Raw genomic sequence first — 72,089 nt, 5'->3', positions numbered from 1 at the left:
TGTATGAATTATGATTGAAATTTATCATGAAATAATGAAGTCATAAAGCACAATATATTAAAGAATTTTAAATTATCAAATGCCCTAGTATACCTAACAAGATTGGTTTGGATAGTTTGGCATGCCAATAGGGTATTGTTTTAGCGATCGCAAAGGCTTTATGCTGTATTCATGGCTTTATGCCCGTATTCATGGCTTTTATGCCCGTATTCATGGCTTTTATGCGATTATGTGATATCATGGCCTTTTAGCCATCTTGTTGCATACGTGGTAGGCGTTACTGCGTCCCATGGTATGACGGCCCGAGGCACGCGGTGTCGATTGCCAACGACCGTTATCGATCCGATCGTCTATTATAGGTTACTTGGGAAGTCAATTAAAGTATTATTCAATTCAGTCAGATAAGTTAAGTTAATTATAATGAAAATCCAGTACAATTAAATTAAGTATTGAATGAATAAGCAAAAGAGATTAGCAAAAGAAACATAACAAAAATATAAATTGCGAGAATCTGGACTTGAAATACAATACAGATAGAATAAATTATATACCTGCTAGCATTACTGAAAAGTTATAAACTAAGCACTTCCAAAGAGGAACAAACTAGTATATAAGATCGTTGATACTAGAAATACCATACCAAATTAAATTGACTTTGAGTATCTGAATTATCATTTATTTCTTTCTTTACTTGTATATATTATTTCTGGTTATATTATTGCACCACTAAGCAGAAATGCTTAGCGCGATGGAATTGCTTCCTCGCGCAGTCTCAAGGTAAAACCAGATGGTATCGAGATTTTGGAGTCCATATCTGCAGAAGTGTCAGAAGAGTTCAAGATTGTCACCTCCTCAGCAATGCATGTAGATAGGGCTCATTTTATACATGTTATGTATATTGTTCATTCCTAGCACATTGTAAATTATTTGTATATCTTGTACAAAATAAACTCATGTAATTAACCTATGAATTATGGAAGTTATTCAAAGTAAGTATTTTAGTATGTGAATTGAATTTGAGTTATAATGAGATTATACTTGTGTATATTGAGATATTGAAAATCTAATGAGATTTCTGAGAAATATGAATACTGTATTGAGATACATTATGTTTGAAAATTTTTGAGACTATTAAGTTTGAGAAATTGAGTAGATATTGAAATTGTCTTTGGCAGGTTCAGAAGAACTGTTAGTCCAAATTACAGCCGACACTTTGTCGGATTATCGTTAAAATTTTTGAAATTTCCAATTTAGTTAGATTTTGATAAAAGTAAAAATAGCCTAAATCTTCAATAAAGTTTTTGAATAAATAAATCAAGGACTATAATGAAATTAGATAAAATAGAGTGCTCCAGCACACTGAGTGGCATAACTTGCTCGACTACACTGTAGTCGGGTAAGGGGTGTCACAGATTAATAATGAGGGGCAGACAACAGTTGCATGGCATGTACAGCCAGTGTTGATTGATCATATTAGAATGGCTACTAAGAATAATCAGAAGTATCAGAAGTTGTTAGAAGAAGTTCGGCAGGGCAAGAAACCAGAATTCTCAGTGAGAGATGATGGTCTACTGCTACACTAGGGCATAATGTGTGTTCCTAATGATGTTGATTTGAAACAGATCATTTTAAAGGAAGCACATGAGTTTCCTTTTGCTATGCATCCTAGTGGTACAAAAATGTATAGAGGGCTAAAAGAGTATTACTGGTGGATGGGTATGAAAAGAAATGTAGTAGAATTTGTTTCCAAATGCCTAGAGCATCAAGTACCAGCTGGTTTGTTACATCCATTACCAGTACCGAAATAGAAATGAGAGATAATAATGATGGATTTTATGATGGGACTTTCGAGGACACAGAAGAGCCATGATACAGTATGGGTCATTGTTGACATACTGACCAAGTCTGCACATTTTCTACCTATTTGAATGGATTACAGTTTGGAAAGATTGGCCAAGCTGTACATTGACGAGATAGTAAGACTGCATGGAGTGTCAGTATCCATCGTATTAGACAGAGATCCTATATTCACTTCTAGATTCTAGGGTAGTCTTTAGAGAGCTTTAGGAACTAGATTGAACTTCAGCACGACATGCCACCCACAAATAGATGGCCAGTCTGAGAGGGTAATTCAGATCTTAGAGACATGCTACGGGCTTGTGTGATTGAGTTTGAGGGTAGTTGGGACACACACTTGCATTTGATTGAGTTTGCTTACAATAACAGCTACCAATCAAGCATTGGGATGCCTCCATATGAAGCTTTGTATGGCAGGAAATGTAGAACCCCGCTGTGTTGGGATGAGGTAGGCGAAAGAAAGATAATTGGGCCAGAAATTGTTCAGCAAACTGAAGAGAAAATCAAATTGATTAGAGATCGACTTAAGACTTCATCAGACCGTCAGAAGTCCTATATTGATTTGAAGAGAAGGGCTATTGAGTATGCAGTGGGTGATAAAGTATTCTTCAAAGTTTCCCCTTAGAAGAAGATTATGAGATTTGGCAGAAAGGGGAAACTGAGTCCTCGTTTCATCGAGCCATATGAGGTTCTAGAGAGAGTGGGTCCTTTGGCATATCATTTGGCATTACCTCAAGAGTTGGAGAAGATACATAACATCTTCCATGTATCTATGTTGAGGAGGTATCAATCAGATCCATCTCATGTAATACCAATAGAAGAAATTGAAGTGAATCCAGACCTCACATTTGAAGAAGAACCCATAGAAATTTTGGCTTATGAGGTGAAGCAGCTACGGAACAAGCAGATACCGTTAGTGAAAGTACTGTGGAACAATCATTCGGGCCAAGAGGCTACTTGGGAACAAGAGGAGGACATGAGGAGACAATATCCATAGCTGTTTAAACATTGATACTAGGTAGAAATTTCGAGATAAAATTTATTTTAAGGAGGGGAGAATTGTAACATCCCTATTTGCATGGCCTCGTATATGTTACTGTTCCGGTGACCGGTGTCGGTACGGACAATTAAGAGAATTAGAACTATGTCTAAGACACCTAGTTAAGTGCTGAACACAAATAATTAGTAATTGCCAAATAGTTAAATATAAAAAAGAAAAACATAACATAAGAAGTTAAATGAGTCGGGAGTCACAGCGATGGGTGACCTTCTCGGGAATGACTACGAGGTTAGTCTAAACTCAAATTTCGAACCTTAAAATGTGATGCTGCGGTCCTTAGGACTATCGCGAACACAGTGGAAAAGAGAAAATCACATAAAAGAATTGTTAAGCAAGTCAAATAATTAGGTTAGGGATTCGGAAAAAATATCGAATAACTTACAAACCGGATTGAACCAAGAGGGGCAAATTGGTCAATTCACCCTTAGAGCTGACTCCTGACCTAACTATCTAATAAAATCAAAGAAAAGGGAATTTTGGGATCAAGAATTAAATTAAAGAACTAATGAAAAAAATAAATATAAAAGAAAAAGAAAATCAAAAAAGTTTATTACCTCATGCTTACCTCATTGGATGACATCATCATGATGTCAAAATATAATTTTAATTTGCCTACCTAAATTGACCAAGTCAAAAGCATTTTTAAAGACTTAAAAATACATAAAATTGAAAAATTAAACCATTCTTCTTCTTCTTTTTTCAAGTGTGTTGGCTCCCATTCTCTTCTCTCTCTTTTTTTCTCTCATCTCTTCCATCTTTCCACCATGAAAGCTTATTTTAAAGCTTTCTAAACTAAAAATTCAGCCATAGATTTTGATGTTTCCTTGGTTAAAACTTGTCCTTGGGTCTTGATTTGAAGATTGAAAGTGAAAAAGAAAGGAAAATTGGAGAGTTTGAGAAGATAGAAAAACCTTCATTTGAGGTAAACTTTCTTTTAAGTTAATTTAGTTATGTATGCATAGAAGTGAACTTGAAGATGAGGATTTAAATTTAAAAATTATAAAAATTATGCATGTCTTGGTAAACCATGGAATTTTGGCCAGCCATGGTATTTAGGGTTTTGATGGCGTTTATTTTAATTAAACATGAATTGTGATGTGTTAAGAGGTGTTGAGCATGGTTAGTGAAGTGAATTTGAATGAATGGTATTAATTGGAAAATTAGGGTTCTCCACTTAGGGTTTGGGAGAAAAATTGTAGCAAATGGTCAATGGATGTAAATGACCTTATTTGAGTTGAGAAATGGTCAATTGTGAGTATTTGTAGTGTGTATGAATTGTTGGAACCAAGTTCCAATTCAGATTGGAGAGGGTCAATCTGCAGGGAGCATGACCTAGGTCCCTTTCAGAGACCAACAATAAAAATTTACCAACCCAATTGGTATGAGGCCAATTGGGAATGAAACTAAACACAAAATAACACATTTTTCATTTAGGAATCATGCCTAGAAAGTGACCATAATTTAGTGAACAATTAGGCCAAATCCGAAATTGGCAAACTGACTTATACAAAAATGACCAAATGAAACAGGACACCAAAACTGAAAATTTGAAATTTATGCCTAAAAGACTTAAGATTTGAGAAAACAACCAAAACCAACAAAATTGGTAACCAAAATGTGGTGTGTGGGTATAGTTGGATTTTCCATACCTTTTAAGCATAAGAAAGTCAATATTTTGACTTGAATAGTATCATGAACAGTAGCCTCGATATGAAAATTTCCAAGAACGTAAGTTTGAGCATATTGGGGCTAGAATTGAGCATATATGAATTTAATTGTTGGATTTATTGTGAGATAAGATACTGAAATACTGTCAATTATGTGTTTTAGCTGAAAAATACCCGAAAAATCTAAAGGACTGAGTCAAGGCTTAGAAGCGACTCACGTCAGGTTTGTGCACAATAAATTATGTAATTATTTTCTAAGTGAAAATTTGACTTGTTATGCTTTATGGAAACGCTTTATTATTTATAAATTGTGTTGCCATTTTGTGATTGCAAAAATGACTTTGGAAATTAGTTGGGATCTTTCTAAATTATTTGAGTACTTTGTTTTGAATTGATTTTGTGTTCACACTTAGCATGACAGTATCACATTATTCCTCCTCCATCTATGGGGTTGAGATCGTTTATTTTCCTCTCTCTCTGGCTTACCAGTTGAGGTTGTAGATCGGATGAGTACTCATTAGCTAGCTAGCCACCTCCCTCACTGATTTTGATTAGTGGGGTTGTAGATTGCTTTGTCGTGGTGTACAACGCAATATTGATCGAAAATTTTATGTCATGGCTTAAGTTGTGTATGAATTGACAACACTGTGTTTATTAAATTATTTGATCAAAATTGTGCTATAATGAGTTTTGATAATTTGTGAAATGTGATTGTGAAATAATTAAATTGTGATTTATCAATGAATGTTTTATGTACTGCATTTCGAATTTTTATTGTGCACCACTGAATATTTTTATACTCAGCGATAGCTTATTTTGCTGTCGCAGATAAAGGCAAAGAGAAAGCAGTAGAGTGGGCTGCTATTGAGATAGAGGACTACATTGACTTTTTTGGTATGGGTATTTATTTATACCCTTGTAGTTATTTTGATGTAAATATTATAATGTCATATGTATTAATATAAAGTTGAGCAGTTGTACAGTAAATTGTAATATAGTATTTTGGATTTTCTTTTTGTGAATTAAGATATGTGTTGTAGATTAAATATTAAATGCAATGTGAATGAATTGATGAGATATTTTGAAATGACAAATTTTAATTGAATTATGGACTTGGATTGCATTATGATGAACTAAGTTATTTTGGTGGTTGGGAGTTGTGAAAACAAATATTGGAAGTGCTTTTTACCGGTTTTTGAAGAAGTGTTTTCTTAAAATACAGACGGCACTGTGCCGAGATTTTTTCAAAATTTGCGGACAAATAAAAGTGGACAATAATTTTTACTAGTTTTGAAACTTCAGTTAAATGTTTTTAATTCCTACTAAAATGCTCACCACTTTCAAAAAGTAAAAAAATGGTTTTAAAATCCCTTGTAGGGTACTTAATGAGTTATCGGTAGGTGAAGTTCGGTAATTCATTAGGTATTCTACGAGATCATGTTATGCCTTACAGAGGGGTAAGGTGTGATATTGCCCCTATCATTTGCCGGTAAAATTCAGTCATTGGCTGAAATAATGCAAATTGAGGTTGGGCAGGTGCCTCAGCTGCTGGTTGAGCAGATTCTCCCCTGCCTCCAGATTCAGCACTTGGTGCAGCACAACTCTCCACCTCTTCATCAACTGCTCTTTGAGAAGTAAGATCCATATCCTAATCAAAATAAGAAAATAAATAGATCTGCATCAGTGTCACCTCAACACTTACAAATGCAATGCAATGGTATGCACTCTATCTAGGCCCAGAAATGCCTAAACCGATGCTCTGATACCACTAACTGTAACACCCCTTACCTGTCTACAGTGTAGCCGAGAAAGATATGCTACACAGTGTGCCGGAGCACCAAATCATATTTCCATTGCAATTTACCCTTTTTAATTCATTTATTTACAATTTTGTTTAATCTGAATTTTTCGCAAATTTTATAGAAAATTCGGCAGAATGCCGGCTGTAAATTGGAAAAACAGTTATTCTGAATCTGTTAAAAACACTTGCAATATAATCATATTATCAATCTCAGTCAACCGCTAACATCTTTCCACAATTTCTCAAATGACTTCAATATCTCAAAATTCAATTTATTTAATATCATACTCACCTTAATAAGAAATACTCAAATTTATTACTAAACATGATTTATAGATGTTTACGTCAAAACATAATTACATGAGTTTATAATATACATGACAAAATAAAAGTCTAATCACAAAGGTTTACAGAATACAAAATATCAAAAGTAACCTAATGTCCTACCAATGCATTGCAAATGTGAGGTGACTCTGGACTCTGTGTGCAGATCTGAAAGTTCACCCGGTCTGAGGTCTGCTGGACTCCCCAGATATGTCTCTAGTACCTGCGCATGGCAAAAGCAACGCACTAAGCAATTCTACTTAGTGGTGATAATATAAAATAAAATAACTAAAATAAAATAAATATGTAGAATATATGTTTACATTTTAGGTAGACTTAATTTCTGGCATTTATTGCAGTATTATTCGATTAAAATTTGGTAAGATTTATTTTCATTGCTCGAGTAACCCATATTAGTTGACTGAACTGGATAAACGGGTAAACTGGCACTGGGTACCAAGTACCTCGGACCATCACACCATCGGTCACATTGTGTCTCCCGGTGTGTAACAGAACAGCTAATAAGTTGTAATAATTATTAGGGATAAATCCTAAGTATAATAACTCAATCAACATAGCCAAAGGCTATTTTTATCACAGAATGGCACGGGAGGCCATAAAACACAGAATGGCATGAAGCCATATGCAGTACTGCTAACAGAACCCTATTGGCATGTTAACCTATCCAAACCAATCTTGCTAAGTGTACTAGAGCATGTTACACTTTTAAATTGTACAATTCTTGAAATTTAAGTTTAGGTGTTACTATTCATTTCATTAATCAACTAAAATGTTGACTTTTGCATGGACAATAGGTACATTGGTTCTAATACTCCCAACATACCACATTTTGCATTCTAAAGTTGTTGGTATTAGTTGCCAACACCTTTTCTAAGCTTAGTGTAAGTTATTCAAAATTTTCAGATTTTAAGCCTTGTGTTTACTGTTCTATTGGTCCTTTTTACAGTGGGAATTTGGCAAAGTTGCCAACATGAAAGTTGTTTCTTATTGTGTCTAGTTACATTTCTTTTTTTGAATCACTCCATTTGGAGTTTTTTAGCTCAAGTTATGGCCTAAACACCATTACTGGCCGGATTACAAACCTTTTAGATTTTCTGGACTGACTAAATCTATAGTGTTTTGTGCAGTGATTGAACACGTTATGATCAAAATTTGGGTTAGTTTCTTCATGAAAGTTGTAGGTCTATATCTCAGCTTTCTATTGGAGAAATTTCAGGTCAATTGGACCTTTCTACACTGAGTTATGACCAAATGAATAAATACTGTTTATTTGGTCATTTTGCCTAGGCAGAATGCAGGTCACCCGGATTAGGGCAATTTTTAAGTCAACTTGATTTGGTTTTCTGGGTAGGGTTTCTTCACCAAAGTTGTGCCATTATGTGTTTATTTTCATGTCCAATTATCCTTGCACCAATTGAACCTACACAACACCAGTTATAGCTGCCCAAACCTGCTAGACTCACACCCAGTCCTACAGGTCCCCAAGGGCAGCAACACTAATTCCAATTCCCACTAAAAAAACCACTTCATTTCTTATTCACACATAACCAAATGGTCACTAATTGACCATTAAAACTTACTTTCACCATTATATGATCACAGTCTTAATTTCATACCCAAACCCTAACTCAACCATCTCAAATCATGCATTCACTTAGCATTCATTATCCTAAACAATAGGTTACTATTCAGAGCAGCTAGGGTACCATTTTAATTTAAGAAAATCTTCAAAACCCTACCAAGCCCAAGGCTGCTGAAATTTTAAGCAAGGCATACATATAATGTTTGTTCAATTTTCTTGTAAATTTGCATTCAATTTCACTCCTTCAACATGAATTGAAAGAGAAAGATTAAGTTTGGTCACATACCTCTAATGGAGTTAATCTCAAACTTGTAAAAGCTCCTCCTTTCTACTTCTTTTTGTTATCTTTAGCTTACTCAAGATGTATGAATAATTTTTTGAGAAGACAAAGATGAGTTTCAAGGTAATTTGGTGGGTTATCTCAAGCTTTCTTAAGCTTTCATGGAGGTGTGGAGTTAGGAGAGGTTTTCAGCCAAGGAAGGAAGAAGAAGCATCTGATTTTTTTTCTTTTCTTTTTCTGCCCCTTTTATGTATTATAATTATGTTTCTTTAATTTGATTGGCCATAGACTTTAATTACCTCATGCTTACATAAGCATGATGTAATAAATCTCATTTATTTTCATTTTCTTTTCCTTTCTTGTCTACTTAATTTCAATTAAATTTTTAACAATATTTATTCACATTTTATGTCATATAAATTATTTATTTAACTAGACAAGTTGGCCAAAAATCATCTCTGAAGACAAAATGACCAAAATGCGCTCCGTTTGGCTTAACGAGCTAACATTGTGTGTACTGATTGATTAAATTTTTTCTTGTATTTTCTTAACATTTTATTGTCATTGGAACCCCAAAAATCCTTCCCTGAGGTCCCAAAAATTATTTCATAAAGTTTTCCCCAGGTCTAGGGTTGTTAATGGCCTTCACCGTCACTTCCCCTTCGGGTTACTCATCACTGGGGTTTCGGCTCATTTAACCTTAGTGTATTTCATTCTTAAAAATTTTCCTTGATTTTTATGAGCATTGTTTTGTTTATTTATAACTCCTCACTCTAGTCTAATTATAATTTCAAATATTCTAGCTGCCCGAATCAATATTGGTCACCGGAATAATAGACTGTACGAACTAGCTAAAGTGAGGATGTTACATTTGGCAGATGGATGTCAAAACAGCTTTTCTCAATGGATACATTGAAGAAAATATTTTCATGAAACAACTTAGGGGTTTTGAATCCCAAGATGGTTCCAAGGTATGCAAGCTAAAGCGATCCATTTATAGGTTAAAACAAGCTTCGAGGAGTTAGAACATCCGCTTTGATGAAGCCATTAAGTCATTTGGTTTTATCAAAAATAAGGATGAGCCATGTGTATATAAGAAGATTAGTGATAGTGCTGTCACTTTCCTTGTCTTATATGTGGATGACATTTTATTGATGGGTAATTACACAGGTATGTTGACAACTGTAAAGGTATGGTTGTCAAATACATTCTCCATGAAAGACTTAGGGGAGGCAACCTACATTCTTGGGATTCGCATCTATAGAGATAAAGCGAAAAGAATAATTAGTTTATCCCAAAGTCTATGCTTGGAAAAGGTGTTAAAGAGGTTTAACATGCTTGATTCTAAGAGAGGATTGTTGCCAGTGAGACATGGTATCCATCTTTCTAAAGAGATGTCTCCAAAGACACCTGAAGAAAGAGATAAAATGGTCAGGATTCCATATGCTTCGGCTATTGGAAGTTTGATGTATGCAATGTTTTGTACTAGGCCGGATATCGCATATGCTATTAGTTTGACTAGCAGGTATCAATCCAATCCAGGTTTGGAACACTGGATAGCTGTCAAGAATATCCTTAAGTACTTGAGAAGAACTAAGGATTTATTCTTGATATATGGAGGTGGAGACTTGCAATTGGATAGTTATACGGATTCTGATTTCCAATCAGATATCGATGATAAAAAGTCTACCTTTGGATATGTGTTCATTTTTAATGGAGGTGTAGTCAGTTGGAAGAGTTCCAAATAGAATACGACTGCAGATTCCACTACTGAGGCTAAGTATATTGCTGCATCAGATGCTGCAAAGGAAGTTGTTTGGATAAAGAAGTTCGTGACAGAACTTGCAGTAGTTCCTTCCATTGAGTCGTGATTCCACTTCCTTTGTGACAACAATGGAGCGATCATACTGAGCTAAAGAACTGATCTTACCAGAAATCCAAACACATAGAAAGGCACTACCACATTATCAGAGAAATAGTTGGACGAGGCGATGTAGCCATGCAGAAAATAGCATCAGCTGAAAATCCAGCTGATCCATTCACTAAGCCTATGTCACAGACTCAGCTAGACCGAAATCTTGAGAAGATGGGTATAAGATATTGTAATGAATGGCTCTAGTGCTAGTGGGAGATTGTTAGTAGTATGCCCTAGAGCATATCATTTAGTATGTATACTGTACATCTTTTATTAATAAAAGGCATTTTCACTTTTCCGTTTACATAATATATTTATGTGTAATAGAAAAGGTCCATTGATATTTTGTTAGAAATTCTATTATTAAGTTGTTAAGAATATGAGTGACAGTATTTCTAGCACAAAGTATCATAAATAAGTTCACAATCGAGGATACTTCACAATAAGAACATGACTTATCCAGTAAAATTGTATTCATGTTTGTTCCCAAGTTATTTATATGAGATATAAATAAGATGGAATGGTGAGTCTCATACCATATAACAAACATGATAGACACTTATACATGATAAGTAGGCCGAACCAGTGACACTTATGACAAGCACATGGAGTTTACTCCTGTCAATGTATTATCATAAATCATATCAGTGCATATAATCTTTAGACCTGAGATAGCACAGTTATCTTGTATATAGGTGGTTTGAGTTTGAAACTACTTTCATACTTGTACTGTGTATGGGTATATGGGCATGTGTTAGCTCTTACTAGTTATATATGGATGTAGGTGTTGATCAAGATGGAATCTGTTCCTCTAAGTAAATAGGGATAAAATCCTATGTTCATTTAATTGTTATTGATGTTTCAAATTCCAGGCCAGGACAGATAGATTTAATTAGAAAAAAGTTTCTGATGAGAAAATCTTTTAATCAAGAACTGGAATTAAAAGAGAACATAATATTCATAGCAAATGGGGTTTGACATAAACTATGACTCCAGCTTGAGTTGGGATTTTGTAACAGAGAGATTCCAGTGCATGGTAACATATGATTATAGGTTCATTTAAGGTAAAGCTTATTACTGATTGGATGGCCATGGCATGCTATGCTTGGTGTTAACCATGGTCTATGAGTTGTATAAAATGATTTAGAGAAATCATTTATGGTAAGAAAGAGTTCTGATGATATTAAGAGTTGATATCATGTCTCATTGTCAATTAGTGATGAGCCTAGTAAGTCACATACATACACAAGTAATCACCAAATTAAATATGATCTAATTAATTAATTAAAGAGTTTAATTGATTAATTAAATAGGTTTGGTTTGCAATTAGATTGCAAAGTCCCTAGCATGGCTTGAAACCAAATCTAGGTTATTGGATGTATAGTATAAGTTCAATTTATATTTAAAGTGTTTAAATATGAATTTAATTAATGAGAAATTAATTAATAGAGATTAATTAATTAATTTATATTTGATATAAATTGATTAGAAGAAGAGAAATAATTATTTTGGGTTGAGAACTCAAAATTAAGACACAAGGGTATTTTGGTCATTTCATAGGGTGACATGTGACACCATGAGATGGTGACACATGGCACTACACATAAGCTTGCCAAATGTCTTTTAATCATGTAAGATGATTAAAATTAAGAATAAATATAGGTTTGACCCTTGGCACAATATGATTTGGTCAATTAAACCTAGAACCAATCAGAAGGTAACATGTGGCAAGGGTTTTAAGTGGTGACCTAGCTATATAAGTGTAAGGATGTAAGAACAAATCACAAAATCTGCTCATTCTCAAAAAGGTGCCGCCACCCTTAGCTCCTCTCCCTTCTCTTCTTCTTCATCTCTCATCATTTCAAAGAGATTAGCAAACAATCTCTTGAATTAAAAATACTAAAAATTATTTCTAGTGTCCTGTTTACATCTGTAATCTCTCAAAAGGAAAAACTTAATTTTCTAATTCATTGAAAAAGCTTTAGAAGCTGTTCAAAGGCTATCATAGGTGATCTTGGTGTGGACAAGCTAGAGGGACAACATCTGGTGTCCTAAAGACGCATCCCAAAGGTGACAAACACACTGCAGTGCATCAAGAGGTTAGTGCACTTGTTCTTGATCTAATCTAGGGTTCTTAAAATTAATCTGATTAATTCTAAAATCTTAAATGGAAAATGTAGATCCAAAAACATATTAAAAGAGTTTTAATATGCTGTTTATCATTGAAATCAAATAGCTAAAAATAAATCTTGCATGATGCATGTGACCCTAGGTGAAAAAATTTTGAATTCAATTATATAAACTTGTGTTTTTCATACTTCCGCTCCTTCAGTTCGAAGGTCCTCTTGCTCAGAGTACTAGTCAGCCAAAGGGACAAGGCCAGTCCCAAAGGCCCAAATCTCAGTTCACACCAAGGAGAGGCCAATCCACACAATCAGTGAGCAGCTTTCTAGGGACGGTGTTCAGGGGACCAGCCCCAGCAATTTCTTCAGCCTGTCCACACTGCCATAAGTGGCATAAGAGTGATTGTTGGAGAGTGACTAGGGGTTGCTTCCAGTATGGATCTACAGAGCATCAGATCAGAGATTGCCTTAGGAGGATTGTTACAGCTGCTCCAGTATCAGCAGATAAGCCTGCCCCTACAACTCAAATGGGTAGAAGGCCGAGTAAATCTAAGGCAGCTGGTACATCACAGAGGCCGGCAACAGAGTTAGATGAGAGGCCAGAGGCCAGGGCACTAGCAAGGGCATATTCCATGAGAGCTCAGGAGGAGCAGGATGGTCTAGATGTTATCAGGGGTATGTTCACTCTCTATGACATACCTGTGCATGCATTGGTGGATCCAGGATCCACTCACTCATATATCTGCATTGAGCTACCCGTAGAAAGGGGAATACAAGTAGAGGAAAATGATCAAGATATTCTGGTCGCTAACCCACTAGGCCATAGCATGATAATGAATAAAGTGTACAAAGGTTGCCCATTGAGGATTCAGGGATATGAGTTCTCGGCATACCTAATTGAACTGCCCTTCCACAAGTTTGACGTGATCTTGGGAATGGATTGGTTGTCACGTCATCAGGCAATAGTGGACTGTAGATAGAAGAGGATTACGTTAAAAACTCCTGAGAATGATGAGATAGCAGTTGTGGGAGAAAGGATAGATTTTTTATCTAATGTCATCTCAGCCACTGCTGCAAGGAAGTTGATGAGAAAAGGCTGTGAAGCCTACTTGGCACACGTTGTTTACACCAGGCACGCTAAGCTTGACCTGTGTGACATACCCACTGTAAGTGACTTCTCTGATGTGTTTCCTGAAGAATTGCCTAGTTTTCCACCAGAAAAAGAAGTAGAATTTTCTATTAAGGTACTGTCGAGTACAGTGCCCATCTCCATTGCTCCTTATAGGATGGCACCTACTGAATTAAAAGAGTTAAAAATCTAGTTACAGGAGTTACTGGATAAGGGGTTCATATGCCCTTGTGTGTCACCGAGGGGAGCTCTGGTACTGTTTGTGAAAAAGAAGGATGGGACTTTGAGGTTATGCATTGACTACCGACAGCTAAACAAAGTAACTGTGAAGAACAAATACCCATTGCCCAGAATTGATGATCTGTTTGATCAATTGAAGGGAGCAGGCATATTTTTCAAGATTGATCTCAGATCAGGGTATCATTAGCTGAGGGTAAAGAATGCAGATGTGCCTAAGACTGCATTCAGGACCCAGTACGGGCACTATGAATTTCTGGTGATACCATTTGGGTTGACCAATGCACCAGCAGCTTTTGTGGACATTATAAACTGTATCTTCCATCCATACTTAGATCGATTTGTAGTGTTCTTCATCAATGATATACTAGTGTATTCCCAGAACAGAGAAGAACATGATAAGCATTTGAGGATTGTTCTGCAAACTCTGAGAGAGAAGAAGCTATATGCTAAGTTGTCCAAGTGTGACTTCTGGTTGGGTGAGATCTCCTTTCTGGGACACATAGTATCAGCTAATGGGATTAGAGTAGATCCCAAGAAAATTGAAGCAGTGATGGAGTGGAAGCCTCCCAGAAATGCAACTGAGATCAGAAGCTTCTTGGGGCTAGCTAGCTACTACAGAAGGTTTGTGAAGGGGTTTTCTCTGATAGCTGCTCTACTAAACAAGTTGCTGCATAAAAATGTCAAATTTGACTGGAATGACAAGTGTCAAGCCAGTTTTGAGAGGTTGAAGGCTATATTGATAAAGGCACTAGTGTTGACACAACCAGTATCTGGGAAGAATTTTGTGGTCTACAATGATGCCTCACATAATGGGCTAGGGTGTGTATTGATGCAAGAGGGAAAAGTGGTCGCCTATGCTTCCAGGTAGCTAAAGCCACATGAAAAGAACTACCCTACTCATGATCTGGAGCTAGCAGCGATCATATTTACACTGAAGATATGGAGGCATTACTTGTGTGGTGAAAAGTACTACATCTACACAGACCACAAAAGTCTGAAATATTTGCCAACTCAGAAGGAGCTCAACCTTAGACAAAGGCGATGGATTAAGTTCCTGAAGGATTATGACTGTGTGATAGACTGCCATCCTAGGAAGGCAAATGTAGTTGCTGATGCCTTGAGCAGAAAGTCCATTACAGCATTGAGATCCTTGAATGCCTGTTTGTCCTTAGCTCATAACGAAGATATTTTGGCTGAGTTGCCAGTAAGGCCAAACCTGTTGCAGCAGATTCAGGATGGGCAGAAGGTAGATGAAAAGCTAATAGCTATAATGAGTAAAATTTCATAGGGGAAGGAAACTGACTATGAGATGAAAGTAGATGGGTGTTTGTACTATAAAGGAAGAGTGTGTGTACCAGATGATGGGAAATTGAAGACTAGCATTCTGAAAGAGGCACACACTAGTGTTTATGCGATGCACCCTAAAAGTACCAAAATGTATCATGATCTGAAGCCTCACTACTGGTGGCCTGGGATGAAGAATGATATAGCTGACCATGTGACTAGATGTTTGACATGTCAGCAAGTCAAGGCAGAACATCAAGTTCTATCAGGTTTGTTATAGCCTATAAGCATACCTGAATGGAAATGGGATCGGGTCACCATGGATTTTGTTAGTGGCCTACCTCTCACCTAGAAGAAGCATGATGCAGTATGGGTGATAGTATATAGATTAACTAAGTCAGTTCATTTTCTGCCAGTCAAAACTGACTACTCACTAGAAAAGCTAATAGAGTTGTATATCAGTGAGATAGTTAGACTGTATGGAATCCCACTTTCCATCATATCCAATAGAGACCCGAGATTCACATCCAGATTTTGGAAGAAGTTGCAAGAAGCCTTGGGCACATAAGTTCATTTTAGTGTGGTTTTTCATCCTCAGACGGATGGACAGTCGGATGAGTAATTCAGGTAAACTTTAAAATTCATTGAGTTACTACAAATATTAAATTGAAATGATGATAATAACATGAAATATGTGATAGGTCCTTGAGGATATGCTAAGGAGTTGTGTTATTGAGTTTGAGGGAAGTTGGGACAGATACCTCCCATTAGCAGAATTTGCATACAATAATAGCTACCAAGCTAGCATTCAGATGGCTTCATATGAGGCACTATATGAGAGGAGGTGCAGAACACCATTATGTTGGATTGAATTGGGTGAAGATAAACTTGTGGGACCAGACCTGGTGAAACAGACTAAGGAGAAAGTGAAGTTAATCAAAGCCAATTTGAAGGTTGCCTCAAATAGACATAAGTCTTATGCTGACTTGAGAAGAAAAGACATAGAATATGAAGTTGGCGACAAGGTGTTTCTCAAAGTCTCACCATATAAGAAGGTATTGAGATTTGAAAGAAATGGTAAGTTAAGCCCTAGGTTCATTGGCCCATATAAAGTCATTGAACGTGTGGGTTCAGTGGCCTACAGGCTAACTTTACCGCCAGAGCTAGACAAGATCCATAATGTGTTTCAAGTGTCTATGCTGAGAAGGTACAGATAAAACCCTTCACATGTCATCTCCATGGAAGAAATAGAAATCCAACCAGATTTGACATATGAAGAGGAACCCATAAGGATCCTGGCTCAGGAAGTAAAGGAATTGAGGAACAAGCTGATTCCACTGGTGAAAGTGCTTTGGAGGCACCACAACACTGAGGAGGCAACTTGGGAAAGTGAAGAGAAGATGAGGCAATAGTTCCCTCAACTATTTGCATCAGGTAAATTTCGATGATGAAATTTTTGTTAGAGGGGAAGAGCTGTAATGCCCTTACTTTAGATAGTCCGTACATTCTACTGTTTCGATGACTAATGTCTGTCCGGACAGTCAAAATGTCTGGAACGATATTTAAACTAGAGTGAGGAGTCATAAATAAACTAAATAATGGTAAGAAAAATTAAGGAAAAATTTAAGCAATGAAATGCACTAAGGTTAAATGAGCCGAAACTCTAGAGATGGGTGACCTAACGGGAAGCGGCTATAAAGACAGTTAACAATCCTAGACCCAAAGGAAACCCTGTGAAATAATTTTTGGCTCTAGTAAATAATTATGGAGGCTTATATGATAATAAAAATGCCAAGAAAATGCAAGAAGAATTAAGCTAATCGGTAAAGGTAATCTTAACTCAAATAAACCCAACGAAGGGTATTTTGGTCATTTCACCCCTAGAGATGACTCTTGACCAAAATGTCCATTAAAATGAGTGATATCACAATGTTTATAATGCATGAAAAATAGGAAGTACTTATGGAAAAATTTAAAAAGGGATCTAAAGGGTGTTAAATCAATTAATATGATTATAATTATATATATATTTATTAAATTAAAATTTTTAAAAAATAAAAATTAAATATACATATATATGGGACAAATTAAAGGAAAGACAAAAATAAAAGTCTTTATCTTCCTTTTCCTCTTTCCTTGGCCAAATCCTAAGCTCCATAGCCATCCACCATTTTCACTCATTTCAAGCTTGATTTTCTCCCTCTTTTCACCATATAAACCCTAAGTCTCAACATTAAATCTAACTTATTCACCTTGATTAAGAATTTGAGAGTAGAAAGAAGATAAGAAATTGAAGTTAGGGAAGCTTGGAATCTCCTAAGTAAGGTTAGTGCTCATCCCTCCTTTCCTTTCTTTTTTGTTCTTAAAATTAAGGGTTATTAAGAATGAATTACATAAGAAAGATTGAAATTCATGCATGAATGGTAAGACCCAAATTTCAGCCAGCAAGGGAAGTTGATAACCTTGATGATTTCTTTTGATTAAACTGTCTATTAGCATCAATTGCAATGTATACTTAAGTTATTATTGAAGATTGTATGATTTATGTGAGATGTGAAGTGTGGAGGTAAGGGGTTTGAGGGGAAATTTGGGGCTAAATTGTTAGAATGTCTAATTGAGATTGTGGAGGGAAAATATTGACCATTTGATGAGAATTGATTGGATTTTAAAGCTGGTTGATGATTGAATTGGGGGTATTGGAAGTGTTGTCATCATGCAGAGAATGCTGGACCTCAAACATTAGACTTCATCATATACCTTGAAGAGATTCACAGCTACACAAGCAAAACAATATCTTGCTGTTTTTATAAAATTTTTCAAATTCTACTGGATAATTGACTATATTTCTCTACAAAAATGGTACAAAAATTACACATGTACACTAATATTACAACTTGGCCCCCATACGCCACAGCCTGCAAAACTGCTCACCACCAATGACCATCAGGATGGTCAACGATAATATGCAACTAATTACATGGGTTCACAGGGCTGACTTAACACGGTAATGAGTCTACAGGGACTCTTTTAGCCAAGATTATACAACAGAGAATGCCACAACTTGTCAACTTGCTAAAATCCCATGAGTTGTGAAAACTTATGGTAACAGAGAACTATTCCAGATTCCCAGCAGAAAAAGGAGAAGCCTGGCTTCCTACTGAAATCACAAACACAGACCATAAACCAAAAAGTCAAATATTAAAAATTACATTGCCCCCGTCTCATCCGAGCTAGCTGAGGCCTCAGTTCCAACTGGCCCAGCTCCTCCACCCGGAATCTCATCATCACTGAACAAACTCTCATCACTTGAATTAGAAAATGGCCCACTATCTTCATCAGTAAGCAAATCTGCCTTCCGCCTCTTCCTAATTTCTTTTATTCCTCTTCCTTGCAGTGCCAGACGCCTTCGTTTCCTTGCTTTCCGTTTGCCCTTGGGAAACTCATCTCTTTGTGATTCAAGGCTTTTACTTTCACCTTCCCTTGCGTTTCTTCCCTTGCCACAGTCATTATCTTCTGATTCCTCAGCATCAAGCTTTCGCCTCTTCCTACTTGAATTTGTCTGGAACAGTGACCAAATTTCAAATTTAAATAATGGATACAACTTAGTAAGTACAGTTCCTCCCACGCAATAAGGTATTTCTTAAAAAAAAAAAAAAAAACCAACAGAAGATAAATCCACCATTAAATTCTGCTTTTAAATGATATGTCAGTAAAACAAGTAGAAGTGTACAAACAATATTTTTACTTATTTTCTAACTTAAAAAGCATATTTCACCGTAATTGATGTCAAATGGAAAGCCTCCGTGAAAACCACTTCAGTAGCAGGGCCAATGATCAATCAATAGTTTAGTTGTATTTGTCGATTTTTATTTACAGCATTAATCACAACAGCAAGAACCACTCAACAGAATGGATGTAAAAAGAACACATTGCTAGATATCCCCGTTTACAACTTGTGAAACAATTAGATATAATCAGATACTATCTAGTTTGGTCAAAACTGCCTTGCAGTTTAGATAGATAGCATTCTTCAATTACTGAATTAAATGAAGGTTTTAACTAGTAGCATCTGTAACTTCCATAAGATAAAAACTATTGCATGTGCATTATGGAACAAGTTCTTGAACAATATAAGAACAAACCTTGGGACCGCGATCCACCAACTGAGCCCACTCGTGTCGGTTCCTAAGGCAGTCAAGAACAGCCTGAGAATGACTTGAATATGCATAACGTTCTCCATTATGTTTCCTCAAGTTATGCCAGTGCTGCAAATGGAATAAATAAAACTTTAGGAGCGAACCTTTTTTTCTTCTAATTCCAAATGACAAGGAAATAAAACATTCACCAAATAATAGGCACTTAATTCAATAGAAGAATACCGGCAAGACAGCATTACAGAGTTCCTCATATGTCATGCGCCTGCCTTTGCTCATAATCTCATTGATTAAGCCTATAGATGACCCAAAATGGCCATATAGAATGCAAATATTGTAAGAATGATGTATAATAATAATAATAATAATAATAATAATAATAATAATAATAATAATTCCTTAAGAGTCAGCTACCTGGTAAAGTGTGATGAGCAGGACCCAGAACAGTGCCCGTCTCCTCATCAGATGTATTTCTTGGTGAGTTACGTAGAGATGACAAATGATGGTCATTAAACTCACTAGAGGAAGATGGGCCACTGTTTGCTGTTGAGGCGGAGGCAGGAGGGATGCCTTTCTTGACAGAATGTACAGCTATTGGAGATCCATTATCCTCTCTCTTGGACAACTCATCAACTGTACATCCTGTATCTTGTCTCTTCTGATCGGGTGAAGATGGTACCCTCCCCCATTTTTTAGCCTCATCATCAGGTTCATGAGAACGGGAAAACCCATCTTTAGATGCGTCCTTTTTCTTTCTTCTAGAAACCTGCAAAATTTTGTCAATTACAATACCAGGTTTAAGGACCATACTAATAACCTACATTCACAAAGACAATCCTTGAAGGTACAATGGATTAGATACATTCTTTGTGAAGTACATAAACAATATGCATCTTACCAGACTAGAATCTCTTCCTCCAGAACTAGATGTGCGTTTTATTAGCAGGCTTGTTGCAGTTGGAGAAGCCAACTGAGGTAAGCTGCCTGCATGACGAACACGAGGAACACGAGGAACTCTAGGAGAACTATTGAGTTCTTGGTGCAGAAGCAAAGCAAGCTGCCAAGTAAAAATAAAAAATAAGTCTCACAATTAAACCAGCTGGAAAAAAAGCAATAATAATTAAAAAAAACCAATAAGAAGAAATGGCGATTCTGTTTGCACCTCTTCATCACTTAAAGTTGCAGAAGAATTAATAGAAGGGGGAGGGTTCATACATATTGCATGATTTGCCTTGGATGATGACTGGCTGCTACAATGATTAAACTTTTCACCTCTTAGAGGTAACCCTGAAGCCGATGCCTTATTTTGAGCCTGTGAAGCACATTCATTTTGGGGAAATCCTGTAGTCTCACAGGAATTCTGGAGTGAAGATGTTTTAGAAGATGAGTGAAGTGCAGAATCTTTTGAATCAGAGACCGTTCTTTTGATAACAGATGTATGTGAAATTTTGCTCGAGTTTGATGGTTTTGAAGCAGAATTCACAGAGGATTTCGGATGCTCATTTACTGTTCTTCTTGACACATCCTGATTGTCTTCATCCTTGACCTTAACAACATCACATGCAGCTCGATCTTTCTTCATATTATAATTGCACTCAGATATTACTTGCTGCTTCGTATTAGGATTAGTATCCAGAGTATCTACAGATCTAAAGTTGTCACAATCAGAGGATTTGGAGACCATGAAAGCAGATGAAGTCGAAGTTGATTTTCGAACACACACAACAATTTTATTCTTACTGGGTACTGCTACAAAATTTGAGATAATTCCACCTCCACCAAAAGTTGAACCAAGTTTAGGTTCTGACGGGCATTTTTGCAATGGGAAAAAACCCTCAAACACCTCCAATTCTTGTTGAATATGATAAGGTTCACTAGTTAATTCATTCACCTTATCTGCATGGCAATCACTGATCGCTTCTGGAGTTCCGTCAACCTCTTGAGCCTTGTGGTCACCAGATGGTGAAACACTTAATGCTGCATTATTCATTTTTGAATTTTCAGTAATGTTATCATGAGAAACCCCTATATCTTTCACATCACCAACTGAAGAATGACCATTCAGGATCACCATAGAATTATCACCATTTGCATCTACTTTAAAATTAGGCTGCATAGAACTCAGGTACATACCATGCTCCCAATTAATCTGACTGTCCACTGCTGGAACAGTGGTTGCCAGATCACCAGTAGAAGGCTTAACATCACTTCCAGCAGAACCTTCTATAGTATCATCTAGATTACCATTTGGCATCTTATCTCCCTACAGTAAGAAGAGGCAAGTTATTCCAACAAAATAGATGAAAGTATAAATGCGTAAAAGAAATGAATATACAATTGAAACAAAAAAACTACAATTTCACACCCATCACCAACACATCCCGGGACCACTAAATTTAAGGAGCCAAGACCACCCTGAAGAATAAGCATGAGACAATGAGTGTTGATGCATATTTTAAAGGTAAAGCACCAGCTTCCAACAGCTACATAGGCTACAAGCTGTGGGGCATTGTCAGAACAAGCATGGTAAAAGAAGGTTTTGCTACATTTCCACATATCAACATCTTTTTTCTACATCCAAGGATTCTATTTCACTAGCAACATGTGCTCTATACCTTTAGTTTGGCAGTCTTGCATATTCTTTTGGTATTACTATTAATTATCAGCAGGATTTGTGGGTTCAGCCACGTGCCCAGGCCCTTTCCAAGTTAACATGGCTTGTCTCACATCCAAATTTAACTTGTTTATTAGTACAAGTAATCCATATAAGAGAAGAATTTACACTCACAACACAATAGCCAATTAACATATTTATAACCAAAGGTGTGCATACATGAAACTCATTTGCAAAAATAGAAACTTTGAGGAGACATGCTAACACTAGGCTTAAAAAAATTAAGCCTAAGGCATACAAATGGATGAGAGTTGCAAGAGTCATAAGGGTAAATCAGCCACGGTGTCCTAAAATTGATCTCAGCTGACTTCTACGCGTTAATTGGTTTCTTTAGCCGATCTCTATCTTACTCCTAGGCCGATTTCTATCTTAAAGATAGCTCTTGGATATTAAATTAGCATGTGCGGTATGAAAACTTAGTTTCACGGAGTTTGACCTCAAAATCTGAAAGTCATAGCGAAACAATCGGTTGAGCAGTTGGAAGTTCCTTGAATGATTTCATAAAGGACAAGGAGACTTTTGATAGATTTATTATTCTTAGCAAATCGGTCCAAGTTTTGAGCAATCCCAAGTCTTGGAGCCTTGCAAAGTCCCTTGACACAACTTCGCAGAGTTTGCACTACCTCTAGTATATTGCTACCTCAGAGACCAAACCAGTGATTACTATCTTGCACTAGCTCCGCAGACTTTCAAGTTATTGGAGATCGGCACAATAAGTTCTGAGCTTTGCAACCGAGTAACAAAGCCATAATCGATTTCACTAAGGTAAAATCTTTTTAGGCCAATTGGCATTTCTAACATGGCTTTGGCAGCAACTATGCACAAGAGACATGCAATGAAAAGAATTTGCATCACAAAAGAAGACTATAGCTGCAAGAGTTCTACTAGGAGGTTGCTACTACATTGAAGAAATCATTAAGATGAAGTAGAAGTCTTATGCAAATATTGGATGGGATAAGGCCACGAAATACTATCATTTTTGTACTATATCTTGTAAATAGATAGTCATTACTACATAGACAACATCTATTGTTATAGAAATATATTTTGTAATAGGATACAAACTTCAATTGTACATATCTCCAAAGACTTATAAAAGGGTCGATACTTTTAATTAATAAATATCTTTAACCCTTTGTTTGGATTAAGGGAAATGAAGAGAAAACAAAAGAACAAAAATGTGATTTCTCAAATTTCCTTTGCTTAGATAGGAAATAGATGAGACAAATGAGAAATGAAGGAAAATTATATTTCCCAATTTCACTTCATTAACGTAAACTTTCTCTCCAATTTTAAATGAAATGGAGAGAAATGAAGAGAATTAAACATTATTTATATTAAAATTACTTATATACCATTAACATTATATAGTAACAAAATCACAACTCATGACAATTAAATAATTCTATTATGAGAGAAATTCTATTTCTCATCTATTTTTAGTAAGGTATCCAAACAATAGAAAAGAATTTTAAGTTCTCTTCCTTTCTTTGTGTCATGATAATAAGGAGAATAGGAGCTGTGAGAATGTATATGAATGTATAGGAAAATATATTATATAAATAGGAATAGTATTGTAACTGTTTCATTTAGTCAAGAATTCAACAATACAACATATCCTTCGCTCTCCATTTCTCTTTTCTTTCTCTACTTCTCTCTCTCCCCCTCTTCCTTTCTTTCTCGATATCCCCTCTCTGTTAAGCTTCTTCCTTTGTTCTTCTTCCCTTTCTTTCATCGTCTTTTGCAGGTGTTACAAAACAAATTGGTATCAAACCTCTATTTGAGGATGGGCTTTGCTTCCAATAGAAATTATTGAAGCCGCAAACAATTTCATATCAAAGGCTACCATCCCAAATATCAAGTTTCTTCTTCTTCTTCTTTACTTCTTAAAACACTCTCTCACTAAAGTCTCTCTTTCCTTCATTCTTCTTTAGTTTCCTTCTTCTTCCCTTCCTCTTTCTTATTCTTCCTTCTTCTTTCTCGTTCTTCTTTCTTGAAATTCTCTTCTGCTTCCTTCCTTTCTTTATTTCTTGAAATCCAAATTTCTTTCTTTCTATATTTCTTTCTTCCTTCTCTAATGCTCTGCAATATCTTCTTTCTCTTTCCCTTAATTTCTCTCTTTTCCCAAGAACCCTGAAATTAGGGTTTCTTTCTTGAATCTCTTCTCTGTTTCAAAGCTGATTCTGAGTTTCTAATCCTTTCATTTTTCAACTCTTTTACCCAATTTTCTTGGAAATAAATCTTTTCCTTCTATTTATGACGTAAATCATACCCTAGCCCTTCTCCCATTACAGCATGGAAATACAACCATCACGACAATAGATTCTTCTAGGTATATTTGAACATTTGGCAAAATCCATGAAAAGTCAAGGCGAGTTGTTGGAAGAAGGGTGTCAGAAAATGGACAGCTTAACAAGTTGGTTCAGAGCAAATAGGTAAGATGTTAGAGTCGATTCAAGCTTTAAAAACCAGCATCCAAATATATGTATAGATTCGAGGAATAATGTTGGTGAATTGGGAATACCAATCCAAGTTGGAGAAATCAGAACCCATGGAATTGAGATTTCTAGATGTAATAGCGTGGAATTGAGAAAGACCGAGAATAATGAGACTAGGGAGGAGACTGTCTCCCTTAAAGAAAAGGTAGCTTTTCACCGTGGTGGAGAAAAATACGTGGAAAAACATCATAATTTTGAGGATGATATAAGAACTGTTCAAAATTTGGAGCTTTGGAGCTGTTATGGAAAGTCAATCACTATATTATTTCTCTGTATATTCTGTATTCTGTACTCCTATTTAGGATTTCTTCCTAATTAGTAAAACACAATTATAGGAATCAATTGTATATATATACCCATGTACAGATTAATTGAAATTGAGGAGAATCATCTCTTTCTACATGGTATCAGAGCAGATCATCAATCTAGGGTGACTATTTGTTCTCACCACCCAATTCATGAGAGACCTTGGCAGCCGACCGGCCGTTTCGACCCCGATCAATATCGCCGGCGTCGCCTCAACCCCCTCATTCCACCACTGTATGCTATTGCCTGATCCAGTACACCATTAAAGGACTTCTGCGGTTTGGTTCTTGTTACATATTATAGGAAGAAGTTTAGGAATAAAAAGGAGGGAAAGGCTGTTGTAACTGAAGGAGAGTAGCTGATGGCAGTTATAGAAGTCAATAAACAGCTGGAATTGATTAGTAAACAGCTGGAACTGATTAGATAAGCAATTACAACTGCTAAAGTGTATAAAACTGGGGAGTTACTTTGTAATTGCATAACTGAAATTTCAAAAATAATATTCTTCTTTTTCTCTCTAATTTTCTCCCTAATTCTTCTTTCTTCTGATCCTCTTTCTTACTTCTTCTTTCTCAGTTACTTCTTCTTCTTCTTCTATTCTCCTAATTTCTCTTATTAGGGATCCAAAACCCTAACATTTGGTATCAGAGATGGTACGTGGTGGGATTGATTCAATTGTTGATTCTTGTGAGTTGGAAATATGACTAGATCTGTAGTGGTGAGTTCTGAGATGATCAAGATTGCTGAACTAGAGGAGAAAATGAGAGATCTCCAAGAGGAGACTCGAGGAATGAAGGAGGCAAAGAAAACTTCGTTGGAACTTAATTCTTTCAGGGAGGAATTTCGGGCTGTCATGAGCATTTTGATGGAGGATAAAAACAAAGAAAAAGGAAAGGAAATTTGTAGCAGTGATGAGGACAGACCTGAAGTGCATGAAAACAGGGGGCTGTTGGACAGATCTGGAGTGCATGAAAATAAGGGGCTGTTACCCATTCCTTCTCAAGGTAATTCTAGAAACTCTAATAATTCTTTTAGTTGTGAGGGATCACACCCTTATTTGCCTAAGATTGAATTGATGACTTTTGATGGAAATGATCCTATGGTTTGGATTAGGAAATGTGTTAAATATTTTGATGTGTATGGAGTGCCAAACGATAAAAGGATTGGGATTGCCAGTCTGTTTTTAACTAATAAGGCAGATGCATGGTTTCATAACTGGAATAGGGAAAAGAGTCATTCTTGGAAGGAATTTGAGCAGAGTATTTGTGAGAGGTTTGGGGATCAAGGGTTACAAGATATTGTTGAGGAATTTATGAAGTTAAGGCAGGAGGGGACTGTGGATGAATATCAAGATACTTTTGAGGATCTAAGGATTAGAATGGAGAGGGTTATGCCAGATTTGGGTGAATCCTATTTTCTTTCAGGATTTATTGGGGGTTTGAAGGATGAGGTGAGACTTATGATAAGAATGATGAAACCAACCACTCTTTCTCAGGCAATTGAGGTTGCTAGACTACAAGAGCAACTTTTGGATAATACCAGAAGGTACAAAGGTCCTGCTAAGAATTCTTATACTACTGCAAGTTTTAGACCTAATTCTTACAGCAATCCTAACAATAGCAATTCTGGCAATAACTTCAGTTCTACAAATGCTAGCCAACCCAACCAAAATTGTAGACCTAGTCAACTATACTCTTACCCTCCAAGACCACCTCTTGTTAATTCTCTTCCTAAGCCAAATTTTTCTTTGAACAAAACAATTACTAGCAGTACTACCCCTGTTGTAACAGCCAATTCTTCAGTCAACAAACCTTCCAATCAACCTAATTCAACTACTAAAACCAACCCAAGACCTTGTTACAAGTGTGGGGAGAAGTTTGTACCTGGGCACCTATGTAAACCTAAGACTGCAATGGCTGTGCAGATTGAGGAATTAGAAGGGGAAAATGAGGAAGAAGGTTTGAATATGTTAGAGGAATCACAGGAGTTGGAAAATATGGGAGAACCTATGCTATCAATATATGCTGTGGAAGGGAAGCAAGGGAATGAAACTATTAAAGTCTTGGGGAAGCATAGAAGTAGACAGCTGGTATTCTTATTGACACAGGGAGTACTAATAGCTTCTTGGATAGGAAAGTTGCCGAGGAATTGAAGCTGCCAATGGTAGAAATACCAGCTGCCCATATTTCTGTTGCTGATGGGAGGAAAATTACTTGTGAACACAAATGTCAACACTTTTCTTGGCAGATGCAGTCTCATCATTTCAATTTTGACTTGAGGATTCTGCAGTTGGGAAGTTTCGATATGATTTTAGGGGTTGATTGGCTTAAAAGTTTTAATCCAATTTTGTTTGATTTTAAGGCTTCAAGGGTTATATTGAGTGATTATGGGAAACCAATTATTTTACAAGGGCTGAATGATTACTCTTCAGGATCTATTCTGAAATCCTGTGATACTATTTTTTAATTACTTCAGAAAGGAGGGGCTAATTTAGCAACACCTATTTTTTGTGTTTTAGTTTCAGAAAGTGAGCAAAATGATTCTGTTGTTAATGCAGTAGCAGTGCATGTGGGTGAGGGTTTAGAGCAGCTATTGCAAAAGTATCATAGTATCTTTGAGGAACCTCATGGCCTTCCACCATTTAGAAGCCACAATCATGCCATTCCATTGAATTCAACTTCTCAGGCCATTAATGTTAGGCCATACAGGTATCCCCATTTTCAGAAAGCTGAAATTGAAAAGTTAGTTTCTGATATGCTGCAATCTCATATCATTCAGCCTAGTACTAGCCCTTATTCTTCTCCAGTCCTTCTGGTGAAGCAAAAGATAGGACATGGAGATTTTGTGTTGATTATAGAAAATTGAATGATCAAACAATCAAGGATAAGTTCCCTATTCCTATTGTTGATGATCTACTGGATGAATTGCATGGAGCTTGTGTTTTTTCCAAGATAGACCTTAGAGAAGGGTATCATCAAATAAGAATGCATATTCCAGACATACCCAAAACTGCATTCAAAACTCACCAAGGCCATTATGAGTTTACTGTGATGCCTTTTGGGCTTACCAATGCCCCAGCAACCTTCCAGGCATTGATGAACCACATATTTCAGCCTTATTTGAGAAAGTTTGTTCTGGTTTTTTTTTATGATATTTTAGTCTACAGCCATAATATGGAGACACATTTGCAATACCTAGAAGTGGTGTTTAAGGCTCTTCAAGAGCAGCAATTATATGCAAAAATGTCTAAATGTTCTTTTGGGAAGACTGAAGTGGAGTATTTGAGTCACATAACTTCAGGGAAAGGGGTAGCAACAGATCCAAAGAAAGTGCAGGCCATGATTACTTGGCCAACCCCTATTTCTGTTAAGGAATTGAGGAGTTTTTTGGGGCTCACTGGCTACTATCGAAAGTTTATAAGGAACTATGGTATCATTAGTAAACCTTTGACAGATTTATTGAAGAAGGATGCTTTCCAATGGGGTCCAGTAGCTCAAGAAGCCTTTAACGGGCTCAGGCAGGCTATAATTGAAGCTCCTGTTCTTGCTTTGCCGGATTTCGCAAAAAATTTTGTTATTGAGACTGATGCTAGCATCTGGGGAATGGGTGCAGTATTGCAACAGGAGAATCATCCTATTGCTTTTATTTCTAAAGCTTTTGGACCTAGATCACAGACCCTATCTGTGTATGAAAAAGAGCTTTTGGCCATTACCTTTGCTGTCTCTAAATGGAGACATTACTTGGAGCAAGGTCAATTCTTCATAAAACTGACCATGAGAGTATCAAGCATCTTTTAGAGCAAAGGTTACATACTGGATTACAGCTGAGGAGAATTTCAAAATTATTGGGCCTTGATTATAAAATTCTCTATAGAAAAGGAGTTGAAAATAAAGTGGCCGATGCCTTATCTAGAAGGCCTGATAGGACAGTTCAGCAAGTCAATGTATTGCAGCTGTCCAATTCTTCTGTTACACCAACTTGGATGTCCAATTTAGTTCATAGTTATGAGGGTGATGAGAAAGTATTAGAGTTGCAAAAAACTCTTTCATTGGATCCTAATGCATATCCTGGTTATAGGTTGAAAAATGGACTGATCCATTATAAGGATAGAATGTATGTGGGGGGCTGCTACAGTTTTGAGGCAGAATTTATTGGCACTTTATCACAAAGATCAGCTTGGGGACATTCAGGGGTGAATGCTACTCACATGAGGTTGAAAAAACATTTTTTTTGGCCTGGTATGTTGACTGATGTTATGCAGTATATCAAAACTTGTGATACTTGTGCTAGGTGCAAATCTGAGCATTGTGCTTCCCCTGGTTTATTGCAACCATTGGAGATTCCTACTCAACCTTGGCAACAAATTTCTATGGATTTCATAGAGTATTTGCCAAAATCAAATGGGAAAGATACTATTCTAGTAGTTATTTGCAGATTGACAAAATATGCCCATTTCCTTCCCTTAACACATCCATTTAAAGCTTCTTCAGTAGCCAAAATTTTATGGATTCTGTGTTTAAACTTCACGGCATTCCTCAATCTATTATTTCAGATAGAGACAAAATTTTCACTAGTCTCTTTTGGAAGGATCTCTTTAAATCTTTGGGGGTTACACTTGCTTTTAGCACAGCATATCACCCTCAAACTGATGGGCAGTCTGAAAGATTAAATCAGTGCTTGGAGGCCTATTTGAGATGCATGTGTCACTTGCAACCTTCTTCTTGGAGTAAATGGCTTTCGTTAGCAGAATGGTGGTAAAACTCTTCTCATCATAGTGCAATTAAGATGTCCCCTTTTGAAGCTCTTTATGGGTATTCTTCTCCATTTCGCGATAATTCCATCGAGTTGCCTCTTTGTTGGTCTTTGTAGCTGAATATTTAGAACAGCGGCAACAAATGAATTCTATTCTTGAGGAAAATTTGTCATTTGCATAACAGAGAATGAAGCATCAAGCCGATAAAAAGAAAAGTGAAAAGGAGTTTGCTGTGGGAGATTGGGTCTATTTGAAACTTTAGCCTTACAGGCAATCTTCTATCGCCCTTAGGACTTCATTGAAGCTTGCTGCCAAGTATTATGGTCCATATCTAGTGTTAGAAAGGGTTGGCTCAGTGGCCTACAGATTGCAGTTGCCACCTAGTTCCTCTATACACCCTGTCTTCCATGTTTCTCTTTTAAAGAGGAAACTAGGAGATAAAGTAACCCCTTTGACGGAATTACCAACAATGATAGAGGAAAGGGTTATTGTTGCTCCTGAGAAGGTTTTACAGACAAGAGTTTTTACAAGAGACAAGCAACATGTGCTTCAAGGCCTCATTAAATGGGCTAATCTACCTGCTGAAGATGCTACTTGGGAAGATCAAGCTTCTCTCTTAGCTCAATTCCCTGAATTTTCACATTCTTGGGGACAAGAATGTGGTAATGGGAGAGGTATTGTTACATATTATAGGAAGAAGTTTAGGAATAAAAAGGAGGGAAAGGTCATTTATGTTCAAGGAGAGTAGCTGATGGCAGTTATAGAAGTCAATAAACAGCTGGAATTAATTAGTAAACAGCTAGAACTAATTAGATAAGTAGTTACAACTGCTAAAGTGTATAAAACTAGGGAGTTACCTTGTAATTGCATAACTGAAATTTCAGAAATAATATTCTTCTTTTTCTCTCTAATTTTCTCCCTAATTCTTCTTTCTTCCGATCCTCTTTCTTACTTCTTCTTTCTCAGTTACTTCTTCTTCTTCTATTCTCCTAATTTCTCTTGTTAGGGATCCAAAACCCTAACAGCTCTTAGATCCTATTTCGGTATTTGCTTAATTTGTGATTTTGGGTTATTTTGCTGCTATAAGCACTTTGGATTAGCGTTTCGGTTAGTTTTCTTTGTCTCAACAAATGGCAAACAATAAGAATGTTATTTCTGATGTGATTCCGGTGATGACTAAGATCACGGAACACAAACTTAATAGTTCGAATTACAGGTGGAGTAAGGCATTAGGGTCTATTTGCGTAGCATTGATAAGGATGATCACCTTACTAAAGATCCACCCACTGGTGATACACGACAAACTTGGCTAAGGGAGGATGCTCGATTGTTTTTGCAGCTTCGGAACTCGATTCACAGTGAGGTAATTAGTTTAATTAATCACTGTGAATTTGTTAAGGAATTGATGAATTACTTAGATTTTCTGTATTCTGGTAAAGGGAATATCTCCCGTATTTATGATGTTTGTAAGGCATTCTACCATGCTGAGAAAGAGGATAAGTCTCTCACGGCTTATTTTATGGATTTTAAACGGGTATATGAGGAACTTAAAATATTGTTGTCTTTTAGTCCTGATGTGAAAGTTCAGCAGGCCCAACGGGAGCAACTGGCTGTTATGAGTTTTCTTGCAGGCCTTCTTTCAGAGTATGAGATTGCTAAATCTCAGATTCTATCCAGTTCTGAGATTCCCTCTTTACATGAAATGTTCACACGGGTTCTTCATACAGAGAGTACCCAATCTTCACAACCTGCCAGTAGTGCTCTTATTAGCCGCAATCCAAATGGACAATAGGGTAATAAAAGAGGAAGTAGAGGAAGAATTACAGGCAACAGAAGTAATCAGCGTAATAGAGAGGCTAGTTCTAATCAGGACTCAAGATGAGTCATTTGTTATTATTGCCATGAGCCTGGCCATACAAAATATAATTGTCCGCAACTTCAGAGGAAAAATCAGCGATCACAGGTGGCAAATATGGCAGTAGAGAATTCTACAGTATCTTCCTCTGATAAAACTATTTTGGTATGTGCAGAGGATTTTGCACAATTTTCCCAGTATCAGGCATCTCTAAAGCCTACCAGTTCCCGTCACTGCGATCGCTGAGTCAGGTAAATCCACTACATGCCTTGTGCCTTCCTCATCCAAATGGGTTATTGATTCTGGTGCGACAGATCACATGATAGGTAATTCTATTCTTCTATTTGCTTTTCATTCTAATCTCACTTCCTCTTCTGTTACTTTAGCTGATGGTTCTACTTCTTGTGACATGAGTTCTGGAACTGCGAATCCGACTTCGTCAATTTCTTTGTCTTCTGTTTTGTGTCTACCAAAATTCTCTTTTAATCTACTTTCTGTTAGTAAACTTACTCGTACCTTAAATTGTTCTGTTTCCTTTTTTCCTGACCAGTGTTTGTTTCAGGATCTTATGACGAAGCAGATTATTGGTAGAAGACGAGTTAGGTGGTCTCTACATTCTGAAAAATCATGTACCGCGGTGGCTTGTTTGCTCCAGTACCTTAACACCTCTTGAAGCTTATTATAGATTGGGTCATCCTTCTTTGTCTACCATGAAGAAGCTGTGTCCTCAATTTCAGTCTTTATCAGTACTAGAATGTGAGTCGTGTCAGTTTGTAAAACATCATCGTTTGCCTTCTGTGTCTAGAGTCAATAAACGGGCTCCATCCCCTTTTGAGTTAGTTCATTCTGATGTTTGGGGTCCTTGTTCTATTACTTCTAAAACTGGATTTCGTTATTTTGTTACTTTTGTTGATGATTACTCTCGTGTTACCTGGTTATATTTAATGAAGAATCGTTCTAAGTTGTTTTCTATCTTTTGTGCCTTTTGTAACGAAATAAAAACTCAATTTAATATTTCTGTGCGCATATTAAGAAGTGACAATGCCAAAGAATACTTTTCAGCACAATTTTAGTCTTATATGACACAAAATGGCATTCTTCATCAGTCTTCCTATGTAGATACCCCACCCCAAAATGGTGTGGCCGAAAGAAAAAAATCAACATCTTCTTGAGGTAACTCGTACTCTTCTTTTGTAGATGAAAGTTCCTAAACACTTTTGGACGGATGCAGTTTCTATGGCATGTTTTTTTATCAATCGTATGCCGTCTTCTGTCCTTAATGGGGATATTCCTTATACTGTTTTGTTTCCTACAAAATCTTTGTTCCTTATTGAACCCCGTATTTTTTGTTGTACTTATTTTGTGCGTGATATTCGTCCACAGATTACCAAATTGGATCCAAAATCTCTCAAATGTGTCTTCCTTGGGTACTCCCGGCTCCAAAAAGGGTAAAGTTATTTTTCTCCTACTCTTAATCGTTATCTTGTTTCTACAAATGTCACATTTTTTGAGTCCACTCCATTTTTTCCTCAATCATCTGTGTATGAGAGTCAGGGGGAGAACAATGATCTCTTAATATATACTGCCCAACCAATGTCTAGTCCTCTCCCACAGCCTGTTCCTTCTGTCTCTAGATCTACTCGACCTCCCGTTGTTTATGTTTATTCCAGGAGATTGGAGATTCCTGACTCAGATCCTCCATCAGCTACTTCGTTAGGAGATCTTGTACCTCATACTGATCATGATTCTGATCTAGACTTACCCATTGCTCTTCGTAAAGGTAAACGTTCATGTACTTACCCTATCTCTTCTTTGGTTTCTTGTAATCAATTGTCTTCTTGTTCTCGGTGTTTTGTTACTTCTTTATACTCTGTTCCTATCCCTAATACTGTTGGGGAGGCACTGTCTCATCCTAGCTGGTGTGATGCTATGAAAGAGAAAATGGAGGCTTTAGATGCTAATGGTACATGGAAACTGTTGCCTTTGCCCACTGGTAAGAAAGCTATTTGTTGCAAATGGGTATTTACAGTAAAGGTAAATCCTGATGGTTCTGTGGCTCGGTTAAAAGCACGCCTTGTAGCAAAAGGATATGCTCAGACATATGGGATTGATTACTCGGACACTTTTTCTCCTATAGCTAAACTTACTTCTATTCGCTTGTTTATCTCTTTAGCAGCTACATATGATTGGCCCCTGCATCAATTGGATATCAAGAATGCTTTCCTTCATGGTGATCTTCAGGAGGAGGTGTATATGGAGCAACCACCTGGGTTTGTTGCTCAGGGAGAGTTGGATAAAGTTTGTAGGCTTCGGAAGTCTCTTTATGGCTTGAAACAAAGTCCTAGGGCATGGTTTGGGAGATTCAGTAAAGCAGTACAGGAATTTGGTATGCAAAAGAGTAAGTGTGATCACTCAATATTTTATAGGCAATATGAGGCTGGTCTAATTTTTCTGGTAGCCTATGTGGATGACATTGACATCACTGGGAGTGAATCTGCAGGTATTTCATCTCTTAAAACCTTCCTCCAAACCCAGTTTCAGACCAAAGACTTGGGATTGTTAAAGTATTTCTTGGATATCGAAGTTATGAGAAGTAAGAAGGGTATTTTCTTATCTCAAAGAAAATATGTTCTCGATCTATTGACAGAGACAGGAAAATTAGGTGCTAAGCCTTGTAGTGCACCAATGACTCCAACTTTACAACTATTAGCAGGGGATAATAAGTTGTTTAAAGATCCAGAGAGATACAGGAGATTGGTAGAAAAATTGAACTACCTTACAGTCACTCGTCCTGACATTGCTTATGCCGTTAGTGTGGTAAGTCAGTTTATGTCTTCCCCAACTGTTGCTCATTGGGAAGCCTTGGAACAAATCTTGTGTTATCTGAAAAGCGCTCCAGAAAGAAGTTTGCTATATGGTAATCATGGGCACTTGAATGTTGAATATTTTTCAGATGCCGACTGGGTTAGATCTAAGGTTGACAGGAGGTCAACTACTGGATATTACGCTTTTGTTGGAGGAAATTTGGTATCTTGGAGAAGCAAGAAACAGAGTGTAATTTCTCGATCTAGTGCTGAATCCGAATACAGAGCCATGGCACAATCAGTATATGAGGTTGTGAGGTAATGTGGATACTTCAATTACTAGATGAGACAGGTTTTAAGACCTCCCTGCCTGTGAAATTGTGGTGTGATAATCAAGCTACTCTCCATATTGATTCTAATCCGGTGTTTCATGAGCGGACCAAACATATTGAGATTGATTGTCACTTTACTCGTGAAAAGATTCAACAACAGATCATCTCAACAGGACACATCAAAACTGGAGAGCAGTTAGGAGATTTTTTCACAAAAGCTCTTAATGGTGCTAGGATTGACTACATTTGTAACAAGTTGGGTATAATTAACATCTATGCTCCAACTTGAGGAGAAGTGTTATGGAAAGTCAATCAATATATTATTTCTCTGTATATTCTGTATTCTGTATTCCTATTTAGGATTTCTTATTTTGGATTTCTTCCTAATTAGTAGAACACAATTATAGAAATCAATTGTATATATATACCCATGTACAGATTAATTGAAATTAAGGAAAATCATCTCTTTCTACAGGAACAATTTAGAAGCTGATCATGTAAATTCAAGCAATATGATTCAGTGTGACCCTTCAAGCAATTTGGTACCTTCGATTGAGTTTGGAATTCGAGATGAGATGGGTATCAACAATACTATGTCACATAAGTACATAAGTGGGACTGAGATGGAAATATAACTGAAGTAGCTAAGCAATTAGAGAGTAGATAAGAGGGTCTGGGCTAGAAACATAGCTAAAGTAGTTTAGTAGTTAGAGAGTTACTAGAACAGTTATAGGATTGCACTATACATAGGAAATGTACCTGTAAAATTGGTCATCAATGAAGATCAATAAAGAATACTCTTTTCTCCCATTTTGTATAATGTTTCTCCAAATTCTCTATTCTCTGCTACCTTTCTTCTCCCTCTCTTCTTTCTCTTCTTCTCTTCTAAGTTCTTAGATCAAAAACCCTAATCTAAAGGTTTCTGTGACAAATTAATATCATAGCTATTAGATCAATGGACAACTACTGGAAATTGTTTCATGAGAGTTACATCTATGGTAGATCACTCCTCCCAAATACCGAGTTTCTTCCGTTCTTCTCTCTTCCTCTCTTCTTTCCTCTAATTCTTCTTCTTCTCTGAGATTTCTTCCTTTCTTCTCTCTATTCTTCTTTTCCTTCTTTTTCTTCCTTCCTATATTTCTTCTTTCTTCCTTGAAATTTCTTCCCTTTCTTCCCTCTATTTCTTCTTCCTTTTTTTCTTTCCCCTTTCTTCTTTCCATCGGCTCTTTTCTTCAAGATACAAACGCTGAAATTACTGTTTTGTTGGGAATTTGCATTTTCTTTCTTCAATTTCTTGAAATCTTGTCTTTCTCAAAATTTTTGCTTTCCAAGTATCAGATCTCTATTCTTTCTTGCTTTTCTTTGTTTCTTGAAACTCCAGATTATACTTAAACACCCTATTCTTGAAGTTCTTCCTATTTTCTTGATTTTCCCTCATAATTGCCTTTTCCTGAGTTCCTATTTTGCTTTCTAATAATCAGATTGCTACCTTTTCTTGATTTTCTTTACTTCCTTGAAGTTCTTCATGTGTGGGCTTTGATTCCAAGGGTTTGTGTAGGTGTCACAAGATGCCAAAGAGCATAGTGATGAGTCAAGAAGCTGTTAGAATGGATGAATTGGAGGAGAGATTCCGAATCTTGCAAGAAGGCACTAATAAGAAGATTGAACAGAAGATTGAGCAAAAGATTAAACAAAAAATGGAGGAAATGAAGAAAGTGTTACTCGATGAGATGAAAAACATTATTAATGGATTTTTCCTTGAAAAAGAGAAAGGAACTATAAATGAGTAAGTTGAAGGGAATGTGGTGCAAGAAGGGCAAGGAAGCAAAGGAATTTCCCCACTTCCTAAGGTGGCAGCAAAAGGAAATCAAAAGGAGCAGGTAAGTGTTATCTTCTTTTATGGGAAATGGGGAGGCATCAGGGCCTTTGCCAAAAATTGAATTGGTTACTTCTGATGGCAGTGAACGTAGGTTTTGGCTAAGAAAATGTGAGAAGTATTTTGAGATATATAAAGTGCCAAGGATCAAAGATTGGGAATTGCTACTCTGTTGTAACAGATAGGCAAGATTCTTGGTTTCATAACTGGAGTAAGGGATAGGCTAATATGTTGTGGGAGGAAATTGAGAAGGAATTATGTATTAGGTTTGGGGATGAAGGAATGGAGGATATAGTTGAGGAACTCATGAAATTAAGGCAAGAAAATAGTCCAATTGGAATTCATAATGACATGGATATTAAGCTCTCCGATTAAAGTATTGCAATTTGAGATAATGAAAGGTGTTGTATCACTAAATATACAATTTTTGTAGAAGATGCTATGACAATCAAAGCTTTGCACAATCAACATCCTATCCGAGTAAGACATGTTGGTGCAGTTAAGTACAATTTGTTGTTCGAATTACTGAATGAACAAGATACAAAAATTGAAGTTGAGGAATCTTGTTCATCATTTGTCCAGATTGAAGATGATTATCTCATACGCAATGAAGTAAGATAGGTAGCAATGTCTTGGCATTGAGAGACTTGAGTTTGAAATTACGAGAAGGCAGAGGAAGAAGATGTGTTCCTTCAAATATTGCAATCATTTACTGCTCAAAGAGGATGAGTTTGAAATGAGGAAAGGACATAGGAAGACAATCAGGCCTTGCTGCACCTATTTTGCCAAATGACTCAAGTTGCTAGTTCCAGTGTTATACTGCTGCAAAGGAGGTTGCAACCAATGCTCACCAACAAAGTTCCAGCTAAGGTGCCATTCGGGAAGTCAGAACCCAAATTTTCAAATTTTCCTATAGGCTAACCTCCAAATTTTCAACCTTCGGGACAAGGAGGTTCTAAAGGGAGAGGAATTGTCACATAAGTAGATAAGAGGGACTGAGCTGAAAATATAACTAAAGTAGTTAAGCAGTTAGGGAGTAGGGCCCAAGTTGGAAATATAACTGAAGTAGTTAAGCAACTAGGGAGTTACTAGAACAGTTATAGGATTGCACTATAAATAGGAAATGTACCGTATAATTGATCATCAATGAAGATCAATAAAGAATACTCCTTTCTCCTATTTGCTATCTCTTTCTCTAACCCATCTCTATTCTCTATTCTTTGCTACCTCTTCTTCTCCTCCTCTTCCTTCTCTTCTTCTCTTCTAAATTCTTAAATCAGAAACCTTAATATAAAGGTTTCTGTGACATACCATTCAGAATGTTGAAGTCTTTAGCATTGAAGGTATTTTTATTGGCCACAGATTTATCAAAATTTCTGGAAGCAAAAAAGATGTTCTTATTGTTAAGAATGTTTTGATGGAAGTAGAAGACCTAAAATTTTACAAAGTACAAAAAAAATTATTGGGATTTTGGCAGTAATATATTTGGATTGAGAGGATTCTTTCATTGTTAGGCATGATTGTGAGTTCTGTTTTTGTGATCCCATAATTCTCACAAGAGAGGCGTGGAAGATATCAAGAAGACAAAGGAAGAAACTAATTTCCTACTTTGCAGAAAGTTGTAGTCATATGATAAGGAGAATAAAATTGAAATTTGGAGGAGACAAAGGAAGAAAATTCAATTTATGTTCCATTCTTGCAATTTTGTAGCTGTCCGTGTAACTGTGATGGACTTGTATGCTGGAATTAATATGGCAATGACTATTGTTGTCTCTGACTTGGGAAAAAAAAAAAAGCAATGGAGATGTTTACAAATGGAATAAGCGAGAGTAAGTCCTCAAAGGCCTCCTTCAGTGTTATCTCACCAGAAGCATTCAAGATTGTGCTTGACTCGTGTACAATGGGGAAATCAGTTTAGAAGATATCAAGGATTTTGGAAACTTGCTACTTCAATTTAAAAAATTGATACTTCAGCTTCTTTTATTAGATGACAAGTTTGGGATCACTCTTCTTTATCAAAAGAGCTACAGTACACTTTTGGAATGCCTTTCGGAGGACTTAGTATGTCAAATCTTGCTTGCGCGTTCATTAAATTTCCTCAATGCAATTTTAATGAGGTGCAAGAGAGTTAAGGAGTTGTGTGGATGGGAAATGGTGGACGAGTTACTGGCAAATTCAACTCTTGACCTCATTTTTTAGGTGAGGTTTCAGTATCTTAATGACTCTATCATTTGTGAGATTTCTATTGCTATCATATCACTTGCTAAAGAAGTTGGGGCAGAGCAATCTAAACCACTACACCTACATTGCATCATATCATCCTACTTATTCTACTTAGCACCTACTACTTAATTCTCTCTTTCCTTATTCTTCCTAGACCTTTTCCTTCTATATGTAACATCGTACTACCCACCACGGCACCACCTACTCTAGACCCTACTCATGTAGCTCTTGTTGCAGCTTATTGTTATTTTTTATCGCCTTTGATCACTTCTTGCCTTGCTTTCTAAGTAAGCTTGCACTCCCTCGCTTGCTTATCACTTGCCTACGCATAGTTGTTAAGGGCATAACTGCGCAAGGCTTAGACATAAGGCACAAGCATGCATTTGCACTTACGGGTCCTAAGGCTTAGACATAAGGCACAAGCATGCATTTGCACTTACGGGTCCTAAGGCTTAGACATAAGGCACAAGCATGCATTTGCATGACAATAGGTGCAAAAAAATATATCTAAAAGTTCAATATTACTTAATTTCATAACATATTTAAGAAATTAATACTTAATATCTAGAAAAAAAATTAAGAAATTAATTCTAACCAAACAAATTGAAAGAATTTAATAATTTCCATGGCACAAATCTTAAGTAAACAAATTAATCACTGAGAAAAATTTAACATACAATGAAGTTAACAGCTTGAAAAAGTTGAATATGCATTCACAATTCAAAAAAATGAAAATAAAAAATTTTGAAGAATAGAGAATTGAGGAGTCAGAAGTGTGTTAAGTTAAACAGTTTAAGAAAAAAAAAAGGTCAAAATTTCTAAAAAAATAAATAAATAAACAAAGCAAAATGAAAAAAAAAAAAAAACACAGTGGCCAAGGTAGGAGAGAGAAACAAAGAAGATCCAAACAAGGCAGATGTTAGAGAGATTTAACGCGTGTGCACCCCAGAAATGGAAAGATAGGTTCTGGTGACCGAAGGAGTGGTGTTCTGACAAGATCCAGATGACAGAGATGGAAATTCCGACGACTTTCCGAAGCATATGTGCCAGATTCTGATAGATCAGGACACTCCAAGTCTAGTGATGGTCATTAGGTATGAGAAAGGCTCACTGAAGTTTAAGTATTATGAGCCATCAATTTTTTGGGCTTTGCACATAGGCTCATGCCCTAGTGATAGTGCCCACCTTTTAGGTTCAGCCCTTCAGAAGGCACAAACCCTTGGGCTTGGTGCACCTTGGGCGTCAGGCGCACTCCAGGCACACCTTTGACCACTATGCACCTATGAAAACAATACTAGACTTGACTTACAAACCTGCCTCTTCTCCACTTGTGCTGCTTTTACTCAACCAACACATACCACCTAATTAATGCTTGTTGAAAACTTGCATAGGAGAAACATTGCCTCCGTTTCAAATGTTTTCCACTGAATTACAATTTTGTTTTAAACTGATGCCCCAGTTAGGATTTGGGCAGAATCATCACACAATGACTACTTGCCCTATTAGTGAAGGGATGACAGTGGTCAAGAATTGCTCAATCAGAACCTAAGAGGTCATGAATTAGTAAAGTATTTCCAGTTTAAAAGGCACTTAATATGCAAAACTGTGGTGTCCAATGCTATGGGGACAGAACACAGCATTATCTATCACTAGTGGCAACCGAAAAATGCAACATTTTCATCAGCTAAAATTGAAGAATACATACATGGTAAGGCATACCTCTTGTTCTGCAGGGATTGTCCCAACGTCTCTTTGTTCATGTACCGATGCAGCTACATTATCTAACTTGGGAGAACTCTTAAATGCTTCTAGACTTTCATGGTTAACTTTCCCTTCATTCAGTCCAACTTCAGTTGGAAAATTATGCCTAGAAATGCCAGTAGATAAAGCTTCTGAGGAGCACTCAATCACTGCCACACTGTTCTTGGACTTCTCTGCACCATTGCCCACAGAAGCATAACAATCTGATTCATGTTCCTGAATCATGGAGTCTCTCAGTTTCTTGTTCTTAATACTCCAGCCATCACTCTTGATAGACTTCGGACCTCTGTCTTCATAAAATTCCAATGGTTTTGCGTCACTGGTGGATGTAAATGCTAGTAATAAGAATAAAAACCAAAAAAAGAAAAAGAATTGAAGTCAACAAGTGCATGTGTAGCACTACAACATGTAACCCTTGACATTCAAGCTATTAGTATAAATCATGCATACTCGATCAACACTTAGGGTTGGGGGTGAAAAGTCATAATAAATAAATAAAAAGGCATGAAAATGTGCAGAGTGCATCAAATCACCTGTTCTAGAAACGTGAGAATCTTTCTTTGCATCCACCTCCTTGCATGCAGCTCTAGCCTTCTTCTTTCCACTTTGTTCTTTGGATGTTCCTAAATCCTCTTTCTTTCGTTTATTTGAGTGTATTACAACTGGCCGAAGTAAGCTTCTCTCCTTTTTAACCCCAATCTGTGAATGCCTAACCTCACTGTCCTCATTCACCCAATTTTTCCTTCCTTTTGAGTACTGTTTCGTATCAAAAATGCCTTCCTCACCTCTCCCCTTCACGCCAACAAAAGCTGCTGTAGGGCTCTCCTTGGCCAATGAAAACAAAACACCTGCACCTTTATCAACAGTATTTCCATTATCTTCCTCATTTCTGCTATCACCACACTCCTTCTCATCCCAGCATGGGAACTCCCTATACTGAAAATTAAACCTTTTAGGCACATACCCAGTGCAATTCCACAACTCAGGTGTAAAAACAGAAGACAACCCAGAAAACAATGCAGGATCACCACCTGGAATGCCCTGAACATGTACTCTCTCTTCCATTGGTATATCTGTCCAAAGCCTAAAAGACCTGCGTGAGGGCCCATTTACTGCATAACTACTCTCTAGTCGGATAGTTTTGGTAGGCAATTCAACCAGCAATTGAGCAACCTCGGTCTCCTCACTGTCACCCTTGTTGCTCTTATTTTTGCATTTATCACAAGTAAATAACTCATCTCCCTTCACGTACCGGGAGCAACGTGTGTGCACCCAAACACCACACTCATCGCAATTAACCATCTCTTCCCCATCATCGAAATTAACACCACAGATGCAATCCACCGTCCAGGAGCCATCCACCCAGTCCTCGTGCAGGTCATGACTCTGGAGACGATGTGACCGCCCCTTCATATCTTCAAATTCGGTGCTACAGTAACCCAAAAGATAAACTGCTGCTACTATTTACATGGAAAGCAAATACCTCTAATGTATCTTGAAAGGTAATTCACATTGTTCCGTGATGAGTTATTGGAGAAACATCATAGTTTTTCCTAATTCTTACCAGATTCAAAGACTAAAAGCACATGATAAGAATCAGCTCCTGATAATTTTTGAATTTGAATTTTGATGAAGCTGTTCCTCTGTTCCTTTGGCTTTTGCAACTTTATAGGAGACAGAATATAATCATTGCTGGATTGATTAAACAGAGCAGATTTGTGAGGAGGGAGGTAAAAGAGCTGTGTGCGAGAGTGTGGATGATCTGTTCTGTTCTCTATCTGCAAGGAACAAGATGGTTCCTCGCGGAATCGGATCGGAATGGGGGTAGGCGTTGGGGTTTATTTGGCGTCCGCGTCTGATTTGACACTACAATTTTCTATTTTCATTTTCATTTTCAATTTTTTTTTTTTTCAAATTTTCAAATAAAGAATTAGAAACTAAAATTTTATGCGTATTCATTTTCTAATTTTTCTTATTTTTTTAATTTATTTTCATACAATAATTTATCAAATTTTATTATATTAATTATTTAAATATAAATAATTTCATAATATAATTATATAAATATATTCTTTTAATTAAAAAATCATTTTTAAACTTGAAAATATAATGAAAACTAGTATAAACAATTTAATGTATAAAATCTATATATATCTACATCTATATTAAGTAGAAGATATTTTAAAAATAATATCATGTGTCATTTTTCTTGAATAGTTTGTTATTTTATAACTATCGCAAAAGTTTTTGCGGTCGCAAAAGTTTTTGCGGTCGCAAAAGTTTTTGCGGTCACCAAAAGATTCTCACCAAAGCAGAAAAATTGAGAAGTTACTACTTTAATTTTAAGGAAAATTAAAGAAAACCATTTATAAAAGTAAAAATTTATGAAACCACTTTTAAAACAGAGATTCTAAGCTCAGGATCCGTGTACGTGTGGGGAAGGTATTAGGCACCCTACCTTGTTCCTCAATAAGGGTAAGCAAATTTAACGAAAGGGTCTTTATAATTTAAGATCGATAATTTTAGAATTATGATGTTGGTCCCTGTTATTAATAAAATGAATGTTTGATATTTCATCATTTTGGATTACCAAAAAATACGAGTATATGGGATGACCCTACAGTGAATTGATGTTGTGTTCGTTTAATTTGTTATATATTTGTTAAGTTCCTCCCTCCTCGAATTAGGACTCTAATTCTGAAGAGGTGTTATTCAGTCCCTAAAGATTCTTAACGAGTGAGGAGGACTCTCGGCTCACCCTTTATGTACCTCATCATTGGCATTCAAATAACTGAGAGTGTGGTGTGTGTAATGAATATACAAGAACCGATATGGGTACATATTTTCATTCCTTTTAATTAGGACTCTAATTCAAAAGGGATGTGTTAATTAAAACCTAGAGAATTTCTTTCATTAATGAGGACTCTCAGTTAATGAAGGAAGGTCTCATCATCGGCATAATTACTAGTGAAACCTTTACCCACATCGTTTCATCTTAAACGATTTAATGTTTTGGAACTACAGTATTTGTTTGATTAAGCCGACACGAAGAAAGGACTCTCCCTTAATAATATAAGTATGAGAACTTCGAGAAAGACTCTCCATCGGATCCCAATATAAAATTCCAGGTTCTTGGAAGGACTCTCCTGCGAACTGATTACTAGAATGTATGATAAATTTTGTTTGTAATATTGTAAAAATAAGTGCCAAGGTTATCAAGGAATGGACTCTCTCCCGATCTCCCTAATTTTATGCAGAGTAGGATTATAAAATTCCTGACAATGGGAATTCAAGGAAATGACTCTCTTTCGATCTCCCCAATTTAATACCGAACAATTTTATAAAATATAAAACTACGGGAATTCCAAGAAATGACTCTCTCCCGATCCCTCTATTTTACACCGAATAACTTTATAATATGTATAACTATGAGAATCCAAGGAAAGGAATCTCTCCCGATTCCTCCCATTATAACTTTATGAAACTACGGGAGTTCGATGAAAGGACTCTCTTCCGATCTCCTTGATTTAGTATCAAATATTTTATAAAATGTAAAATTACGGGAATTCAAAGAAAGAACTCTCTCCCGATCTCCCCTATTTTGAAAAGTGAGTTTTAATAAAGGTATAAAAATCATGAATGTTGAGTCGAACTCTTTCCCAATCTCCTTCTAAAAGATCGGATAACATAAAGAATATGATTACGCGTGTCATTCCCCCATGTCTTTATTACTATTCGAGCTATTCTTGGTTTCCGATCTCATAACTTATTATTGTCCAAGCTCTTTCCTTTGACTTCTGATTTCGCATCTTATTGTCCGAGATCTTCTCTTTTATTCTCAACTTCCGACCTTCTTATTAATTATCCGAACTATCACACCTTATCCTTTTATAAGGCATGACATGATCCCTTAGTATATCTAATAAATTACCGAACTTCGCCTCCCAATAATCTATTAAATATACTATAAGGGATTTTAAAACAATTCCATTTTTTTTAAATGTAGCGTGGTGCATAAATAATTATTAAGGTGTTTCTAATTTTAATAAAAGCCACATAGATTAGTATTTTAAATTTTTATGAAAATTCTGCATGATGTCGGCTAAAAATACAATAAAACAGTTCTTCCAAATATATTGAAAAGCAATTTATAAAGTATAGCATACTCAATTGAACTCAATCAAACTCATTTCATTCAACCAACACTAAGCAATGGTGATTATCTCATACACAAATATTATTTACAAATCTACAACTCAAAAGGAATAACAAAATATTATTACAATTTAATTTGTACAACTGCTCATTTGTCTTTTAGATACATGTGAACTAAATTACATAAAAAATGAATTTATAAGAGTATAAATAATACACCCGAAAAAGATCCAAAAATGGCTTCAACCACAACTACTAGTAGCTCACTCTGCTGTTTTGCCCTTCTCCTTATCTGCGACAGTATGAAATAGCCATCGCTGAGTAATTCACTCAGTGGTATACAATTAAAAATTTAAAAACTCACTATTAAGCATAATATATCAAAACACAACAAATCAAGATCTCCATAAATAAAGAAACATTCCATAATTCTAAATTAGTAATAATTATTTATTTTAAAATCACATTTCATTTAAGAGTCACAATTCACAATCCACAAAACATAAGTGTTGCCAAGAATACACAGTTTAGATCATGACATAAAATTTCACGATCAATGTCGTGTTGTACACTATGGCAAAGCAAATCAATCTCACTAATCGTTATTAATAAGGAAAGGGCTAGCTAGCTAATGGGTACTCATATAATCTCATCCACTAACTGTTATTAATGGGGGATATAATCATGATCAATTCTCAAACCCCAATTAGTCATTACTACTGGGAAATTCCGAATGGGACTGTTATGCTAAACAATTTTCAAAGATTTTCTAATTAAATAATGACATTTACATTTTAACATCCTTATTCAATTCATCATAAAATCTATATGAAATTGGCAACACACAATTTCTCAAAGCAAATAAAAACATAATTTATTCAAAATAACTTCATTCAATCCATATTCAAATTTAAAAACAAGGAAAGAATTTAGTTGTATACAAACCTCTTTATACTCTTCTTAATTATTTCAACTTTTTTCCTCTTTACGAGGCTCCTTTTTTCACTGAAAATGTATAATGGAATTGTCTCAATACTTATCCCAATTATCTCCAGTAACTAATCAAATGAATGTCTAATGAATGCCTAAATTACTTATGCAAATTAAAGGAATTTGGGTTCTGGACAGTTTTATGCCCTGACTATTGAACCCAATTTCAACCTAGTTCTAGTCGTAATTTGGTGAGGTTTTCTTAATGAAAATTGTTCCTCAATATCTTAGTTTTATTTTTCAATTTGAATCACTCAATTTGGAGTTTTGAATCTCAAGTTATGACTAAATTACTCAACACTATTTTGGGTGTCATATCCTAAAATTCCAGGTTTCTAGATTTGTATCCCAACTTTGCATTTTAGATCCAAGCATATTAAGCTCATTATTTGACCATGCTCCCTAAAATAATGTTTTAGGTCTTTATCTTAGGTTTCCAAATCATTTTGAATCACTCCAATTAGTGTTTTGTGGATAAAGTTATGACCTGTTAACCATCCAGCGGTCATAAGGCCATTTAGCTGAACTGTAGGGAATCCAGCTTATGCATTCCTAACTTGATCTAGCAATTTCTCTAAGTTGCCCTAAGATCTTGGTTCTAGTCAAAACATGAAATTTTAGTTCTATGTCTTATGAGACTTTTGATTTTAGAATCATCTAATTTGCATTTTTGTAATCCAAGTTATGGCAATTTTGCCAAAATTGGTCGGATAGGCAATTATCCAGAATTTCCAAGTTAGTCCAGGATTTGGGAAAATTTGCTGGACCAACTTTGGCTAGCAATTTGATCAATTTAGGATCATAATTTGGCCTTATGTTCTCCACAAGAGTTATTCTCCTATATGTCAGGTTTCCATTGGTTTAAGTGTCACACCTGTTAGTAGTATGCCCTAGAACATATCATTTAGTATGTATCTTGTACATATTTTTATTAATAAAGGCATTTCCACTTTTCCGTTTACATAATATATTTATGTGTAATAGAAAAGGTCCATTGATATTTTGTTAGAAATATTATTCTTAAGTTGTTAAGAATATGAGTGACAATATTTCTAGCACGAAGTATCATAAATAGGTTCACAATCGAGGATACTTCATAATAAGGACATGACTTATCTAGAAAGATTGTATTCATGTTTGTTCCCAAGTTATTTATATGAGATATAAATAAGATGGAATGGTGAGTCTCATGCCATATAACAAACATGATAGGCACTTATAAATGATAAGTAGGCCGAACCAGTGACACTTATGACAAGCACATGGAGTTTATTCTTGTCAATGTTTTGTCATAAATCATATCAGTGCATATAATATTTAGACATGAGATAGCACAGTTATCTTGTATATAGGTAGTTTGAGTTTGATACTGCTTTCATACTTGTACTGTGTATGGGTATATGGGCATGTGTTGGCTCCTACTAGTTATATATGGAGGTAGGTGTTGATCAAGATGGAATCTGTTCCTCTAAGTAAATAGAGATAAAATCCTATGTTCATTTAATTGTTCTTTATGTTTCAACTTCCTGGCCAGGACAGATAGATTTATTCAGAAAAGAGTTTCTGATGAGAAAATCTTTTTAATCAAGAACTGGAATTAAAAGAGAACATAATATTCATAGCAAATGTAGTTTGACATAAACCATGACTCCAGCTTGAGTTGGGATTTTGTAACAGAGAGATTCTAGTGCATGGTAACATATGATTATAGGTTCATTTAAGGTAAACCTTATTACTAATTGGGTGGCCATGGCATGCTATGCTAGGTGTTAAGCATGGTCTATGAGGTTCATAAAATGAGTTAGAGAAATCATTTATGGTAAGAAAGAGTTCTGATGATATTAAGAGTTGATATCATTTCTCATTGCCAATTAGTGATGAGCCTAGTAAGTCACACACATACACAAGTTATCACCTAATCAAATATGATTTAATTAATTAATTAAAGAGTTTAAATTGATTAATTAAATAGGTTTGGTTTGTAATTAGATTGCAAAGTCCCTAGCATGACTTGAAACCAAATCTAGATTATTGGATGTATAATATAAGTTAAATTTATATTTAAAGTGTTTAAATATGAATTTAATTAATGAGAAATTAATTAATAGAGATTAATTAATTAATTTATATTTGATATAAATTAATTAGAAGAAGAAAAATAATTATTTTGGGTTGAGAACTCAAAATTAAGACACAGGGGCATTTTGGTCATTTTGCAGTGTGACACGTGGCATCATGAGATGGTGACACATGGCATAACACATAAGCTTGCCAAATGTTTTTTAATCATGTAAGATGATTAAAATCAAGATTAAATATAGGTTTGACACTTGGCACAATTTGATTGGGTCACTTAAACCTAGAGCTAATCAAAGGGTGACATGTGGCAAGGGTTTAATGTGTTAACCTAGCTATTTAAGTGTGGTTATGAAAAGAAAAATAACCAGCAGCCTCTCCTCTCATTTGTCACGCCACTTTGAGCCTCTAGCTATTTCTCTTCATCTCTCATCAATTCAAAGAGATTAGCCATCAATCTCTTGAATTAAGAAAACTAGAAATTGTTTCTAGTGTCCTGTTTACATCTCTAATCTCTTAAAAGGCAGAACTTGAATTTCTAATTAATAGAAAAGGCTTTAGAAGCTGTTCAAGGGCTGCCATAGGTGTTCTTGGTGTGGACAAGCTAGAGGGACAACATCTGGTGTCCTGAAGACGAATCTCAAAGGCGCAGACACGCTGCAGCACATCAAGAGGTTAGTGTAATCGTTCTTGATTTAATCTAGGGTTCTAAAATTAATCTGATTAATTTTAAAATTTTAAATGGCAAATATAGATCCAAAAACATATTAAAAGAGTTTTAATATGTTGTTTATCATTGAAATCAAATAGATAAAAATAAATCTTGCATGATGCATGTGACCCTAGGTGAAAATTTTTTAATTCAATGGTATAAACTTGTGTTTTTCACGCTTCCGTACCTTCAATTGATATCAGAGCCACTATATTTGCCATTTAGATTGTTGATTATATAATTTAATTGTGTGTTTGATCATGAGATCAAGAGATTCATTGCTGGTTGGATCAAGAAGTGTGGCGGCACACATGGTGAAGCCATTATTGGTGGCGGCAACAATGGTTCCATGGGTGGTTCAAGGTTTGGCTTTTAATTCTGCGATTGTTGTATGATCTAAGGCCTATTCTTTGACTAATTAAAGTGTTTAATTAGTTGTTTTAATCACACAATTAAATTATGATTCAAATCAGAATTTTAAAAATTGTTTGAATGTGATTCAAATCTGAATTTTAAAAGTTGTTTGAATGTGATTCAAATCTGAATTTTTAAAGTTGTTTGAATCATATTTAAATCTGATTTTTTAAAATTGATTCAATAAAATTCAGATCTGATTTTTTAAAAAATATTTGAATGTGATTCAAATCTGATTTTTTAAAAAATGTTTGAATGTGATTCAAATATGAATTTTTGTAGTTGTTTGAATGTGATTCAAATCTGAATTTTTAAATTTGTTTGAATGAGATTCAAATCTGAATTTTTAAATTTATTTGAATCATATTCAAATCTGGATTTTTAAGTTGAATATGAGATATTCAATTTAATTTAAGTATGTATGTTTTATTTAATTGTTAAATAGTGATATGCGTGATGGATGATCATGGACTATAAAAGACCAATGTGATTGGATTTATTTCTTTTATGTTTCTTTGGGATTGTAAATTAATTAATTTATTTTAATTTATTTTGGGCATGTATTATTAAGTTTGTAATAATTTTTGGGTTGTAATAATTTTTGGGTTGTAATTTCATTTATTTAAGTTCTTGTAAATTCGCCTTGGTATGCCAAGGATTACTATGTAATATTAGATTGCAAGAAGTTCAAGGAGGTCAAGAGCATTGGTGGGACCAGTGGGAGGAATTCAAGATCAAGTGTTGATTATGTACTCCTTCAGCAACTCTTGTAAAATGAATGAATGAAATGCACCTAGGAATGCCCTGATTCAATTCTTGGTGGCTCAGAATTGAATCCCTTAGAAAGTCCATGATCATACCATATTTACTGCTTATCCATGAATGCATGAGATGTATGGGAATGTATGCAATTATATGATATATGCATGCTAAATGGATAATGTGCAAAGTGAGACCTTAATAGTAAATAGAATGACCATAAAATCTTCCAAACAAATGATTAAGTTGGAAATGCTATAATTAAAGTAATTATAACATAGGCCCTCCATTGGGGCAATTATTTTAAGAAATTTTAAATAGTTGCATAAGATGCAATTTATTTAAGAGATTTTCTTAAGAATAATTGTTAAGCATGAGATGTTGTAAATATGTAAATGGTTTAGTGCCCAATATTGGATGTACCTGAGGACATTAAAATTATTTGCATAATTACTGGCTCAATGGGATCAACTTAACTAATGCAAGATAAGTCAATAATGGATGTACCTGAGATTTTGAGCATTAGGGGCTAGGTAAAGGATTGAACCTCACATGAGATGTGATGGGCAAAGAGTTGCTCACTTATAGTTTATTGTAATTCCAATAATGGATGTACCTGAGGATGATCAATAGAATTATAAGAATTCAATCACCCACTAGAAATCCATCCAACTAGGATTTCCATTTTCTACTTTGGAAGTGTAGGATTCGCTAAGTTAGTGGGAGGACCAATTTGATTAAAAGACCATAATCATTTTGGTTAATTACATGATACATTTACTAATTAATCTGGTTATTTTCTGCAATTAATTTTCTGATAAAAATGATCACAAAACAACCACCACCATCCAATACCCTTGCAAGCATACTTGATCACAATAGGTTGACAGGACCTAATCTGTCTGATTGGCTAAGAAATTTGAAACTTGTCCTGAACCTTGAACATATAGGATATGTTCTAGATTCAAATGTTCCTGGTCCCTTACCTCCAGAGGCCACACAAGAGGAACATGAAACTTTGGACAAGTGGAAGGAGCATGATATGAGAGCTAAGTGTTACATGCTTGCTTCCATGAGTAATGAGTTACAGAAGCAACATGAGAACATGCAGAGTGCGAGTGAGATCCTCCTTCACCTACAAGAGTTGTATGGTGAGCACAGCAGGAATGCTAGGTATGAGATATCTAGACAGCTATTCCGTATGAGGATGTTTGAGGGACCGAATGTTGGGGATCATGTCCACAAGATGATTCGGCTGATTGAGCTGTTGGAACATCTTGACTTCAACATGGATTTCCAACTACAGACGAATTTGATCCTTCAGTCCCTTCCTGAGTCTTTTGGGAATTTTGTGACAAATTTTCATATGACTAATCAGGAATGCACCTTAGCTGGTTTACTCAACATGCTGGTTATTGCCCAAAAGAATATGCCAGGCAATAAAAGAAAAGAGGTAGCTTTGGTTGCATCTTCTTCTGCTGGAAAGTCCAACAAGAAGAAGGGTAATAAGAAAAAGAAACCTCAGATTCCTGGTCCTTCCAAGAAAATAGCTAAACAGAAAAGGAAGACTAAAGCTGATGGTGGCAAAGGAAAGTGTTTCCACTGCCAAAAGGATAGGCACTGGAAAAGGAACTGCCCAGAGTATCTTGCTTCTCTGAAGGACAAGAAGGATACACCTTCGGAAGGTAAGTCCATATCTTGTTATTTAGATTCTGATGATACTCATAGTTCATCTACAGCTTGGGTTTTAGATACTGGTGCCAGTTCTCACATTTCTAATGATATGCAGGAACTAGCAAATAGTAGCATCTTGCGTTCTCAAGATGTTAGAGTCCGGATTGGCAATGGCTCAACTGTTGAAGCTTTAGCCATAGGATCTAAATCTTTTTACATGTTTGGACATGTTTTGTGTTTGGATAATATTTTATATGTACCTGATGCTTTTAAGAACATCATTTCTATATCTAGTTTGACTAGAAATGGCTATGAATTTCATTCATCGATGATGTTTGCAATATTTATTTTGGAAATAAATATATTGGTTGAGTTATATGAATGATGGTCTTTATTATTTGGATAATAATGACAAACACAAATTGAATGCAAGTGATCTAAAAGAATGCAATGCCATGGTGAAAACCAACTCAAGTTCAAAATATATTTGGCACTTAAGGTTATGTCATGTTGCAGAAGATAGGATTGCAAAACTGGAGAAAATGGGGATTCTATCCTCATTGGGCTCTGAGCCTACTCCAACTTGTGAATCTTGCCTTGAGCAAAATGACTAGATCATCCTTTGTTGGACAGGCTAAGAGTGAAAATATTTTAGAGCTAATACATAGTGATGTATGTGGTCCATTTAAAGAAATGGCTAGAGGTTGTTTTATTTATTTTATTTCCTTTATTGATGATAAATCAATGTTTGGGTATTTGTATTTGATGAAATACAAACATGAATCTTTTGAAAAGTTCAAAGAATTTAAATTCGAAGTAGAAAATCAAACAGGAAAGAATATTAAAGCTCTTCGATCAGATCGTGGAGGTGAATATTTGAGTACTGAATTTGATGAATACTTGAGAGAGCATGGCATTGTTTCTCGGTGACTCCTCCAGAACGCCACAATGAATGGTGTATCTGAAAGGAGAAATCGTACCCTATTGGATATGGTACGTAGTATGATGAGCTATCTTGATATGCCAATCTCCTTTTGAGGATTTGCATTAGAATCGACTTTGTATATTCGAATAGGATTCCATCAAAATCGCTTTCTTCCACACCTTATGAGATATGGCATGGAAGAAAATCAAGTCTTAAGCATGTTAAGATTTGGGGTTGTCGACTTATATCAAAAAGTCAACACCGATAAATTGGAGACAGATCGTAAAAGGTCGATTTGTTGTATATAAAAAATATAGTTTTGGATATTATTTTTATTTGCCTACTTCACAAAAGGTTGTGATAAGTAGAGATGCCACATTTTTTGAACAACAGTTTGTTCAATAAGGAGGCAAAGGAAGGCAAATAGAGTTAGAATTGGAGAATTTTGACCAACCAACAGATCAGATGGATATAGATCCATCTAGTCAACCAATACCCATTGATGAAACATCTACAGCTGTTCCTCGTAGAACAACTGGTATCTCACCCACCCGGTGAGATATGGTTTTCTTCATGAAGAAGAACAAGAGTTGTGCGCTCATGAAGAAGTAGATCATGGAGATGATCCACTTACCTCTGAAGAAGCGATACACGATATAGACTCTTCAAAATGGATTGATGCTATGAAATCCGAGATTGATTCCATGTATAAGAATCAAGTTTGGGATCTTGTTGACCCTCCTGAAGGTATTGTACCTATAGGGAACAAATGGTTTTCAAGAAGAAAATTGGTTCTGATGGAAAGGTAGAGACCTATAAAGCAAGGCTAGTAGCGAAAGGGTTTCGCCAAAGGCAAGGAATCGACTATGAGGAGACTTTCTGCTTTGTTGCCATGCTTAAATCAATTAGGATTTTATTAGCAATAGTGCGTACTATGATTATGAGATTTGGCGGATGGATGTCAAAGCGACTTTTCTCAATGGATACATTGAAGAAAGCATTTTCATGGAACAACCTAGGGGTTTTGAATCCCAAGATGGTTCCAAGGTATGCAAGCTAAAGCGATCCATTTATGGGTTGAAAATAAGCTTCGAGGAGTTGGAACATTCATTTTGATGAAGCCATTAAATCCTTTGGTTTTATCAAAAATGAGGATGAGCCATGTGTATAGAAGAAGGTTAGTGACAGTGCTATCACTTTCCTTGTCTTATATGTGGATGACATACTGTTGATGGGTAATGACACAGGTATGTTAACAACTATAAAGGTATGGTTGTCAAATACATTCTCCATGAAAGACTTAGGGGAGGCAACCTATATTCTTGGGATTCGCATCTATAGAGATAGAGCGAAAAGAATAATTGGTTTATCCCAAAGTCTATACTTGGAAAAGGTATTAAAGAGGTTTAACATGCTTGATTCCAAGAGAGGATTGTTACCAGTGAGACATGGTATCCATCTTTCTAAAGAGATGTCTCCAAAGACACCTGAAGAAAGAGATAAGTTGGCCAGGATTCCATATGCTTCGGCTATTGGAAGTTTAATGTATGCAATGTTGTGTACTAGGCCGGATATCGCATATCTTTGTTAGTTTGACTAGCGGTATCAATCCAATCCAGTTTGGAACATCGATAGTCATCAAGAATATCCTTAAGTACTTGAGAAGAACTAAGGATTTATTCTTGATTTATGGAGGTGGAGACTTGCAATTGGATGGTTATCACGATTACGATTTCCAATCGGATATCGATGATAGAAAGTCTACTTACGGATATGTGTTCATTTGTAATGGAGGTGCGATCGGTTGGAAGAGTTCCAAGCGAGCACGATTGCAGATTCCACTACGTAGTGAGTATATTCTTTGCATCGAGATCTTTGCAAAGGAAGCCGCTTGGATAAAGAAGTTCGTGACAGAATTTCTGATAGTTCCTTCCATAGAGTCACCAGTTCCACTACACTGTGACAATAATGGAGCAGTCATACAGGCTAAGGAACTAAGGTCTCACCCAAAATCCAAACACATAGAAAGGCACTACCACATTATCAGAGATATAGTTGGGCAAGGCGATATAACCATGCAGAAAAATAACATAAGCTGAAAAATTCAGCTGATCCATTCACTAAGCTTTTGTCACAAGTTCAGTTAGACCGACATCTTGAGAAGATAGGTCTAAGGTATTGTAATGAATGGCTCTAGTGCTAGTGGGAGATTGTTAGTAGTATGCCCTAGAGCATATCATTTAGTATGTATCTTGTACATATTTTTATTAATAAAGGCATTTCCACTTTTCCGTTTACATAATATATTTATGTGTAATAGAAAAGGTCCATTGATATTTTGTTAGAAATATTATTCTTAAGTTGTTGAGAATATGAGTGACAATATTTCTAGCACGAAGTATCATAAATAGGTTCACAATCGAGGATACTTCATAATAAGGACATGACTTATCCAGAAAGATTGTATTCATGTTTGTTCCCAAGTTATTTATATGAGATATAAATAAGATGGAATGGTGAGTCTCATGCCATATAACAAACATGATAGGCACTTATAAATGATAAGTAGGTCGAACTGGTGACACTTATGACAAGCACATGGAGTTTATTCTTGTCAATGTTTTGTCATAAATCATATCGTGCATATAATCTTTAGACTGAGATAGCCAGATTATCTTGTATATAGGTAGTTTGAGTTTGATCGCTTTCATACTTGTACTGTGTATGGGTATATGGGCATGTGTTGGCTCCTACTAGTTATATATGGAGGTAGGTGTTGATCAAGATGGAATCTGTTCCTCTAAGTAAATAGAGATAAAATCCTATGTTCATTTAATTGTTCTTTATGTTTCAACTTCCTGGCCAGGACAGATAGATTTATTCAGAAAAGAGTTTCTGATGAGAAAATCTTTTTAATCAAGAACTAGAATTAAAGGAGAACATAATATTCATAGCAAATGGAGTTTGACATAAACAATGACTCAAGGTTGAGTTGGGATTTTTATGTGAGAGATTCTAGTGCATGGTAACATATGATTATAGGTTCATTTAAGGTAAACCTTATTACTAATTGGGTGGCCATGGCATGCTATGCTAGGTGTTAAGCATGGTCTATGAGGTTCATAAAATGATTTAGAGAAATCATTTATGGTAAGAAAGAGTTCTGATGATATTAAGAGTTGATATCATTTCTCATTGCCAATTAGTGATGAGCCTAGTAAGTCACACACATACACAAGTTATCACCTAATCAAATATGATTTAATTAATTAATTAAAGAGTTTAAATTGATTAATTAAATAGGTTTGGTTTGTAATTAGATTGCAAAGTCCCTAGCATGACTTGAAACCAAATCTAGATTATTGGATGTATAATATAAGTTAAATTTATATTTAAAGTGTTTAAATATGAATTTAATTAATGAGAAATTAATTAATAGAGATTAATTAATTAATTTATATTTGATATAAATTAATTAGAAGAAGAAAAATAATTATTTTGGGTTGAGAACTCAAAATTAAGACACAGGGGCATTTTGGTCATTTTGCAGTGTGACACGTGGCATCATGAGATAGTGACACATGGCATAACACATAAGCTTGCCAAATGTTTTTTAATAATGTAAGATGATTAAAATCAAGATTAAATATAGGTTTGACACTTGGCACAATTTGATTGGGTCACTTAAACCTAGAGCTAATCAAAGGGTGACATGTGGCAAGGGTTTAATGTGTTAACCTAGCTATTTAAGTGTGGTTATGAAAAGAAAAAATAACCAGCAGCCTCTCCTCTCATTTGTCACGCCACTTTGAGCCTCTCCAGCTATTTCTCTTCATCTCTCATCAATTCAAAGAGATTAGCCATCAATCTCTTGAATTAAGAACACTAGAAATTGTTTTTAGTGTCCTGTTTACATCTCTAATCTCTTAAAAGGCAGAACTTGAATTTCTAATTAATAGAAAAGGCTTTAGAAGCTGTTCAAGGGCTGCCATAGGTGTTCTTGGTGTGGACAAGCTAGAGGGACAACATCCGTGTCCTCAAGACGAATCTCAAAGCGCAGACACGCTGACACATCAAGAGGTTAGTGTAATCGTTCTTGATTTAATCTAGGGTTCTAAAATTAATCTGATTAATTTTAAAATCTTAAATGGCAAATACAGATCCAAAAACATATTAAAAGAGTTTTAATATGTTGTTTATCATTGAAATCAAATAGATAAAAATAAATCTTGCATGATGCATGTGACCCTAGGTGAAAATTTTTTAATTCAATGGTATAAACTTGTGTTTTTCACGCTTCCGTACCTTCAACACCTTATCCCTGGTAAGGCATGACATGTTCCCATATCATACCTAATGAATTACCGAACTCCACCTACCGATAACCCATTAGTTATATTACAAAGAATTTTAAAACAAATCATAGCTTTTTATCTTATCAATTCTTTTGCGGAAAACTGGATGAGAATAGTTAAAATTCCATGTAAACATTCATCGGAAATAATGATAGACTAAATATTGCAAAAGTTACATTTTCATAAGTCTCAAAGTAAAATACAAAATAGTTACAAACTCAAAATGTGATAGCAATGCAATGCTTTTAAATACAAACTGCTCAATGTCCATACATCCATACATATAGGTACAAAATACATCCAAAGGAATCACAAGGGTATACCTAACGTAAATACTCACAAACAATACCAAAATGCTACTTTCAAGTCTCTCACCGGCAGCCTTCTCCTTTCCCTTACCTGCGACAGCATAAAGAAGCTATCGCTGAGTATATCACTCAGTGGTGCACAACTAATAACTTTAAAACTTAAGGTAAAACACAATTTATCAAAGCATAATAAATCACATTTTTCTTAAGCATGAAAACTTCACAATAATTCTAAGTCCATAAAGGCCATTTATTGGAATAACATTTCAAATGAGAAATCACACTTCATAAATCACAATTCACAAAGCATTAGTGTTGCCAACATCAATGCACAGTTTAGGCAATGACACAAAATTTCACGATCAGTACCGTGTTGTACACCACGACAAAGCAATCTCAACCTCACTAACCGCTATTAATGAGGGAAGGGCTAGCTAGCTAATGAGTACTCATGTAGTCTTACCCCACTAATAGTTATTAATGGGAGACATAATCAATATCAATTATCAACCCCAAGTAGCCGTTACTACTGGGGAGTTCCGAAAGGGACTGTCATGCTAACTGTGGTTTCAAAACAGTTTCCAAAAATTTCCCACTCAACAATTACATTTATAAACCAATAAACACATTTAAATTCATCATAATATCCATATAAAGGTGGCAACACCCAAATTTCTTAAATGAAAGAGAAAAATCATATTTCAGTTAAAGTAAACGTGTTCAAAGCAAACTCATTCAATTTAACACATTCCAAGCAATTTACAAGTTTAAAAACAAAGAAAAGGTTAGTTGTGCACAAACCTTCAATAATTCTCCTTCCTTGTTACCTACTTCTCCTTGTCCATTCCAACTTCTTTTTCTACTGAAAATACACAAATAGAATACCTCAATACTAATCTCAATTGCTGCCAAGAACGCATTACATGCATGTCTAATGCATCTCAAGTTAACTTTGAAAATTTTAGAATATTTTGGTTTTGGGACAACTTAGTGCCCCAATCTTTGAACCTAATTTTTACCTAGTTTCGATCATAATTTGGTGAGGTGCTCTTCATGAAAATTGTTCATTTAGGTCTTAACTTTATTTTCCTTTTTGAATCGCCTAATTCAGAACTGTGTAGCTCAAGTTATGATCAAAAAACTGTTACTATTCACGTCATTGTTCATCCTACAGATTCAGCTCTAGCAGATTTATCAATCCAACTTCGTTCAGCAGTTTGATCAAGTTAAATCCATAATTTGGTCTAATGTTCTTCATACAAAATATTCTACCATGTCTTAGGTTTCCATCGGTTTAAGAATCGCCTGAATCGGAGTTTTCTAGAAAGAGTTATGGCCATGCAAAATTTACTATTCATATGGTAAATCTGTAGTTCTGCAGATTTGGTGATTTAACTTTGCTCAGTAATTTGATTGGTTTAAGTCCATAATTTGGCCTCAAGTTCTTCATATTAAATGTTCTACTATGTCTTAGGTTTCTATTGGTTCAAGAATCACCTAAATTGGAGTTTTCTAAAGAGAGTTATGGCCATGCAAAGTTTACTGTTTATATGGTCAAATTCTGCAGGTTTCAGAATTTTATCTCTAAGTTCAAGGCTCATTTCGGATAGCTTAAGGTCATTTTTGGGGCAGGATATCTTCACAAAAATTAGCCCTATGTCTTAAGTTTCATTTCCAATTGGTTTCACACCAATTGGAGTTGTGTAGCTCAATTTATGGGCTGTCAAACACACTGAACTCAGTGTGCAAATTCTGCCCTAGGTTCAATTTTTTATTTCTTCAATTACTTCCATCAACCAACCTCAATTCACATTTAATTCACCCAAAATGACTATAATTTAGCATTGACACATCAATGGCACTTCCTAGCACAAACCCCACAATTTTCAAATACCAAAGTTTGCAATTTTCCCTAATCCTACCATTTCGTTACTTCCATTCATCAACCCAATGTCAATTCAAACTAAATAAATCTCAAATTATCATAATTTAACACTACACGCACAAATTTCACTCTCTAGCACCAAAACCCCAATTTTCCATGAACCCTAATCTCTCATAATTAAATTTATGCAATCCCATGAAATCTTACTACTCCCAATCATGCATACTACCTCAATTTAACTTAGATTTATCATTAATTTAACTAAAATACATCAAAACCCTAATTTTCCCTAAGTTGGCCAAAACCCTAGTTTAAGTTCCATGCATGTTTCCTTTCAATTTCTCATGAAATTTCATCATAAGTTAATTTCATTCAAGGCTTATACAACTAATCTAACATGAAAAGAAACTTACCTCAAGTGATTTTTTTTTCAACTTCAATTTTTATTCCAATTTCTTTTGCTTTACTTGCTCCAATGCCTCAATCAAAGTTCTCTTTGATCTTTTCTTTTAGTGGGTTATGTGATTTATGAAGGGAATTGAAGTGAATCAAGACTTGGAAGGGAAAACAATAGTGGAAGAAGATTGGAGAAGAAGAGAAAAGAAAAGAGAGGGAGAGGGAAGATGGGTGGTGGCATGGAAGAAGAGAAAGAAGGAGACTTATCTTCTTTTATACTTATTTATTCCTTTTTAATTAAATAATTAAGTTTAATTGTCAAAAGCCCATAAGTCATTAATTTTAATTAGGTCAAAAATGGAATTTAAATTCTAGATTTTTACCTCTTTTATTTTCTTTCCACTTTTACTCTAATTTTTCCCTCAATATTTCTTCATAATTCAATATTTTATTTTCATTTAATTAAATTAACATTTTGGTTAAAAATCAACTCTTAAAGTGAATTGACCAAAATGCCCCTTTTCGGGTCATAATCCCTATTTTACAATATACATGGTGAATCCTTATATTTTTGGGTCACTTGAATTTTTATTGTGTCTATCTCAATTAATTTTCTATTTATTTTTGGTCCTCAAGGTGTCTTTGAATAGTACTAGTCACGGATCAAAAATGGTACTATTCATAACTCAGAGGTTCGGAGTGTTACATTAAGAATACCTAATTTGGAGTTTTATAGATTAAGTTTATGCCTAAATTACTAAATACTGTTCATTTTGTCATTTTTTAGTCAGGTCCAGAATTGCAATCTGGATTCAAGCCAAATTTAGGACAACTTATGGTCAGTTTCTGAACAAGGTATATTCATGACATTTCTAGCATATTGTCTTAAGTTTCATCTCCAATTAGCCTCACACCAATTGGAGCTATGTAGCTCAATTTATACTTATTCAAACCTGTTGGACTCAAGTGTCCAGATTCCAGCTCATTGGCACACCACCAATCCATCAACTCTATTCCTTAATTCAACATCAATACACATTCATGGCACATCATATGACCTTAATTTACTATTACTACCATTAATTTGGCAACCTACCATAAAAACCCTAATTTCCATAAACCCTAATTCTTCTATCTTCTAATTTCATACAACTCATGAAATCTCACTACACCAACCTTACATACAACATCATTTAAGCTAGATTCATCATCAATTCAATTAAAAACACATCAAACCCTAAAGTTCTTAATATGGCTAAATTTCATGGTCTTCCCTTCATGCATGATTTTTCAATTTTTCATGTAATTCAAACTTATTTCTATGAGTATATAACAAAATTAAATGGGAAGAATGGCTTACCTCTAATGGAGTTTTTCCCAACTTCTTATTTCTTCAAATTCTCTTGTTTTTCTTGCTTCTAATCTTTCACCCAAGGTCTAATTAGAGGTTTTTATTGAAGTAGCTATGAAAATTATGGATTAAAATTAGGGTTTTAAGAGCTTGAATGGGTCATCAATGGTGGAAAATGAAAAGAAAGGGAGAGAGAAATGGAGCCGGCTGTCCAAGGAAGAAGAAATGAATTTTCTACTTTTATTTTTTTGTCTTTTTAATGTTATAATTATCTCTAAAATTCATAATTTAAAAATTAAAATTTTAAATTATGTCATGCTTATGTAATGGTTATGTCATAATTTTAACATTTCAATTTCTTTTCTTCTCTTTCCATACACTTCTTCATTTTTTTAATCCCTTTTTCAATATTTTAATTTCATACATTTTAATAAACATTTAGGTCAAAAGTTACCTCTAGGAGTGAATTGACCAAAATGCCCTTCATCAATTATAATCCATCTTTTAATAATGCTCGATGAGTCTTTAAGTTCTGATTCACTTATTTATACTTATTCTCTTTTTATTTCCATGATTTTCTAGTTCCCAATAGTTTTGCAATTATTCCTTAACTAAGGATGTTACGGGGTCCCACACGAATTTAGGGTAGTAACTGAGCTTGCAGTCACTTCCTGACTCGGTCACCCATCGCCGGGACCTTTGACCCATTTAACCGATTTGTGCTTTATTTCTCTTATTTTCATCCAACTTCATTTGATCTTTATCAATTTTATTTGTGGCTTCTTTATGTGATTTAAGTATAGTTCTAGACATTCTAGCTGTCTAGGCAAGCACTAGTCACCAGAACAGTAGAATGTATGGACTATTTAACATAAGGGTGTTACATGAACCTCTTACATCTACCCGAACTGCAGCAATTCTCCCCTATTATCCCCCCCCCCTAATTAATTGAGTCCGAACTTTCCATATCTTCACCCTCTTATTTACCCTACTCCCATCCGCTGTAATACCCCTATGTTCGGTAGTGCGTTCTACTGTTCCAGTGACCAGTGTTTGTCTGGACAGCTAGAATGCCTAGAACTACATTTAAATATTAGTGAGGAGACATAAAATAATGAAATACAAGAAAAGAAAATACAAAAAAAACAAAGGAAAGATAATAGCAATGAAATGTAACCAAGTTAAACGAGCCGAGAACCATAGCGATGGGTGGCCGCACCGGGAAGTTGCGACGTGAACTGTTGACTAGCCCTAGACCACGGGGAACCCTGAAAAATATTTATAGGACTTAAATAAACATATATTGAAGTATAAATATCATTAGAAATATCAAAGAAAAATTAATTAATTAGTACAAAGAAAAATAAGAAATTGAGAAAACGATAAAAATCGGTGTTACCAAAAAATCGGGAATACAACCCGAATAGGGGCATTTTGGTCAATTGACACCCTGGGTTTCCTTTTGACCTAAATGTCCATTAAAAATAAATGATATTAAACTTTGGAAATGTCATAAAAAAATTAAATTGTGGTACATTATATTAATAGTAAAAGAATGATGGTAAAATTGCAATTTAGGAAACTTTGTATAATTAATTCTTTAATCTAAGTTAATGCTCCACTAACTCATAATTTGGGACACCTTTATAAGCCTTTGGGACAGTAGAATACTCATCTTCAACCTTGAGAAAAAAATCATCCGAAAGCTCCATTGAAGAACCACCATGGCCAAACCTTGAAAAACCTCCATGCACTCCACATTTAGCCCTCTTTTACACTAAGTTTCTTCATTAAACCTTGCATACTCAGCTTGGGAAAGACATTGGCAGCAAAAAGAAGAAGTTTGGATGAGGTTTTAGCAAGCTCGAATAAGAGGTAAGTGCTTATTTTCTTTCCTTCCTTAATTTAAACTTGTGTTGAGGTTATGGGTAGTATTTTGGGTGAAGAAATTTGAAGAAATGGTTGAATTATAGACTGTCCATTATTGGCAGCCATGGGAGGTGAGTTGCTTGAGTTTTTCTTACATTAAGTTGGTGGGAATTGATGAGAATTAGTGTTGGTTGAGTCCATTTGAAGTGCTAGCAATTTAATTTTCTTGTATGTGTGAATTATGAATGTAAAGTTTGATTTGTAAGCTTGAAAAGTGAAAATGGAAGTTGATGGGCATGTGTAAACTTTTAGCAGCCTCATGAAGAAGATTGAAGTATTTAAGTTCATGAAATATTGTTAAATTATATTGCTTACGGTGGCAGCATGTGTATGTGAATAATAGTTTGGATTCATACATGCAAATGAGGTATGTTCATGTGATTAAATTGTGTAAATGGACTTGGAAAATTTTGGGTTATAATGTGTATGTTGAGAATGGTTACAAGCTGTCCAAAATGACCAAAATGTGTTGTTAAGTGTGTTAATGGTATGGTACAAACCAAAATTGGCATGAAAGAGTTAGCTTGGTAAGTGTTAAATGTGTAATTGGTAAGTGATGAAGAAGGTGTAGCAGGGCAGTGTATATTTTAGCTTGGAACCTTAAGTGTGTGACTCTAATTGGTATGAGACCAATTAGAGGTGAAACTAGGCATAAAATGTGCCAAACCAATTAGAGGTGAAACTAGGCATAAAATGTGCCAACTTTCATGAAGGAAGTTTACCAAAATTCTGCCTAGAAGGTGACTTGAAAAATGACCAAATCTAGATTAGTGACTTGAAAGCCTGGAAATTGACCATTTGGGCAGTAGTTAGTGTTTTGGCTATAACTCACTCAAAACAGGTCCAAATGACCTGACATTTTTATCATGAATAGATTAGGCATAGATCTACAATTCTTATGAAGACACCACAGCCCAGAAATGGCCATAACCAAGCCAAATAGCTTGCACAAGTTCTGGTATCAAAATTGGCCGAACCAAAAGTGACCTAAAAATGACCTAAAGTTATCATTTTGGTGCATTCTGTCTAGCATTGGTAAATTGACCATAACTTGGTCTACACAACTCAGAATGACCTAAAATTTTGCCTCGCGTGCAATAAGACATAGACCTACAAGTTTGTAGTTTGGACCGAAACTCGAAAACTGAGGAAACTAGGTCGTCTGACTAGGTCAAAATAGTACACCGAAATCTGATAAATTGCAATAAAATGCAATACACTTGGAAATGAAATTGGTAATATATACCAACACTAAAGAGTTATAAAATGTGACATATTGATAACATTAGAATTGACTCACTTAGAGTGCATCAGGGGTCAACATTATAGGTTGACTAATGAAATGAATTGAAGGGAATAGTGCCAAGAAAATTTAAATATTAGATTTTATTGTTAGAAACAAATTCATTGAGTACTAAAACACTTTCAATTGTGTGTTTCAGTTGAAAAGGATATTGAGAAGCATAAGGAACACTGAGTCAAGGCCTAGAGGTGACTCAAACCAGGTTTGTGCACAATAATTTTGATTTCTCATTTTCTACTTAAAAATTTAATTGAACATTATAGTTTTAAATTGTGTTTGTGCACAATACTTTTTATATTCACTGCTTTTACTAGAAAATTTATTTAGAGAAATGAGTCATGAATAATATTTGATTATTTTGGCTTTGGGAATCTTAATTAGAAATTATTGTATTGCCTACTTTGCAAATGGAAATTTTGAGATAAAATATGATTTGTGGTTTGTATGAAATATTTAAATATTGTGATTTGGAATTGTTTTGATTCACACTTGGCATGACAATATTAATACTTTCCTCCTCCATTTATGGGGTGAGTGTGACTATTTTCTTCATCCATTTATGGGGTGAGTGTGATTATATTCCTCCCTCTTTGACTTGTCAGTCTGAGGTGAGTGTGGATGAGTTCTCATTATCTAGCTAGCTTCCTCCCTCATTGATTTCGATTATTGGGGTAAGTGTGCCTTGTCGTAATGTACACATGGCATGTTCAAAAAAATTTGTGTCATGGCCTAAATTGAGTTATTGATTGGTAAAACTGTGTTATTCAGTTATTTGATCAAATTGTGTTATTGATTGGCAATACTGTGTTATTCAATTGTTTGATCAAATTTGTATTATATGAGCTTTGAAAAATGGTGAATTGTTTGGATTGTAAATTGTAAATATAAGTTTTACATACCGCATTTTAAATTGTTATTGTGCACCACTGAGTAAATTTTACTCAGCGATAGCTTTTTCATTGCTGTCGCAGGTAGACAAACAGACAGAGTAGCAGAGTAGGCTGCTTGTACCACATTTTGAGATTTCACCGGGTATATTGAGTGTACCATATTTTGTAATTTTTATTGTAATGTAATTACACTGTATGTATATATTGTACTTGGTCTTGAGCAGTTGTAAACTAAAATTGTAAATTATTTTGGCTTGTAAAAATATTGTGATATATTTATCTTATCTTAGCTTTTGAAAACATTGGAAAATTGATTGTTAAACTGAGTTGATAACGTTGAGAAATTTATTGTGTTGAACAAATTATTGGAGTTTGGGATTGAGGAATTATATATTTGAAGTGCTTTTTACAGGTTTTTGAAGAACTGTTTTATTCAAAATACAGATGGCACCCTGCCAAAATTTTTACAGAAATTATTGATACTCAAATTTGTTATTTATTTTCACTTCTATAAAAGAAAAATTTTTAACTCTTGTCAATAGTGCTCACCACTGTAAAAAGAAGTAAGAAAAGTTTTAAAATCCCTTGTAGTGTATTTAATGGGTTATTAGTAGATGAAGTTTGATAATTCATTAGGTATACTACGGGATCATGTCATGCCTTACGGAGGGGTAGGGTGTGACATGTTTAAGTGGTATCAGAGCTAGTTTTTAAATTCTATTTTGACCTGTAATTTGAATTTTCTTTCTTCATAGTACAACTGCTCAATGTTATTGTTTGATACATACAGTACATTACATTATAAATATGCACTAACAGGAGGAAATCTCCTTGTGTCGGTTGTATAGAAAATAAAAAATCCTATGAAAAGATATGGAAGAGAAAAATGAGACAATAGAATAGTCTGTGATAGCAGAAGTACAAGTTGAGGCCCCAGCTCCACAAAGTGTTGAAGGCCCGACTGTATCAGTTTTACCGGTACAAATTACTGCACAAATGGCCAAGCAAATGGCCACTTTCTTTCAACAAATGGCTGATACTCTGTCAGCTCAAGCTCAAGTATAGACCCAACCCCCACAAGGGCAACATGAGATAGAGAAGAGAGAGAGAGCTATGGGTCAGAGCTCGAGAAGTAATTTGGGGAAGAGAAAAGAATTTGAGGAGCCCCGAGCTTAGGAATATGACAGAGGCGGATCATCAGGGGAATAAATTTTGATACATTAGTGATTAGTCCTTTAAGATAAGGATTGTGATAATAAGTAAAATTAGTTTTGGAAGAGTTTATCGGCGAAAGGTATTTTCTAAAACACCATAAATTATAAAGCTAAATGGTAAGCCTACTTAATGTAAGGTAAGAGGACGTAAAAGTAAGTTGTGGTAATAGACTTGCTCTAGATGAGGGCAAAGATGTTACAGTTAGTAATTGTCAGTGGATATTGTAATCAGAATAAGTTTCGGATATTAATGAATTCGAAAAGGATAAAAGATAGGAAAGTTTGATCTATTGGAATGTATCGTAGTAACTATGCAATGTTCTTGATATTTATACTGTAAGCTACAGATTACAGTACTGACTTGAGATTATTGTGTAGAGCTATGTACTACTCGATAGTACACCAAGATAAAAATAGTTACCAACGACATCTATTTTGGTATAGTTATGCCAGGATAGAATTTTATTATTGGAAATAAGTTTGAAAATCCTACTTAGGGATTTAAAACTCAAAAGTTAGAATATCGAAAGGTTATAGTTTAGTACAAAAGGAAGTAAGTTATAGAATATTAATAGATAAAAAGAGTTGTGGAAGTAAAAAATTGAACAGTTGATTTAGATATAACAAAGAAATGTTACGAATGTGAGTAAGATTATTGACTAGAATGGTCAGAGGACCAATGACTAGATAAATAATTCTAACGTGACCTCCAGGGTCATTCAATAAGGAAACATGAACCGAAATATTAGACAGAACAATAGTAAGAGAAGATTAGTGCTATATAAACAAAGTAAATGTTATATTAGATTGTTAAAAGTTTTACACAAATTTAGCGGAAAGAAGATTATACAATCGTATAGAAAGGAGAAAATAACTGTATGACTATTGTAAGATGGTTATTGGGTAAAATTTCGCAGATGAAATTTATTTTAAGGGGACGAGAATTGTAACACCCTTATGTTCGATAGTGCACTCTACTGTTTCGGTGACCAGTGTCTGTCCGGACAGCTAGAATGCCTAGAACTACATTTAAATATTAGTGAGGAGACATAAAATAATAAAATACAAAAAAAGAAAATACAATAAAAACAAAGGAAATATAATAGCAATGAAATGTAATCAAGTTAAACGAGCCAAAAACCATAGCGATGGGTGACCGCACCGGGAAGTTGCGGCGTGGATCGTTGACTAGCCCTAAACTGCGGGAAATCCTGGAAAATATTTATAGGACTTAAATAAACATCTATTGAAGTATAAATATCATTAGAAATATCAAAGAAAAATTAATTAATTAGTATAAAGAAAAACAAAAAATCGAGAAAATGACAAAAATCGGTGTTACTGAAAAATCCGGAATACAACCCGAATAGGGGCATTTTGGTCAATTGACACCTCGAGTTGCCTTTTGACCTATATGTCAATTAAAAATAAATGATATTAAACTTTGAAAATGTCATAAAAAAATTAAATTGTGGTACATTATATTAATAGTGAAAGAATGGCGGTAAAATTGCAATTTAGGAAACTTTAGATAATTAATTCTTTAATCCAAGTTAATGCTCAACTAACTCATAATTTGGGACACCTTTATAAGCCTTTGGGACAGTAGAATACTCATCTTCAACCTTGAGAAAAAAATCAGCTGAAAGCTCCATTGAAGAACCACCATGGCCAAACCTTGAAAAACCTCCATGCACTCCACATTAAGCGCTCTTTTACACTAAGTTTCTTCATTAAACCTTGCATACTCAGCTTGGACAAGATATTGGCAGCAAAAAGAAGAAGTTTGGGTGAGGTTTTAGCAAGCTCCAATAAGAGGTAAGTGCTTATTTTCTTCCCTTCCTTAATTTAAACTTGTGTTGAGGTTATGGGTAGTATTTTGGGTAAAGAAATTTGAAGAAATGGTTTAATTATAGACTGTCCATTTTTGGCAGCCATGGGAGGTGAGTTGCTTGAGTTTTTCTTACATTAAGTTGGTGGGAATTGATGGGAATTAGTGTTGGTTGAGTCCATTTGAAGTGCTAGCAGTTTAATCTTCTTGTATGTGTGAATTATGAATGTAAAGTTTGATTTGTAAGCTTAAAAAGTGAAAATGGAAGTTGATGGGTATGTGTAAACTCGTAGCAGCCCCATGAAGAAGATTGAAATATTTAAGTTCATGAAATATTGTTGAATTATGTTGCTTATGGTGGCAGCATGTGTATGTGAATAATAGTTTGGATTTGGACATGTAAATGAGGTATGTTCATGTAGTTAAATTGTGTAAATGGACTTGGAAAATTCTGGGTTATAATGTGTATGTTGAGAATTGTTACAAGCTGTCCAAAATGACCAAAATGTGTTGTTAAGTGTGTTAATGGTATGGTAAAAACCAGAATTGGCATGAAAGAGTTAGCTTGGTAAGTATTGAATGTGTAATTGGTAAGTGATGAAGAAGGTGTATCAGGGCTGTGTATGTTTTACCTTAGAACCTTAAGTGTGTGACTCCAATTGGTATGAAACCAATTGGAGGTGAAACTAGGCACAAAATGTGCCAACTTTCATGAAGGAAGCTTACCAAAATTCTGCCTAGAAGGTGACTTGAAAAATGACCAAATCCGGATTAGTGACTTGAAAGCCTGGAAATTGACCATTTAGGCAATAGTTAGTGTTTTGGCTATAACTCACTCAAAACAGGTCCAAATGACCTGAAATTTTTACCATGAATAGTTTAGACATAGATCTACAATTCTTATGAAGACACCAAAGCTCAGAAATGGCCAGAACCTAGTCAAATAGCTTGCACAAGTTCAGGTATCAAAACTGGCCGAACCAAAAGTGACCTAAAAATGATCTAAAGTTACCATTTTGGTGCATTCTGTCCAGCATTGGTAAATTGACCATAACTTAGTCTACACAACTCAGAATGACCTGAAATTTTGTCCTGTGTGCAATAAGACATAGACCTACAAGTTTGTAATTTGGATCGAAACCCGAAAACTGAGGGAACTAGGTCATCTGGCTAGGTCAAAATAGTACACCAAAATCCGGTAAATTACAATAAAATGCAATACACTTAGAAATGAAATTGGTAACATATACCAATACTAAAGGGCTATAAAATGTGACATATTGGTAACATTAGAATTGACTCACTTAGAGTGCATCAAAGGTCAACATTCTAGGTTGACTAATGAAATGAATTGAAGGAAATAGTGCCAAGAAAATTTAAATATTAGATTTTATTGTTAGAAATAAATTCATTGAGTTCAGAAATACTTTCAATTGTGTGTTTCAGTTGAAAAGGATATTGAGAAGCATAAGGAACACTGAGTCAAGGCCTAGAGACGACTCAAACCAGGTTTGTACACAATAATTTTGATTTCTCATTTTCTACTTAAAAATTTAATTGAACATTATAGTTTGAAATTGTGTTTGTGCACAAGACTTTTTATTTTCCCTGCTTTTACCAGAAAATTTATTTGAAGAAATGAGTTATGAATAATATTTGATTGTTTTGGCTTTGGGAATCTTAATTGGAGATTATTGTGTTGCCTACTTTGCAAATGGAAATTTTGAAATAAAATATGATTTGTGGTTTGTATGAAATATTTAAATATTGTGATTTGGAATTGTTTTGATTCACACTTGGCATGACAATATTAATACTTTCCTCCTCCATTTATGGGGTGAGTGTGACTATTTTCCTCCTCCATTTATGGGGTGAGTGTTATTATATTCCTCCCTCTTTGACTTGTCAATCTGAGGTGAGTGTGGATGAGTTCTCATTATCTAGCTAGTTTCCTTCCTCATTGATTTCAATTATTGGGGTGAGTGTGCTTTGTCGTGATGTACACACGGCATATTCGAAAAAATTTGTGTCATGGCCTAAATTGTGTTATTGATTGGCAAAACTGTGTTATTCAGTTATTTGATCAAATTATGTTATTGATTGGCAACACTGTGTTATTCAATTATTTGATTAAATTTGTGTTATATGAGCTTTGAAAAATGGTGAATTGTTTGGATTGTAAATTGTTAATAAAAGTTTTACATATCGCATTTTAAATTGTTATTATGCACCACTGAGTAAATTTTACTCAGCGATAGCTTTTTCATTGCTGTTGCAGGTATACAGACGGACAGAGCAGCAGAGTAGGCTGCTTATACCACATTTTGAGATTTTACCGAGTATATTGATTATACCATATTTTGTAGTTTTTGTTGTAATGTAATTGCACTGTATGTATATATTGTACTTGGTCTTGAGCAGTTATAAACTAAAATTGTAAATTATTTTGGCTTGCAAAAATATTGTAAATGATTTATCTCAGTTTATTTTTTATTTTAATTTATTGCTCGCATTGCATTAATCGTCTTTTTGGTCTCTTTAGACTAGTAACCTTATTCGATCTGATCCTTAATCGAATCCTTATTCAGTCGATTTCTTCTGTTCAGACCCTATTGCTATCTAATCTGTGGTCAATCTTCATAACCAACCTCACTTGTCTGATCTCCCCCCTTTCTAGAATTTTCTCTTGACGCGAAATTGGAATGACTGGGTTTCCCACTTACCGATGCATCACCTAGGGCCTTGCGAACATTTAATGCTCAGACGAGTATAAATAGGAGAGGGGGGCTATCATTCGCACACTTTGCTCTCCCCATTTCTTCAAGCTTCTTAATGCTCTCTCCCAATTTCTTAAACTTTCCGGCATCGATTTACAATCTAGTAAGAGTTTAATCTTTTTCTGATCAAAATTTACTCGATTTCTTGAAAATGAGCGATACCAGATGTCAGAGAGTTGTAAGCCCGCTGTTCGTTCACTTTTTATGGTCTTCAGAAGAGGTGATGAGGTTGGGCCGAGTGGGTGATCCAAACTTACTTTAACAACTGTTCCGACCACCAGTTAGACTATTGGGCCGATGCCAAAACAAACTCTGGTTATGAGAAAGGATAATCTACTTGTGGACGAGCTCCCATCGAGCCACGGGATATTCGATCTCGAATTGATCAGCCTAGAATTCAATCTCCCAATGGACATTTTCAAACTCATTAAGTGTCACAAAGATCTTCGAGCCGATCACTTCTTTGATGAAGTAGATCTGATTATAGTGTATAAAGAGCAATTAAAAGCCGGACTGCGGTTTTCTCTTGAGCAATTTTACAAGGATGTTCTAAGGTATTATCAAGTCAGCATAGCTCAAGTACATCCGAACTCATGGCAAACTTTAGTAGCCTTCAAAGGTTTTTGCCGAGCTAAGAGACTAGAGCCCACAGTGAAGGTCTTCGCCAAACTTCATAGGCTTACTTGGCGGAAAGATAATGAATTCTAGTTCTTTCAAACAAAGCCAAATTGCGGGCTCTTCACTGATCTTCCTTTCTCGCTGAAAAATTAGAAAGATCGGTTCTTTGTCCTTAGAAGTAAAGATCCCAATGGCTTTATGGGCATTCCTCATAATTGGAATTACCTGGTCCCAAAGCCAGAAAAGAAAATCACCCTGAACGACGCCGAGGATGCCATGGTGAAAGAACTAAAAAGCTAGGTGACCACCCACAGATACTCATGTTTGGACATGATTTTTTTCGAGCTGAAATGGTGGCTAATGAATGTGAACACCCACAAGAACATCGAGCTACAACTCTCTGTCCTTGGCCCCGGGACAGGTAAAACCTGAATCTTTGATCTCTTAACCCTAACGATCTCACTAACTTGCTTTTCTGTGTAGATATAGTTGGAGGTGAAGCTGCAAGAGAAACTCGAAAGCTAAATAAGGAGCTTAGCAGGAAAAGACTAGAAATGAAAAGAGTCGAAGCTCGAAAGAGAGCTCGAACTGAAGAGGCAAGCTAGGAGGCTCAAACCCAAGAACCACCGATCTCAAAGGTGCAAATCACTGCCGTGGAGCCTCCCATTCAATCTGAACCTCCTCGACCTCCAGTCTCCTTAGCTATAGAGGGCGGATCCTCAAAGCAAGGAGCTTCGTCTGGGCGACCTCTTTCGCAAGGTGCCCGAATTCTACTCCAATCGTTGGAGAAAAACAAATCGGTGCGGGGCAACCTTGACTTGGTAAAAGTATTAAGTGCTATGATCTACTTTCCTAAGGATCGGACCAGAATGGACCCCAAAAGTATCGATCACCTTCTCAGTCTCTGTATGAGTTTAAGTTCAGAAGTGATAGCGACCCAACACGCGGTCAGAAAGAAGGTTTATCTTATAAAAAAGGAGATGTCAAAGATGTCTCAAGACGTGGCGA

General features: G+C 35.5%; 1 protein-coding gene across 5 annotated transcripts; it reads right to left on the bottom strand.

Moving 5' to 3' along the window:
- Positions 1-18,058: 18,058 nt before the first annotated feature.
- Positions 18,059-42,386, bottom strand: LOC110663361 (uncharacterized). Of its 5 annotated transcripts, XM_021822648.2 has the most exons (9): positions 41,053-42,376; positions 40,478-40,854; positions 21,571-21,700; positions 20,600-21,414; positions 20,336-20,494; positions 19,852-20,203; positions 19,663-19,733; positions 19,426-19,548; positions 18,059-18,842 (listed from the first exon to the last, which is right to left on the bottom strand). In XM_021822648.2, the coding sequence occupies exons 1-9, from the start codon at positions 41,930-41,932 to the stop codon at positions 18,489-18,491; spliced, it is 3,261 nt and encodes a 1,086-aa protein (XP_021678340.2). In that variant the 5' UTR covers positions 41,933-42,376; the 3' UTR covers positions 18,059-18,488. The 5 variants fall into 5 exon arrangements, 4 of the variants coding, with proteins under 4 accessions (XP_021678340.2, XP_021678324.2, XP_058009762.1 ...); XM_021822632.2 differs by having other exon boundaries at positions 20,600-21,700; XR_009151389.1 differs by lacking the exons at positions 18,059-18,842; positions 19,426-19,548; positions 19,663-19,733; positions 19,852-20,203; positions 20,336-20,494 and having other exon boundaries at positions 21,268-21,414; positions 40,464-40,854; positions 41,053-42,385.
- Between the last annotated feature and the right edge of the window lie 29,703 nt (positions 42,387-72,089).

The sequence above is a fragment of the Hevea brasiliensis genome, chromosome 9 (assembly GCF_030052815.1).
Source record: "Hevea brasiliensis isolate MT/VB/25A 57/8 chromosome 9, ASM3005281v1, whole genome shotgun sequence".
NCBI lineage: Eukaryota > Viridiplantae > Streptophyta > Magnoliopsida > Malpighiales > Euphorbiaceae > Hevea > Hevea brasiliensis.
This window is presented reverse-complemented; position numbering and strand designations above follow the sequence as displayed.

What these genes read in the sequence shown, in the direction of transcription:
- LOC110663361 (XM_021822632.2), bottom strand. Translation starts at nt 41,932, where the DNA reads ATGAAGGGGCGGTCACATCGTCTCCAGAGTCATGACCTGCACGAGGAC. An exon ending in GAGGAAGAGATTCTAGTCTG is followed by an intron (nt 20,204 to 20,335) that starts GTAAGATGCATA and finishes AAAATTTTGCAG; the next exon opens with GTTTCTAGAAGAAAGAAAAA. An exon ending in TGGTGGATCGCGGTCCCAAG is followed by an intron (nt 18,843 to 19,425) that starts GTTTGTTCTTAT and finishes TCACTGTTCCAG; the next exon opens with ACAAATTCAAGTAGGAAGAG.